This window comes from Barbus barbus, assembly GCF_936440315.1.
Source record: "Barbus barbus genome assembly, chromosome: 13".
Taxonomy (NCBI): domain Eukaryota; kingdom Metazoa; phylum Chordata; class Actinopteri; order Cypriniformes; family Cyprinidae; genus Barbus; species Barbus barbus.
In genome coordinates, this window is record NC_136741.1 from 16,231,639 (window position 1) to 16,292,586 (window position 60,948).

Below are 60,948 nucleotides of genomic sequence, written 5' to 3' on the forward strand. Positions count from 1 at the left end.
AAAATCAAATTGTATAGTTCCGAACAGAATCGAAAATTTGAAATGGCCATTAACCGGTTAATAACGTTATTTTATCGTTCCATTTAATATTTGAAATTTGCTGTCAACCAATCAGGAATTCAAGTATTACAGACTATACAAATGTGATGCTGACGCATCCAGTGAGTGAAATGCCTGCCCGCGCTCAGCTGTGAACTCTAGTCGCAATGGCAATGAAGTATATTTTAAAGGCTTGTGCACTCAACTGTTTGCGAAATGGAGCTTTGTGCTCGTGTATCCTACCTCTCTCATTTGGCACAAATCCAAATATTCCATAATATTTCCATTTGCGATGTTAACGTATCTGAATGCTAAACTATTATTTATGTAAATTATAGGCTTTGTACTTCAAACGCGTTCCAACGGTGACACAGAGGCGGGCGCGCAGATGTTTGTATTTTATTTTGATAAAGTACCAACTTTAGCATCCTGGAACTGATGTGTTGTGTGTGTGTGTGTGTGTGTGTGCGTGTGACACCATCACTTTAACTGTTTCCTTATGCACCTTATTTTGCCTGTAAGGGCCAGTAGCCCCTCACTGCAGATCAAAGATCCAGGGGGCGGGGTTGGATCTACATCTAGGGGGTTGAGATTGGTAGGTTTAGGGGTGGAGATGGGTAGGTTTAGAGATGGGTATGGGTGGGTTTAGGGATCAGGGGGTGGAGACAGGTAGGTTTAGGTAAAAGTAAGGTGGGAGGAGTTGGATCTAGATCCAACCACACCCCCTGGATCTTGTGTTCTGCAGTGAGGACCATCTCGTAAGAGCGGGCACGGCCATTTGTAAATTCAATGTGTCTTGCTTCCGGTGTCGTCCGCGTCCAGCTATTTTTAGCTATACAAAACAGCTTGTTTTGCTACTTGAAATTGCAGATTGGTGAGTCTTACCGTGTTATTTTAATGTATTATCTTAATTATGAACACACTGGTTTGTAGTGAAAGCAGTTTTACTGTTTACTGCACTTCGTTATTCTTCTCGTTATTTCTCTACAGCGACTTATGAACTGGAAGTCTCGCATATTCACAGAAAACGGCTTACTTCCGCGTTGAAGAATAAGGTATTTGGTTGTGCTGCGAGTATTTGCAGCACATTTGCTGTCAAGCTGATGAAGATCTTTTTGTAATTTACTAGTGCTTTTTCTATTTGCATGTGTTTTCTTAAGTTACAGTGCATTGAGCTCTCTCTGCCACCGTATTTTATGCTATATATTAAAACCTCAGGGCCTTCCTGAAACGCAAATAGACAAGCATGTGAAACATATCTTTATGTTCATTTTTGTCTTTAATTAAATAAGGAAATTTATGTATGATAATAAATGCCTTCATTTCTACAGAAATTTATTCTGTTTGTGTTTCACCAATAAGACAATACCTGCAAGTCCCAGCATCCACTGCTGTTGTGTTACCGAGAGTCATGTCGTTGAGGATGAACCCTTGGGGCTTTGTGTAAACATGCACATGTCAGAATATCTAAGCCCAGAGGGGCAATGAGCCTTCCACTTTCCTGACCTGGCTGTTGATTTCACTCGTTTCACTATCAAATCACATGAGCAAGCGAGGGAATGAAAATTACAACAGGAAGCAGTCCATCTTCTTGGAGATTCCCCAAAAAAGAAGCTAATTTCATGCTCGAGTCATTTAAAATGCAGTGTTACGTTACATAAGCCTACGACTGATTGCTAAATTCTTGGGGGTTTTTTCATCTCCACATCCTGGATGTATCTGAGTCACTCAGGTTGACAGGTTGCATTTATTAACAACAGGACTAAGAAAGAGTGAGGAGGATGGAGAAGACCACAAGAGGTGTCATTTTTATCGCCCGTGGTTACCACATCGGTCAGAACAGAATCCGACAAGCATGTCAGAGCAATCTCCTCAGTGCCTATATCTCCGACTTCCCTTTTACTGCTGCCCTGCTCCGCGTCTCACCACGCATCAGGTCCCAGAGGGCAAAAAAGATGTGGAAACACAACAACAGTCAACAAACACAACACTAGCTGGCTGATACACCTGTCACAAAACCATTCTGCCTCCTGTGATTCTTCATCACGAGCAAAACATGTTTTAGCAACCCAATCTGATTTCCCAAATAAACGCTCTGAACAATTTTGAAGCTTTTCTCGCCTTTCTGTTCGTTTCAAGCAAACAATACACACGAATCCTAAAGGAAAAGTAGGTCACCGGAAGGTTATTTTTAGAGCCTAACGCACACTCCTTACAAATGGGCAACCGCAGATGCGGAGTTTCTGTACGAGACATCAGCCGAATATATCAGGCGAACATACAGAGAGTCGAGATTTTCAATTTACCGGCAAGTCGAGTTAGCTATTAATCTGGTTTCAAACTTTAATGCCCTCCTGCGGGGATGAGAGGCCATGTCAGAGCATAGCGCGTGTGCATGTGCGTGTGAGGGGAGGGCCGTGTGGATTGTCTTTGATGATCAAGGGACGTGTAAGGATTTGTTAAACCCTCAGTTCTAAGTGGACCTCTGTTTCATCAGCCTCTCAGCTCTTTTCCTGCTGAGGTGTTGTACTTTCACTTTGCTTTAGAAGGAGACGCTCTCAAAATGTGTGCTGTCTCTTTTAGGTTTTTAGCTGACTGATTAAGGATAAAACAGGAGAGAATCGGGCAGACATGCTTTACAATTTAGCTTTACAATGCAGTTGCGCCACTGTCAGAAACATAATGGGCCCCATCCTACACCCGACGCAAAGTGTTTTTTGCTATAGTTTCAGCCGACGCAGTTATCATTTTCACATCCAGCGTCACGTTGTTTAAATAACAAATGCATTGCGCCCATCTGTTCACCCATGGGCCTGCTAGTCTGAAAACGAGGTGTGTTCAGGCATATTGTTGGCGCATTGCTATTTTAATACAACTGAAAATGATTACGCCATTGACCAACTAAAACCTTGTCTAAAGTCAATGGCACAGAATTTTTTTTATTTAAGTGGTGCATTTGTATTATGCACCACGGGAGCAAAAATCTGCTTATTACACACAGAGGGACGCGCAGCAGCATGCAAACATGCCGAATATTAAAAATGAAAGGATTACAATGTAAAAGATTATTATTGTGTATGCTTTAACCTTGCGCACAAGCAGATCCTCTTCCTCTCTGGAGGAAGTCTTTGCTCTTGCAAATTCCGCCATGTAAATAGCGAATCCACCATAGTGCAAGCGCAACTGGCTTTTAAAGGGAATGAGAGATGAAATTCTGATTGGTTTATTGCATGTTACACCCAAAACACACCCATGGCTTATTAAGAGAATAGGTACAACCCTTTTTGGACCATGCGTCTGCAGTGCTGACCAATTTTTTCCTGTCGCTAATCTATCAAAAGTGGATTCGGAGATGCCCAGTACCACCGCTCCCTATATACAAAGTACGCAGTTTGCGTAAGGCACCAACTCCCAGGGGGGCACCATCCCAGTTTCTCAAAAGGAAAAATGTAATGCGCCATTCCTGCATTCACGCCTGCGATTTCTCGCACCTCATGTTTACGGCTGAATGCAAATGATCATAATTGATGGACAACTTTGCCTGTGAAAAGACATCAGACAAGCCCGTGCGTCACTTTCAGCTACATTCTTAATCCTGTGAAACTTTTTTGGGTGTTGGGTGTTTTAATGTCAGTAATCACCACCACCAACCCATGTTTCCATGTTCCCTTACGAAAGTTAGCCATGGTTTTAACACGAATAAAAAAAAAAAAAAAAAAAAAAAACATGGTTCGTAGCCCTAACCCTAACGTAGCCACAAATTAACCATGGTTTTGTTACTTCAAATAATAATATAAAAGGACGTATTAAGATAATATCTTTGTGGTTATAAATACAAACCGAAGCCAAGAACAGCCTTTAAAATGCATTATATAAAAACAATGAGGCAACCCTGCTGAAAAAAAAACAAAAAAAACACAGAAAATTCTAATACCATCACAAATGAATCACAAATACCAGTACAAACATTACAAACCATCTACTTTCAACCATTAAAAAATGGTTTTCTGTAGTGTGTTTTGGGACATATTCCATTAGGATTTATTGGTTTTAACAAGCCACCAGGTGACCAGTTACCAGTAGAGACCAACGGGGTCCATTACAGTTTCCATTAAAACCAATACAAGTCCCATTATAACCAGTGAAACCACTGTTGTTGTTTTTTCAACATTACATGTTATTAAAAATGCCTGCAAAGGGAGCCAAAGGCCTGGTAATTGCTGCTGTTACACTTCCAGGACGATCAAATCCTTGTTTAACAGGCTATATAGACCAAACATTTACTTCAAATGTCCACTTAATTTTGGCCACCTTTTTACTATAGATGGCACAGCCTCTATAATTTCTTCAACAAAAAAACATGTGGCCATCACAACCCTTACAAAAATGAACTATGGTTTTCATAGTACAACTGCTTACATTTCTTTTGCGTGATTTCTGAATGCTTGAGACCATGAAATCAATCAGACAATGGAGTGACGTGACATACGGCCAAGTATGGTGACCCATACTTGGAATTTGTGCTCTGCATTTAACCCATCCAAAGTGCACACACACACACCGTGAACACACCCCCGGAGCAGTGGGCAGCCACTTATGCTGCGGAGCCCGGGGAGCAGTTGGGGGTTCAGTGCCTTGCTCAGTCGTGGTATTGAGGGTGGAGAGAGCGCTGTACATTCACTCCCCCCACCTACAATCCCTGCCGGCCCGAGACTCGAACTCGCAACCTTCTGGATTACGAGTCCGACTCTCTAACCATTAGGCCACGACTTCCCTGTATTAATAAAACTGTATTAATAAAAACAATAGCCATAGGTAACTGTCTAGAGCAGGGGTAGGCAACGTTGGTCCTGGAGTGCCGATGTCCTGCAGAGTTTAGCTCCAACCCTGAAAAAAAGTAGCCTGTAGCCCTAATAATTCTGAAGACCTCGATTAGCTTGTTCAGGTGTGTTTGATTAGGGTTGGAGCTAAACTCCACTCTAGGACCGACGTTGCCTACCCCTGGTCTAGAGCTACAATTGTAATTTGTAAATAATACAATTTAATTACAATTAATTACTTTTATATTTTATTAAAATGTATGTTTTGGCCCCTATAGTAGGTGTTTTTGTTTTTGTTTTTTTTAACTTACATAATATTTTGGGGAGGGGGCACAACAATACAATCCTGCTTAGGGCACCCATTTGGTCAGCAGCGGCCCTGAAGATGCCCCAAGTGCACCTGTACTGTGCACTTCAGACCATGCGCTATCCTAGGTGAGAGAATCACTTTGTTATACAGTGAAGCCCATCCAGTCATCCAGCACACTGCAACCCCACAGTTACATACTCCTGCTCTCCAAACACATAAAGAAGCCCAAGCCCAGTGGAGTGGAATGCAAGTGGGCAACCAGGCTGAAAATGTACTGTAATCCTATAGGCATTGCATGGAAAAAAACAAGCTCTGACCGTTAACTCCAGAAATGCCACAGAGTTAGCCTTATTCAATTCATTTGGAGAAATTCTTGGACTGCTGAGCATTTACGTTTCCCATTTGGAGCTCATCCCAACGTATTGTGTCTGTGCTGACTTCATGTTTTGGGGAAATTAATCTTTGACTTCAATAAAGGAGAACATTGTTCTTTTCACCATTATTTACGCACAGATCACCTCAGATGAAGCTTGCACAGAGAAACCTGGTTATTTGCATGTCGTTCACGCACACTGTGAACAGCAGGTGCAGGTATGTTTGTAGTTTCCCATCGCCGCCGGTTGTGCGCACACATCGATGGAGTTTAACAGCAAGACAAGTGCAGAGGTGCATGGGACCATCTGGACGTAGAAAGAGGGTCAGTACACTCGGATAACCGCAGGTTAAATAAACATCTCCCAGCAGATCACCCGTGAATGAAAGAGAAGTCGTTTATGAAAGAAACTTCCCCGAAAAACACAGTCTTTAATCACTCTGCACCTTGAAACTCGTTGGTTTACACCACCTGACTAGCAAAAGGGATTTTCTTTTGTTTATTTGTTTACTTCAGGCCAAAAAAGGTCAAGTGGAGAGATACTATGTGGGCCAGCCGGAGTGAAATGAGGCAGAAATGCAAAACCTTAAGACGGATTAGAGCAGATCCGATCAAAGTTTTTGGACTTCTTGAAAAGGGTCAAAATGTCACCCAGCACTGACCTCAAAACAGGCTGGGGCTGCAGCAATGATGTGGTTCAAATCAGATGTGCCGTGCAACGCAGCTTTATTTTCTTGGGACAGAAGCTGCCCCGATATTCAGCACAAGGTGCAGTCTCAAAGGTCAAACCAGGCGTATATATGATATTAAATCAGTTTTGAGTTCATATCAGATCAGTAATTGGAGGATGAAATTTTTCTGCCTCATCAAAGCTTATTTTCATCATGGGATATTTTTAAGGGCAGGGATTAATCATCATGAGGGATTTTCATTAGGAATGTAAAGATATGTGCTTCGTGGATAGATTTGTTTGACCCATGTCCCCCACAGCAGAGTCCATTCCAAACTTCTAATAGTAATCAGAAAAGATCAGCTCAGCGGAGGCCTGATCCATTCAGGTCAATGAGAGTCAACAGTATATTAGTAGCAGCAGCACTGTATGTCTCCGAGGTAGCTCCTACTCTCTCTCCCCAGTGTCTGTGTTGTGCCATTATTTCAAATTTGGGAGTACACTGCCACCCTGTGCCCAATACAAGAACTGCTCTCAGATCTGTTTAATCTGCTCTCTGATCTATTTAATTCTGGTAATGTGTGTTAGAATTGAGACCAGCTGCAGTTTTCTGACACTGCAAGTATTTGTCTTTGATGAGTGCTGGCTTTTGACTGGAGGTCAGCATTTAGAAAATAATCAAAAATAATAATAAAAGGCACGAAGCCTGAGTGCTATTTGCCATTGATGTTTTCAGTCTCTATCTATGGAAACGATGAGAGAGAAACAGTATGTCAGGGTTTTCTATTCTGTAGCATCATAAATAGTAACAGATGGTTCTTTTAACAGCTTGATGTCTTAAAAGGAGGTTCAGTTCTGATGTGTAATATTCAAATGAATTCCTATTTATCCTAAACAAATGATTTCACTTTGTTATAATTCATTTCAGTCGATGTTGCAAAGTGTCATTATCCAGCTCAGTTTAAACTTTTTTAATTAACATTAACCTAGATGAATGAATGCTGATTAATTGTTGTTCATTATTTTAAAGTGTCACCACCAGTTCAATTGTAAAGATTTGTTGTTCATTTGCAATCATTTGTCACAGCCTGTCACAGTGCAGCAGACTAAGTGCCGTCACGTCAGCTTGTGCAACATTGTTTACCTTCCTGGACATACTGGCTGATTCTGAGGAGCTGCTGTCAGGAGAGGAGCTGTCAGCTGTCATTTAGAAGAGGTCTCTCCGAACTCTCTGGTCAAATGTTCTGGCCCGCTATGTACAGGGATACTGTATCTCTGTGCGCAGTAGCTTGTCTGCCCCTTACTTGTCTTCCGCTCTAGTGTTGATCTGATCAGTCAAGAGGAATACAGATGGATGAGCATGAAACCATACCCTCCAGACATATCAGGGCAAGGCCAAGGTGCTGAGGAGGCAGGTTACTGCACGGTCAGAGCCCTGGGAGAAGTGATGATATAGGTGAGAGTGTTACTAGCAAAATTAGCATTGAGTTTTTCAGAAATTTAATCTAGATGCAGTTTTGCTCCTCTATACTCAATTCCATTGTCTTCTCTTTTGAACACATAGGCCTACGCACCATCCTAACATGAGCAATTTAATATAATATAGAACAAGGACGAGATTTTATTACATTTTATTTTGTATAAATTTACATTTTAATGCTGACATACTGTACTTACTATAATTACTATAATATACTATAATGACTATAATTATAGTATATTCCTATAATATATAATATACTATAATTAATTATAATAATGTAAATGTCTGTTGAGTATTTAGAAAAGTTATATAATTTATATCAATGCTTTAGTAATATAATATTAATATGCTTTAAGGAAAAAAAATACAAATCTATTTAATTAGATTTATTAGACAGAAAAATACATTCAATTCATCAAGGATAGCACAATAAAGTAAAAAAAAATCCATTGTGGTCCATGATGGGATTCCAAATGTAATGAATAATCAAAATATTATTAATAATAATTATTATTATAATTATAATTATTGTTGTTGTTGTTAATTAAAATATTTAATGTCATTTTTTCATGCTCACCAAGGCTGCATTTATTTGATCAAAAATACAATGGAAACTGTAATATTGTGAAATCATTACAATTTTAAAGAATTGTTTTCTGTTTCAATATATTTTAAAATGTGATGGCAAAGCTGAATTTTCAGCAGCCATTACTCCAGTGGCACATGATACTTCAGAGATTATTTTAATATGCTGATTTGGTACTCAATAAACATTTATTATTAGTATCATTCAATTCAAGTTTTCAATTCAAGTTTATTTGTATAGCGCTTTTTACGATACAAATCGTTGCAAAGTAGCTCTACAGGAATTTACTTTCCACAATATATTTATATATTGCAGAACCTTAATATATTTAATTTATGGCAAAATTTGGTAATTCTGTATGTTGTCTGAGCGTTGGCATCCTCTGAGGGGTTGGCATCATCTCTTCTCAGGTGTTTGGTCATCTCAGGTCATTTAAGGGTTGGATCCAGACTGAAGCTTCTGTCATTCCTAGTTACCACGGGATGTTAATCTCGTGGCAGAAACAGAGAAACAAATAGAGACATAATTAGCGTAGCTGCTGTTCCATCTAAGCAAAAATGATTTGTTCAACCCAAGCTAAAGAATAATAATAATGTACATTTGATCAGATATAACTGCAGTACAAGATTATAAGATGCATTATGTGAATGCTTGGCTAAAGAGATGTGTCTTTAATCTAGATTTAAACAGAGAGAGTGTGTCTGAACCCCGAATGTTATCAGGAAGGCTATTCCAGAGTTTGGGAGCCAAATGTAAAAAAGCTCTATCTCCTTTAGTGGACTAGTTGAAAGCTTTTACCATTTAAAAAAATACTACCATTCAAAGGGATTATAGAAAAAGAAAAGAAATTAAATGAACGATCAAAGCTTAAAAGAAAATATGGATCAAAGCTCATCAAAGAGTATATTTCAAGATGTATTAATTTTTTATGCTATATAAATAAAACTGTATTTATGTACTTACTAATAGCACCCCATGTAGAGGCAGTTAATGCTGAATCATTTTTAAATGTACTCTGAAATGAAAACCCATAAGCACATCTGAAATAAAACAGCACCTCCTGAATCATAAGGACAGGCAGAGCAGGGTTTACCGGTAGAGCTGCATCAAAGCGGAAAAATGTGACATGCACAGCTAAAGAGGGACTGATTACGGCGTTGCGCGTGGTGTTATTGCTGGATGTCATCCAGCTGAGTGATCAACTGCAAAGTTAATGAGGCCTCATAACTATGTCTTTAAACTCCTGCACAACACAACCAGTGGCAAGGGTCACTCTGCCTCAGAAACCCGGTACGCACTCACGCAAGCTTATAATCATCATATCAAACAAGAAATACAGTCACACAAATGCAAACAATGCACATTACCACCACACTCATGCATGGCCGTGAATACACAGCGAGTTCAATTCATTCTTGCTCAGTAAACACAGCTGTGGATGCCCTGGAGCGTTTGAGGTTGTACAGCATCTGTTGATCAGGCACACTGTCCTGAATTTTATTTAAGCTTCACTGGCATTTGGCCCAACAAAGATAAATGCAGTCGAATAATTGAATTACAGTGTCTCCGCCTGTACAGGGAAGACAGAAGATCGCCACATGCTTATACTGTGCAACTAGGCATTTGAGCAAGCACTTGAACACATGGCATTTGCAGAGGTTTGTTATTGTCAAAACAGCAGTTGTGCACACTGAACACAATATAAGATACACATGGGCACATATGTGATTCTAAAATGCACATGTCATGTGATCATGCAAATGTATTTTTTGACCGTTAAAGAGCCCCATGAGGAAGGACTTGTTTTCTGCTATGAAAAGCCATGACCTCATTTGTTTATTTTCCATGCGGTGTTCTGGTTATTTTGACCCAAAGAGGATTTTCTTGTTCCCAAAATTGCTAGTTAATGTTATTGCATTGGACTAAAACCTAGTGACTTTGCTCACACAGGATATAACAACCTCCCCCAACTTCCTGTCAAAAATGACCAGCCAACAAAAAGTTGCTTAGTCTTGTCTTGTTGCTCTATATTACCAAATATTTAAGTCTTTTTAGCAAATTGTTTTCTTTCTGTTAGCACAGGTTTTATTTATTCATTCATTCATTCATTCATTTGTTAAAAAAATTACAAAATGTGCTAATTGAAAGAAAACAACTTGATGAAATTGAATCCAAGATTTACAAGAATGCTTTCTCCAGGAAATGAATGATTTTTCAGCACAGCGCAAGGAATACGCACAGCTTTTATGTAAATAATGATGAAAATTAACAACTGTGTTGAGCAAATGGTAAAACATGGTCCAGTGTTTTTGTTAGAGGTTATTATTCAGCTGCACTGAGCCTGTTCATTTCAATTAAGCTTGAATGTACAATGTTTGACAGTCCAGAATGAGATATCACATTTTCTCAAGTTCCCTTTTGCGTTATTTAAACTGCTGTCATTTACTCGACCAAATAAGTATAATTTATAATGGTTAATAAAGTTGTTTTATTCCTAGCTCCTGGTGAAATTTCATCGCTTTATAGGTCACCGAGTCTTAGTGGATACACAATAGGATATAGTTAGGTTCCCAAAAGGGTTCAAATAATATATGACAAAGCAGAAGAAGATATATGTGCCTTACTTTTCAGTGACCCATAAGATCTTAGTAAGGATGTACAAGATGCAGTTTCATCTGCAGAACACAGACAGTATATTGTAAGAATGCTCCATCAGTTTTCTTCCTAGAAAGGCAGAGTCAGTTCTACTATTTTAGTTACTGACAACAATGTTTAGTTTGCAAGCTAATAAGAGTTCTGACAAAGCAACTTGGACTTGAGCTGAATGCCAAAGCTGCTCTGATGGCTGCTGAGTGTATTTACTTGCATCTGAAAATAGAATTGTATTGTATCATACGTGGGGGTGTGAAACAAATATTACAAAGTGTCTCTCTCACATGCACGCAGTTAATATGCTTTTGAAGGGGAATTGTTACTGCGCAGATTTCTCTTTCTTAAAAAAAAAAAAAAAAAAAAAAAAATCTCATCGAGCAGGTTGAATAGCTTTCTCTAACAGGCCAGTTAAAGTGCGGCGTGTGGCCACGAAGCGTGTCGCGTCAAAAGCGATTAGCAGGAATTGAAAATGACAGCTGAATGGTGAAGCCTTTTAATGCATTGTAGAAGGTTCTAATGTTCGAGAAAGCCAACCCCAAACATCCCACTCAAATAATTGTTTGTCTGAATATTTGAAGGCTTCGATCGGCTGCTTGAATTGGTATTTTTGGGAGGACTCGTCTAAGGTGGAACATAAGGAGTAAACTGCACAATGTATCTGTGGCCAGTCCGTGTGAAAATGCGGGACAAATTGTTCCCATCATGTCTCTCTCAGCCAGAAGATTAAGCGTAAGTGTGAAATCCTAAATGCTGTCGAGAAAAATACAGTTGCCAGATGTCTCATTGGGAGAAATGTGGGTGGCTTGGGCTATTTGAATCGATGTCAAAGAGGGGAAAGTAAAATAACCACAGTCTGATTGGTTATTCAAGGTGACCAGAATTAGATATTGAGATTAACTAATTTGTTCTATTTAAAAGTCTTGTTACTTATTGTTGGAACAGCATGTATTTCCTATAGCCTGCCCTATACTCTAGTTGCTGTGGTCTTAGAGAGGTTTCGTTTTCTTTTCAACGCCCATCTTCACATCACGGAATACCGCGGAAGCAGGAAATAGGGAGGTTCTGGTGCACCTGACGCGGAGGCAAACCGTCTTGTTAAAACATAGCACCTTGATTTAATTCTTGCAGCCAGCGGTAAGATACATTTCCTGTCAGCAAGGCTACGTTTAACTATTATAGCAACTACAGTAGTTTAAAATATGTAACAAATATTGCAGGTTAGGGATGGGAATTGTAATAGAGGGCTACGGGATTTACTGGTTTGATTGAGAATCCTCTTGTCATAGGCTATAGGCTAACGATTATTTTAGTACTATTGGCAGCATCACACAGTTCTTGGTTTATTTAGGTTCTTTGTGAAACCTCTCCAATTGATCCATTAGTGTTTTGATTCAGTAAAAAGAATCGGATCATAAGAATCATTTGTTCGGATATTGAACTACACTTGTTTATTCACTAAAAAGAACCGATTTAAACGATTCATTGTTTGGGAATCAGACTACTCTAAGGCCCGACTCGTGCGGAAAGCTTTGTGCTGATTAGTGTAGAAACTTACGACACTTAAAAAATCTTCAAATGTATATATCTATTCTTTATACTTTATGGGTGTTTTCAGCATAATTTCACTTCTAATCTAATCTATTTAGGTCACTATGTCAGAGAAAGATGAAGAGACATTCAAGTCTGTGGACTTGGAGCAGCAAACCGAAAAGGCTCCGGAACCAGACATCAATCCTCAAGACTCTCCAAGTGAAACAGAAACAGATAAACCCAGCACACCTTCTACAGAAGCCAAGGCGGAAAGCGCCCCCTCTACACATACTTCAGCAGCCAAAGTTAAATGGACATCATCTGCGGAACAGTTTAAACTGAAGAGATTTTTTGTACTCAGGGTAATGTCTTTAATATTTGAAGTCTCACTGAAGCCTCAGCTTTCTGGGTTGACCACAATCTACATTTCTTTTGTATGTTGACAAACCATGGTTGCTCTGCGGTAGGCTACAATATAGTTCTGACAACAACACCTTTTGTAAATATGAATATCCTCAATCACCTGTTAAGCAAACAGTGACAGTCCGAATGCTCTTTACTTGTCCAGTGCTGCCTGCTAATATTCAGTCAAACATATATTTTTAACCTGAAGAGGCTGTTTTCGTGTTTTCTATTTCCTCAGTCTACCTGAGGTCATTTGATTAACAAATAGTGTCTGTTGGCCAGCTCAAATACCAAATTTTGCTTTATTAAAGTGTAAATGGCAGTGGTGAAATGGCAATACTCATGCCTTAAAACCATTGTACTTGCATTGGCAGCCGACGCTTGCAAACATTTTTGCATTTGCAATACAATAGCATTTTTATCACCAAGCACTATAATGTATTATTACTTGTATTGCAATCAGTAACATCGCTTGCTCTGTAATTTCTGGTGTGGCACAACAGTATAGCCAATTAATTGTTAAAATCAGATGTGGCACAACACTAACCAATTAATAGTTAGAATCATTAAGAAGGTCACTTGAAATTACAATCTGTAATTTGTAGGAACTTTATGCTAGACATCTAGAATTAATTCATTTAAATTGGAAAGCATATGTGCTTACCATTTTGGTTTGAATATGGACCACTTTGACCATGTTCGCATACACAAGAACTTTACGACATGCTAATAATTGGTCAGTGTCAAACATACCGTTTTGAAAGGATTTTTTACTATACAAACACTGAAAGATATAGGTGTGGCATTCTCCACTTCTGCAATGATTTACTGAAACAATTTGAAGTCCTATGTCTCCAGCATAAAAGACATTGTTTAACAAATAGAATTTTACACATCATTTTGACTTATGCTATCATAATTAAAAAAAATTAAAAAGGTACTGGGTGAGTACTTTGTAAAAAAAAAAAAAAAAAACATCTTCCAAACCTGGTTTTTGCTTTACCCTAAATAGGTAATTATGTATATTTTAAAATTGTCGGGACGGATTTCCCAGGGAACTGCGTGCTTTCATCATTCGTCCATGCTTGTTAATGTCATATCTGTAAATAAAGGGAACAAAAAGGTCAGGCAACTAATATGTGTAGTGTAAGTAGCTTGAGGCCACAAAAATTGAACCTCAAACCCAAAAGAGTTTGCAAGTAAAAATGGAAAGTAACAGTACCCATAATAAAACATGAATCAACATAGTTTGCAAAGCATCACATTTGCTGTGCACTGACTAGGTTCATGAAACAATATTTATGTTGATAATAGTACTGATCTCTAAACCAGTTGCCACTTTGGTCTATTTGCCTATAAATAGCCTTCGCAAGTTTAGTTTCCACTGTTATCTGAAATAAATAGTATCTGTTATTATGACTAATATCAGTGTTGCCAAAGCTGGGCATAGCAGTGCACCTCAAGCTATCAGAATCATCTGTGCAGAATAGCGAAGCTGAAGCATAACTCACATAATTACAAGAACAGTGTTTCTCCGCAAGTAACTTGTTGTCTTTTCATTTAACCAGTAAAGGGCTAAATGCTACATAGTGTAACTTTAAGGAACACAGAACAAGTTTAGTTTGTCTTATTACATAAAATCAATAGATGATCTAGCTATATGCACTATAGCACCCTCTAGTTGGGTCTATCCCCACTAGACCCTAATGTACAGATGCCACTGATTTTAAAATGTCTTGATGAAGATGCATTGTTGTGTTTTGTCATTTTAGCCTGGAACACTGGACCACGGCATTGAGGATGTTAAAGCTCTGGTGAATCCCACAGAAGATGGTGCTGTCCAGAGTGTCTGGCTCATGGCTGAGTAAGTTGTTTTTTTTCTTTCTTTCTGTTAGAGAACACATTATAGTTAAAGTATGTACAGACTGTTCTGCAAATATGCAGCGTTCACCTGAAGTAAGCAAATCACATTCAGGTCTTTTGTCACATAGCTCTCATTCCAGGATGCAATGCATTCTCTCACTCCGTGTTCTGTAAATAAGTAAAATGTGCAGGAAATTTTTAAAGCAAAATAAGCAGGCAGCAGAATAGAGCTGCTAGAAGACATTTTGCTAAATGTGCTGGCAGATGTCAACTTCTATCTGTCTCTGCCCAGGCTTTCAGGAAAAAGTTTAAAGGCCTTGCTATATGATAATTAATAATATATGTTATATTTCCCATGCTCTGGACTGGTACTCAATGCCTGAGCAGTTCTGTGGTTTGAGATTAGGCTTGAAACAAAAGATGAAGTTCATGCAATTCATGCATTTTGACTGCTCTAAATTTCTTATGGAAGACATTGTAGGAAATAGCTTTTTGCTGTCAAAACAAAGACACCTGAAAGGCGTAATATATAGGTTAGTTGCATTAAAGTAGCTTTAAATAGTCTCATATGCCAGATTTGTTCATTATCAAACATTCATATAGCTTGCCCTGTGCATATCCTTGCATTATGTGTATAATTTAAAATCAATGTAGAATATGATTTTACAAAAATCTACAGTACCATGTAAAAATTTGAATCAAAACAGATGTAAATCACTGTTACATATTCATAATATATGAAGCAATACATTTTCTGTGCATGTTTAATTGATATAATAAAAAAAGGCACAAAATTATCATTGAGTTTAACCACAGAGCCTTGAATGTAAACAGCCATCCAACTCTTTGAAAATCTTGTATAATCTAGCAGAAAAGGGAAAGTGTAGAATTCAACAGGTCTTGTGATGCCATGGGCAACTCAGATTTACAGTATAACATCCAAAGACCCTAGGGAGCCACTGAGAGGCAAAGCGCCTGTTAGTGTGTGTGTGGTGTTTTTGTGGTCTTTCACACCTACTGCATGTCCCCTGGCCCACATACCCATAAGTTTCTCAACAAGTGAAAAGAACCCAAATTAAACACTAGAATGCATAAAGGCCCTGCAATGAACTGATTCCCAGGTGCTATTTCTGTCACTGTCCAAATCTGATGTGAGAAAGAGAAATCCACAGAAGCTCTCCATAAATTAACTTCTCACTAGCCAGTTGAGGTGAAAGCACTGACAAAAATAAAACACACAACTCTTAAAAAGAGTTTTTTAAAAACACACAACGCTTATCCATCAGTTATTCATTTTCTGAACACACTTTGTTTTGACATAACTTTGGTATCTAAAAATGCAGGCATGCATATTTGAACAAGTATACCAAAGGCAATTGTTGAAATTTTGAAGCTTTTAGATTATGTAGGTTTACATAATTCAGACCCACACACTTATGGATGGTTTTTGCAGAAGAACTCAAAATAACTCAGGTATTTCAGGTTAAGGTTCCGCAAGCCAGGAGTTTTCAATCTGGGATCTGGCCCATGCTAGGAGGCCTGTAGAAAGTTTGAGAGAGAAGATCATTTGTATATTGTAATTTGTAAAAAAAAAAAAAAAAAAAATGATTATCTCTTATTACTTGGCCCAAAAGTTAAAGAATACTCGCTTTTGTTATCCATGGGTTTTTAAAGACCGTATTCTACTTGGATTAATATTTACACTTCATTGTTTATCATTATACCCATATCACCCTGCAGCCCAAGACTGGTTGCCCACTGAAGCTAAGCAGGGTTGAGCCTGGTCAGTACCTGGATGGGAGACCTCCTGGGAAAACTAGGTTGCTGTTGGAAGAGGTGTTAGTGAGGCCAGCAGGGGGTGCTCACCCTGTGGTCTGTGTGGGTCCTAACACCACAGTATAGTGACGGGGACACTATACTGTAAAAAGCACCGTCTTTCAGATGAGACGTTAAACCGAGGTCCTGACTCTCTGTGGTCACTAAAAATCCCATGGCACTTCTCGTAAAGAGTAGGGGTGTAACCCCGGTGTCCTGGCCAAATTCCCTCCACTGGCCCTTATCAATCATGGCCTCCTAGTAATCCCCATACACTTGATTGGCTCTATCACTCCCTCCTCTCCACCTGTAACTGGTGTGTGGTGAGCGCACTGGCGCCGTTGTACTGTGGCTGCCGTCGCATCATCCAACTGGATGCTGCACACTGGTGGTGGTTGAGGAGAGACCCCCACATGATTGTAAAGCACTTTGGGTGCATGGCAATACACAATAAAAGCGCTATATAAATGCATCATTCATTCATTCATTCATTAAATAAATTTGAATTAAAAATGCACGTTTATACTTTTAACTGTACTCAAATATTGGGTAGAAAAATATACACTGATACACAATTTAGTACAAAGTAAATATTTTCTACATACTTGACAAGAGAAAGTTTGAAAAAGCCTGCTCTAAGTTGCCATTTAGAATAAATGGAATATAAACAATACTGCGGCAAGATACATTTGTCTACATGTGCTTAACTAATCCGTCGAACTGTAAATTAACATATGTCCAACAACTTGTTTTAAAATCCTTCTGTGTTTGATCAGAGCTGTGGAAGAATCGTGAGCGACGGATTTTTTTGGGAATGTAGGCCAGTTCTGGTGTAGTTGCATTGATGTACTGTATGCAACTCAGCAGAGGTCAGCAGTCGGGCCCAGTAGGGGAACCTTGCTAACATGTTCCAGAGAATTAAACTTATTTTGAATAGAGATGCTGTTAACGATATTAGCCACTCTGGAAGTCCTGCCAGATGACAAACTTACCATTGTACCTTTGAGATTTTTGAAGCAGGAGAGCAGTGGCACATCATTTGAGTGTTGTCAAAGTAGTCAAAAGCAACTGACAACTGCTTATGACGTTGAATATGGTACTTGAATGATTGATCACTACTAGGTGATATTTCACAACATCTAATTCAGACATATATTATGAGAGCCATTCCATAAAAAATTGCGTAGAGCGCTGCTAAAGAATTTCTTTACAAAACTGATTAAATAGCATTCATAAATAGTAATTAGGGATGCACAATATTAATATGAAGATATTATCAAAATGAAAATATTCTTTTTTTGTTCTGTACATTGTAATTTTACTGTGCAATTCACTTATAGCAAAGTCAGCATCTACTTTCGGAAAGCAAAATAAAGTACTTTTGCTTACTGAAACACATCTTCTCTCTTTGCGTGAACATTTGGGCGGCATTAAGCAAATATTTCCACATCGTGACGTAGACATGCGTGTTTGAATGAGCCATTTTAGGGGGGCATGGCAGAGTTTTAACTTTGATATAGAATATCTCTTTGGTTTTGAGACTTTAGTCTTTGCAACTTCAGGGATCTTATCTATGCACAATCAGATTGTAACACTCCAAAGGGAAAGGAAAACTTGAAATCTCATCATATGACCCCTTTAATACTATCTCCTGTTTATGTGTAGGGTTGACCATTGGAACAATGAGAAAGAGCGTTTGGTGCTCATCACAGAGAACGCCCTCCTCATCTTCAAATATGACTTTGTCATGCTTAACTGTGAGCAGATTCAGAAGATTCCACTCAACTATATCGACCGCATCTGCCATGGTACCTTCTGCTTTCCACCACGTTCCCTCCTGACGTGAGTAGCACCCATTTTCCTCATCAGCATCACTACTGCAACAAAAAATCTCTGAACGTTCTTCATTTGCCTGCACTTCCTCATCATAACCCCACACACCTGATATTCATAGTGTTTGCTCAACTGTGAACATCAGAACCAAAAACAGAAGCACAAAAAATTGTTTACGCTACACTGATTGCTTTTGTGCCACCTGTTGCCATGTGTAACGAAGGCTTGTGCGTTCAAGAACTCTCAGGACATATTTTTCTAAGAAATATCTTCCACACAGTTCTTCAAATCAGCTACAAATTCCTCTCCAATATTTGCACGTCATGCTTAATTGCATGATAAGATTAAAGTCTAGATAGACTCAGTTCTGCTTCAGTAACGGCATTGTGGTTCTTAAAAACCGTATATAAACAGGGAAAAGCCAGTGTTGCCTTAACTGCTTGGTGGTCTTAATAATAGCTGGACACCTGGTTGAAAATAGCATATTTTATTTGCTGTTGAAAGATATATCAATAGATGATACACTATCGTTCAAAGGTTTGGGGTTCAAAGTAATATTTGTTTTAAGCAAACTTTTATTCAGTAAGAATGCACTGAAATGGTATTTAATAACATTTACATTGTTATACATAAAAATCAAATAAATTGCTCTTCTTTTGAACTTTGTATTCATCAAAGAACTTAAAAAAATTGTTGCACAAATTTAATTTGAAGCAAAAATTAAAGAAGTACAGTACTGATAATAAGAAGAAATGTTTCTTCAGCGCCAAATCCACATATTTGAATGATTTCTGATGGATCATGTGACACTGAGGACTAGAGTATAATGCCATGACAGGAATAAATTCAATGTGAAAATATTCAAATGGAAACCAGTTATTTTAATTGTAATAATATTTCACAATACTACTCTTTGCTGTATTTTTGATCAAATAAATTCAGCACTTGTGAGCGTACTGTAACAGACTTGCCATTAAAACAGTCTTAACGACCCTTTTTTTTTTTTTTTTTTGGCGGGACATGCTTCTACATCAATGAAAGGTGGTGTACAGATGTAACAGTGTTAAAGATAACAGTGTTTCTAGATCAGTGTTCTGATCTAGAAACGCTTTTCGTCAACTGTAAACCTTTCTACTCGCCGCGGGAGTTCTGCTCATTCATTCTCGTGAGTGTCTACATTCCACCCCAAGCGCACGTGAGCTCAGCTCTACAGAAACTCACTGATTAGATCACAGACACAGAACAACACCCAGACTCTGTTTTAATCATTCTAGGGGACTTTTAAAAAAAAAAAATATATATATTGCATTTATTATATTATATTCAAGATGGCGCATGGCAGCCATTGTGCTTGGCTGTCCAGTTGTTTTAGTGTTTTTGTTAGTTTTTCCTATTTTTTGTTTGTCAAACACGATCAGTTTCACCAGGGAAGAACTGCTGAACATTTGGCAGAACACACCCCAAAATCTCCAACCGGTTTTCGATTATTCGGATGTTTTCCTGAACATAGTAGTCGGCGGAGCTGCAGTGCTCTTTAGACACTTCAGGACGCGCAGATGGGGGAAGCGAGCTGGCACGCTCGTGAAGCTCAGACAGCGCGGATTTCAAATGCCATTGCCTAGCATCCATCCAGCTAATCTCCGCTCTCTACCCAACAAAACGGACGAACTCCTTCTGCTTTCCTGGTTAAACAAGTACTTTCCAAACTCTGCTGCTCTGTATTTCACGGAAACCTGGCAGAATGACGCCATCCCGGATAGCGCTTTACATCTGCCTAACTTCACGCTGATCAGAGCAGATCGCGACGCGGAATCAATGGGGAAATCGCGCGGCGGTGGGACATGCTTCTACATCAATGAAAGGTGGTGTACAGATGTAACAGTGTTAAAGAATATGTGCTGTTCTGATCTAGAAACGCTTTTCATCAACTGTAAACCTTTCTACTCACCGCAGGAGTTCTGCTCGTTCATTCTCGTGAGTGTCTACATTCTACTGCAAGCGCACGTGAGCTCAGCTGTACAGAACCTCGCTGATCAGACACAGAACAACAACACCCGGACTCTGTTTTAATCATTTTAGGGGACTTTAATAAAGCAATTATCTCCCCTGAACTGCCAAAATACAGACAGCATGTTACATGTCCCACCAGAGATAATAATATACTGGATCACTGTAATATACTGGATCACTGTTACAAAGCAATAAAGGACGCATATCACTCTGTCCCACAGGCAGCTTTAGGACTCTCTGATCACAGTTTGGTTCATCTTATTCCGACCTACAGGCAGAAACTGAAATCAGCAAAACCTGTATTAAGGACTGTAAAGAGATAATGAGACAGAGCGAGTTTTACAAGCCTGTCTCGACCTTACTGATTGGAGTGTTTTTGAAGCTGCTGCAAACGATCTGGATGAGCTTACAGAGACTGTAACATCTTGTATCAGTTTCTGTGAGGATATATGCAATCCTACCAGGACTCATCTAACTTATAACAATGACAAACCATGGTGCACTCCAAAACTCAGACAACTCCGTCAGGCCAAAGAAGATGCTTACAGGAATGGGGACAGATTCTTGTATAAACAGGCCAAATACACACTGGAAAAGGAGATCAGAGTAGCAAAGAGGAATTATTCCGATAAGCTAAGGATCCAGTTCTCTTCCAGTGGCACGGCTTCAGTGTGGAAAGGTCTGAAAGACAACACCAATTACAAGACACTATCCCCCGGCACTGTGGAGAATCAACAACTGGCAGACGATCTGAATGAGTTCTACTGCAGGTTTGAAAAAACACCATTCACACCTGCTGAAGCCCCCCTCTCCCCCACACCTGCACTGCAGATAAGAGAAGATGACGTGCACCAGGTCTTCAAAAAGAACAAGAAAAGGAAGGCACCAGGCCCAGACGGTGTGACACCAGCCTGTCTGAAATCCTGTGCTGACCAGCTGGCCCCCATCTTCACACAGCTCTTCAACAGATCACTGGAGCTGTGTGAAGTCCCCTCATGCTTCAAACGCTCCACCATCACATCCCCGTCCCAAAGAAACCCAAGATAACAGGATTTAACGACTACAGACCTGTGGCTCTACAGACGTCTGTGGTCATGAAGTCATTTGAAAAGCTGGTTTTGGCTTATCTGAAGGACACCACTGGACCCTTACTGGACTTCCTGCAGTTTGCCTACAGAGCAAACAGGTCTGTGGATGATGCAGTCAACATGGGACTGCATTACATACTGCAACACCTGGAAAGACCAGGGACTTATGTGAGGATCCTGTTTGTGGACTTCAGCTCGGCCTTTAACACTTTCATTCCAAACCTCCTCCTGCCCAAACTAACTCAGCTCTCCGTCCCCAACTCCGTCTGTCAGTGGATCACCAGTTTCCTGACAGACAGGCAGCAGCTAGTGAGGCTAGGAAAATTCACATCCAACACCTGCACCATCAGCACTGGAGCTCCTCAGGGCTGTGCTCTCTCCCCATCTAAAGTGCAGTCGTTGGTCAAGCTCCTGAAGTTTGCAGATGACACCACACTGATCGGCCTCATCCAGGACGGTGACGAGTCTGCTTACAGACAGGAGGTTAAGGAGCTGGCTGTCTGGTGCAGTCTTAACAACCTGGAGCTCAACACGCTCAAAACTGTGGAGATGATCGTGGACTTCAAGAGAAACCCCCCTGCACTCCCCCCACTCACCATCATGAACAGCACTGTAACAACAGTGGAGTCATTCAGATTCCTAGGCAGCACCATCTCTCAGGACCAGAAGTGGGACATTCACATTGACACTATTGTCCAAAAGGCCCAGCAGAGGTTGTACTTCCTTCTCCAGCTGAGGAAGTTCAACCTGCCACAGGAGATGCTGAAACAGTTCTACTCTGCCATCATTGAATCCGTCCTCTGCACTTCATTAACTGTCTGGTTCAGCTCAGCTACCAAATCTGACCTCAGAAGACTACAGAAGGTAGTCCGGACTGCTGAGCGAATCATTGGTACAACCCTCCCCACTCTCCAAGAACTGCACTCATCGAGAGTGAGCAAAAGGGCTGGTAAAATCACTCTGGACCCCTCACATCCAGCATACTCCCTCTTTGAACTGTTACCGTCTGGTCGACACTGGGCACCAGAACGACCAAACATGGGAACAGTTTCTTCCCTCAGGCAATCTATCTCATGAACATTTGAACTCTTAACAATAAACATGAAACACACAACACTATCATACTTTTTATTTTTATTTTTTACTTAACACACATACTTATTAATTTCAAATTTGCACCTAACATACCTATATATACTGAATTGTCTATTTTGTATATTATGTTTGTGCTATTTTGCATATTGTCCATTTTGTATATTTGTACATTATTTATTTATTTTTTATTTTATTATCTGTGTCCTGTCCTGTCACTGTCATTCTGTCGCACTGTGGAGCTACTGTCACTAAAACAAATTCCTTGTATGTGCAAACATACCTGGCAATAAAGCTAATTCTGATTCTGATCTGATTCTGATTATATTATATCATATTATATATATTTGTAGTTGCAAGCCAGGCTCATTGGAAAATTGTGCCTGTGGCGACATTTCTGCAAAATGATATTACGCTGCTTCTTGTACATTTCGCAATATGTTTAAAGTTAATTGTCCAGGGAGTGGCACTAAAAAACAGCATCAGTTTTATTTGAAACAGTTAAACATGTATCTAGCACCATTATGTATGATGGTTGTTGTTTGTCTCACATCAATTTGGAGATGTAATGTCCGATGTGTGGCCCAAAAAGTTTAATGATGTATTATGTTTGAAAATATTGTACCACCTACACTAAGCCCTACCCTATACCAAACCAGTAGTAACCATGCCAATTAGCTTGTTGTGATTCATGTTTCACAGGACTTCTTTCACTCAACATTCTGCTTCATATGTGCAGTGCTTCACCAGGTGAGCTATCAAGCAAGTTTACAACGTTAGAAAAGCTGTGCATATTGCGCTGGTTGCACATCAAAATGAATTCTAGGTTTGCCCCCAAATAGTCCACTAAACATTAGTCAATGAAAAGAGGCTTTCTCGACTAAAATCGGTTAGTTGCAGAAAAAAAAAAAATTGTGTTCATGACAGACTGATCATTAACGACTGGTCCTTGTGTTAATTACAGTATATCAAGCAGGAAATCCTAACATTCGCTTATCATTCATCAACCTCAAATATGGCTTATCATTGAAAGATGTAAATAGTAGCAACTTTACATGACCGCTTGCTCTAACATTACCCTAGATAAATTTGCACTATTAGGAGATATCCATATGTTTGGATAACAAAAACTCTCAAATCCATATGAAAGGTGCGTTTCTCTCTGAAGGTGCGTCCTGTACTCTGGTCCTCATAGATGTTGAGTCAGAATCGTCAGCTTCATCTTTGCAACCAACACTGACTCAGAAAACACTAGTTCATAAAAATAATAATTAACCTATATGACCCTGGACCACAAAACCAGTCATAAGGGTCAGTTTTTTTAAACTGAGATTTATATGTCATCTGAAAGCTTTCCATTGATGTATGGTTTGTTAGAATAGGACAATATTTGGCCGAGATACAACTATTTGAAAATCTGGAATCTGAGGGTGCAAAAAAATCTATATATTGAGAAAATTGCCTTTAAAGTTGTCCAAATAAAGTCCTTAGCAATGCATATTACTAATCAAAAATTAAGTTTTGACATATTTATGGTAGGAAATTTACACATTTTTTACTTAATATCCTAATGATTTTGGCATACAAATAAAAATCAATCATTTTGACCCATACAATGTATTACTGGCTATTGTTACAAATCTACCTATGCTACTTATGACTGATTTTGTGGTCCAGGGTCACATATCTCCTTGCTATTTTTCCCAACACACAGTCTTTACTTTATGCATGCACTTGTTGACTAGTCGACTAGAACAATCTTTAGTCGGGGACAGCCCTAATGAGTTCATTGCTAACTTATTTACAGTATTGGATGCATGACAGTAACATTGTCTTTAGATTGTAACCTTGAGTGGCCAGGTGTTCCAAATTGGATCAGTAACCTATAATATTCTCACAATAAAGTATTTTATATGTTCAGGAATATTTTAGCCAATGGCTTTGGACTCTCATTCATTCCTGTACTTTTCTCCATCCTCAATGTGCCTTAAACAGACAAATGAGGAAAATCTGAGACCATGAGTCATTTTTCCTAACCGTATTAGCAGTTTTTACAGGGTGATAATACCCACAATGCAGCAGGATTTAACAAATGGTATCAGAGGGGAAGGAGGCCAGAGCCTCTTTTCTTCTCAATTTTTGTGTGGAGGGATTATGTGAATGGAAATTGGATGTAAAGAGGACTTTATAACACAGGGAGGAGAGAACTGTCAGTACAGCTCTTGTGTAACCGATTAGTGGTAGAAATTAATGTAGCCCTTTCATCCAAACCTTTTAAAGCTGGCTCAGGGTACACCAACCCAAGTAAAACTAATTTGATGAATAAAACGTAATGTGGCGTGAAGTGCTTAGGAGAGGCAGGCCGTATTGGGCTGACTTTATCTCCCCACATTACATTCAATTATAAATAAAACGCCACTGAAAACCACCCTAGAGTGCTGGAGGAAAAAGGCAAGCTTTAAAGCCACTCTCTTTCTTTTTCCTTCTCCTTCCCTCTTTTGCTTAATAATTTCTCTCCATCTCCCTCATAATTTTTTCCTTGTCTCTCTCTCTCTCAATCTCATGCTCAAACTGTCTGCACTTCTCTCTTTTAAATGACTGTACACACAGTTATCTTCTTATGTTCTCCTTTTAACTATTAAATATTATTCTTATTGATCTCCAGTCTGTCTTTTCCACTTCATTTTTTATTTTTTCTCATTAACTTTAATCACTTAAATGATGAGCTCTTCATCTTGTTATGGTTAGTCACCTCAGATGAAACCTCAGATGTTTTTGTTCATAACCTCACAGTATAGTAGTGGGACAGTAGAATACAGGGTAGTAGAATACTACAGAATTGCCTCAGAAAGGCAAACCTCAGTTATTACTTAACACCACTGTGCAGCATCAGTTCGATGAATTATTAAGGGAATGGAACGTCTTAGGGCTCTGTGCTGAATATGTATTATCTTCATGTCAGCATGTATAAATTGCGATGGCCCAGTGTTATAGTTGCAGGCATTTGTGCATTCAAAGGAAACTTATTGTACAAAAATGTTTGCATTGTTGAGATGTTGACACTGGATCAATGCAATGCATAAGCCAAATATTATTAAAATACCCCAGACAGGGTGAACAGGATACCAACAAAAAATGCAGAGGTCTTGTATCATCTTGAAGGCAGCTACATTTTCAGCAACCACTTGGAGTATAGTACTGGAATATATTGGCATCCTATCAGTACTAATATAAGTGTTTTTTTATTCATTTATCAGTTTAGGGTTAAGATTAGATACTCTACCATGCAAAAGTTGGTATGATTTTTTTATGGCTATGAAAATTTCACAGTATTACTTTTGCTCAAGTAATACTGTGAAATATTTTTTAAATTTAAAACTGTTTTAATATACTTTCAAATATATATTTTTTTCATTTGATGGCAAAACTGAAATTCAGTGTTACATTATTCCTAAGAAATCACTATATAGAATGTTCAAAAGAACAGCGTTTAATTGATAGATAATGTTTTTATAAAATTGTAAAAAGTCTTTACTTGTTACTATTGATTGAACTTTGCAAACATTTCAATATTTTATATTATACTGTCAATATTTATGTCCACACACACACACGCATATATTATGTCCACCTCTTTTTACATTAAGATTTAAAATTTACGTTACATTTACTGTCATCTAGTCTAGTACCACTGTCATCTACTGCATAATTTTTTTAGCAGATTTCAATATGAATATCCATTTTTTTATATTGTACATTATAGTGTTGTGATGCCTAAATTAAATTGTGGCATTTAAAACTATTGATTTAATTTTAATGTGTATAATTTTTTTACTTTTGTTTTCAAAGTAGTATAAAATGTAACGAATAACATTAAAATAATTCCCAGAATATCAGCATCAGCCAGAATTTTAATAGTATGCATTCCTAGTACTTTCAGATCCGTCCAAAACATTTAGTCATATTTAAAACCTTTCCACAGATTCCCACAGAATTGTCCAACAGTCAGTGCAGGACATGTGAAAAAAAGTGTGCTGATTATGTGTGGACTTGCCCCATGAGTCATTACAGTGATTAATGATTGGACTACTGGCTTTACTAAGGACAAGAGAGACCTGTAACTCTTTCTACAAGTTCTGTTTTTGATTCTGAAACTTTAACTGTACATCTCTTCAGAGAAAGCATTGGATGGGTATTCAAACAGTCAAACAGGGAAATCTTTTCGCATGATAATGAAGTGTGTTCACTGTACAGCCAAACAATGCAGTGGTTACACCATGGCCAAGTTTTTATCATGGGTTATAGTAATGGTTTGCTCCAGATGTCTATATGGCTACTGATAAATTCTCTTAACTGCAGGGAGAATGGTTTATGGTGGTTTTGAATGAGTCTTAGCCCCAATGTGGTGCAAAAAGAGTTCATTCACTGTGGCTGGATGAAGGAGTGTGCAGTGTTTTCAAAAAGTGCTTTTCGACCCAGACTGTCTAGACAAGGTAATTACCCATCAACCCTGCACATCACTCATGTGTTCTCTGTAGCTTATGCTGACGAGCTTTTTTTTTTATACGTTTTTACGGAATGTTTCTATAAAAATATATTCAGCAAGTCAAGTGTAAAAAGGATGTTTGACACATCAAAATGTGTCAGATTTGGAGGCAATGTTTTCAGCTATCTGTTAAATACAAACACGTATATATAGAGAATGAAATTTGCAACTAAGCACAGCAGATTGTCGTTACAAAACTTGGGTAAGCAATAACATACATTGACACAGAGAAGATGGAGAATAACTGTTTTCTGTTAACATATTTTAAAATGTAATTTATTACTGTAATATGAAAGTGGAATTTTCAGCAGCCATTACTCTAGTTTTCAGCATCACATGATCCTTCAGAAATCATTCTAATATGTATATTTGTTGCTCAAGAAACATATCTCCACATATTTTTGAAACATGCTAATTTTAAAAAACAAGATTATTTGATGAACAGTTTAAAAGAACAGCATTTAGAATTTTTTTAATACATAATGTCTTAACTGCAACTTTTGATCAATTTAATGAGTCCTTGCTGAATAAAAGTATTAAAAAAAAACGTATGGTCTCTCATGCTATTTGTAACCTAAGAATGAAGTTACATTTTTCTCATGTTTTTGTATGTTAAGTTGTTTTTTTTTTTTTTTACATTTTTGCTGTCACACCATAGGACACAGTCCAATTTTTATTTGTTAACTACCCATATACATAATATGTATACAATTTCATATTTAAATTAAATGCTTAATTGCAATGAATCATTCAGGTTTGCAGTCCGGTCAGCAGAGGGGGCAATTTCACACATTTAGAGCAGCATCCACATACAGTAATTATCCTCCCAAAACAGCACTGTATCCAATACCACCTTATACATATTACCTTTTTAAGAAGGTAATATGTAATACCAGGCTGCCGATATAACTAAATCACTATAAGCTTATTAGTTTTGCAGATTTTCTAGACCTTGCAATCTATCTGAGCTGCTTCCATTAAGTGCCCTGGGTGGGGTGTAAACTGCACAAACGAAAGAACTGTATTGCAGAATTCATTGTGATTGACTTCCTGGGGTGGATTAGCTAAAGTTTACATAGGGATTTGTTAACCATTTCTTAACTACGTGTCAACATGCTAGTGCTTGTCAGGTCATTCACTGTATTGACTGTGTCCACTGTGCTCATATAGATTAATGTGTCAGCATTGTTTGGACCTGAGAGACTCTGGGCTGATTTGTCATTGTCAGGAAGCATAATGTTAAATCCCTAAATCTTGTGTATTTTATATGGAGAGCACTGATTTATTCCTGATTGTGGTAAAATATTGCCTGCAGTGCTAAGAAAAAGTATGTGAAACCTTTGCAACTGGTTGGTTATATGCATTAATAGGTCATATAAATGCCATCTTCATCAGTGTCACAAGTATAGAAAAACACAATGTGCTAAAGCTAACAACACAAATACAATAATAATCTTACATGTCTTTATTGAACATATCCCATTAAACATTCACTCTGCTGTGGAAAAAGTAAGTGAAGTGAGTTTTTGTTATGATTTTCACAAGTTATTCATGAGTCCCTTGTATGTCCTGAGCAGTTAAACTGCTCACTGTTCTTCAGAAAAGTCCTTCAGGTCTTGCACATTTTTTGTTTTTCCAGCATTTTCTGCAAATCTGACCCCTTTACAACAGTAACTCTTTGTTTTTAAGATCCATATTTTTTAAAATAGTAACTGTTACTCAAGAAGGAAATGCAACGCAATAAGAGCCAGGGGGTGTAAACTTTCTGAACAGCGTAAATTGTACTTATTTTGTCTTCTCTGAAAATGTCAGTATCTTCTAAAGGGTAGTACTAAATGAAAAATACGATCATTGATACACATCATTGTCCTGTTAAAAAAAGTTCAAAAAGTGAATTTGAGGGAAATTCGATGAAATTACCAGTTCCAATAAATTCACATACTTTTTCTTGCCACTTTATTTTATTACACAGAAGCACAGAAGCATTATGATTGATAATTTTTTGGCATTTGCTTTCCTGGATTACATGAAGGAAATTAGTCACTGGATGGAATAAGGCCCCACCTTGTAGGTCTTTCTCTCACCTTTCTCACTTGCTCTGAAATTCGTGCTTGAATTCTCTGTCTCTTGATCATGCAATTCTCCTGTCAAGTAAAAGAGTGGCTTATGGATGTATGCAGTGAGTGTTGTAAAATCTGTCCGTGCTGCTCAATCGTAGGATCTATTGAGCAATCTGAGGATTTGTTTGTTGGCTCTGGCACTCCGCGAGCCACTTGCCCTGCTACAGCTGTAGCAGACCTCTTATATTCATCTAGTGTGTTGACTTACCAGTCCTCAGTCATACAAAGTGCAGTCGACGACTACAGGAATTTCAAGACGCTGCACCAAAGCTTAACTAAGAATACATTGGAGTGTGTGTGTTTCTTGTTGTTTATTTTTGAGTCAATCTACAATTGCAGTGACATTTCAGTCTGGAAATTGTTCAAAAAATTTAACTTATCAACCCTACTTTAAACCTCCCATGCTAACTGTAAATGAATTACTTTATCTTATTTCTCATGTCATTAGATGTTACACTAAATGATTGTAGAAATTGGGCAGTCGTGGCCTAATGGTTAGAGAGTTGGACTTGTTACCCAAAGGTCCTTTCTTTTCCCTTTCCTTTTCCTTCCTTTTCCTTTTCCTTTAAAAAACAACTATTTGCTACGTTGTTTGTTAATGGTGCTACTCCTCATTAAAGCTAATGGCAAGCAGTAACAATATGTAATACATTCAATGAGTAGCACTGACATGACATTTAGTCTAAGGAATTTGAAGTGTTTTACCATAAAGGTTATTTTGGTGTTTCTGTATTTCTGTACACTAGATTCTAGTAAATGACGAAATTGCATTAGAAAATGTCTCCAGTGATCCAAACGAGTACCTTGTAAGCCATTCATATAATGGCCCTCATGTCACTGAATCACTTTCAGATATTTACATCAGCCAGTCACCATTTGCAGATACCATAGAAATCAATGATTAGTGGTGTAAAATGAATCACAACTGTTGCACAAGTGTTTAAGATGATTTAAGATGTTTAAGCACCTGTGTCTTTGGAAATAGACTTCAAAACACTTCAAAGCAAATTTGTCAAAGATGAAGTAAATGTACGTTTTGCATTTTCAGAAGTGAGCTGCCGTGTCATGCAAAATGTAAACAGATTTGTGTTAGGGATGGGCATTTTTGGCAATTTCTTATTTTGATCATCGATAGGTTTCAAAAACGATTAATCGAGTACTCGGGGGCGGGGCGTATGCGGGGGGCGGGGCATGGCCGTAGTGGAGATAATGAAAATATCTGAAGACTGTTATAAAAATGAATGATAAAAATAAAAATATGACATGAAAACATGTCTATGAAAACATGAACACATGATTAGAACACTGTTAGATTGTTTATGATAAAAATAATCATCTAAAAACGAATAGCTGCCTGAGGTGAAGCTGACTTTATGCCAATAAACTGAAACCCGTTCTATGACACTTCCTATGATATTAATCAGATAACTTAGATATATAACATAGATGTAACATTACAACTTGTAGCTGCACAAAAGGATGCATATGCCAGTGAACTTTAAGTTACGCGCTACAGCGAGAGAGAGAGAGAGAGAGAGAGAGAGCTCCCGCCGTGATGCACTTTCAACAGCGCGCTGAAACACAGTCAAGGACAGAATTCACTACAGATCTCACATCCTATAAAGTTCTCATTATCATGCTTATGTCATTAATGTTTATGGTAGATTTGTCCTATATTTTCATCTACATTATCAAGTGATTTCTAAAATCGCCTGTGTGTTTTCGAAGCCATACGAAGTACAAAAACAATTTTAATTGAAGTATGCTAACTGCTGAACAAATATGATGATTAAAAAATCACTGCTGCATTATTATAGGATCAGTATTTTTAAAAAAGACATATCTAAAAGTAATACGACCGTCTCAAATAACTCCGTCAATTTCGGACATTGCATTTGAGCATAAAACTAAACACTGTAATATGCAGCGCATTCAGCATGTTAATAAATGTTAATATCCCAACGCATCCTCTATTAATCAGATATGTATGTAGCTAACCCAGACATCACTATGTGACTTCAAAGCCAAGCTTCTCTCTCTTCTCACGTCTATACTTTGAATCCATGCTGTTGCAAGCTAAACAATCAGAGCTCAGGGTGCCGCCCAAAGTGCTGCTATAACCAATAAAAAAAAAATAAACAATTCCCACGATCATCGTTTTCATGATCAATCATCGCTGTCATGGCCGAGTACTCGAGTACTCGATCGCTGTTGCACATCCCTAGTTTGTGTAAGTAAATTGCTCAGTGCAAAGAAAGAGAAGTAAAGTAGGAACCTGGAATTTCTTTTTCCATGTGTCTAATAGACATGAACAAGTTCTTTGAAAAACATCTGACCTTTGAAACATGTCTACTCTTCATGCTCTATGTTGACTATGGTTTCAATAATAATAATAATTATACATTTGCATAAAGCATCCATATTTGTCCATGCCCATGTTGATTAGAGTATTAAAAACTTGAAAAGTAGTAATTTAAGGTACATTTAGAACAAATAAAAATGTGCGATTAAGTTGCGATTAATCACGAGTTAACTCATAACAATCATGCGATTAATCGTGATATAAAAAATATAAAAAATAATCGGCTGAATATATATATGATATACTGTATATATAATAAATAGATAGATAGATAGATAGATAGATAGATAGATAGATAGATAGATAGATAGATAGATAGATAGATAGATAGATAGATAGATAGATGTCAGGCCCTACATGAAAAAATAATTGCCCCCTCCTGTTTATAATGCCATTTCTAAGACTTTGGGAACCATGGTCAGAGCCATTATCCACAAATGGAGAAAATTTGTAACAGTGGTGCACCTTCCCAGGAGTGGCTGGCCTACCAAAATTACTCCAAGAGCGCAACAACGACTCATCCAGGAGGTCATAAAAGAACTCAGAACAACATCTAAAGAACTGCAGGACTCAGTTGCCTCAATTAAGCTCAGTGTTCATGATTTAACAATAAGAAAGAGACTGGCCAAAACGGCATCCATGGGAGAGTTCCAAGGCAAAAGCCACTGCTAACCAAAAAGAACACAAAGGCTCGTCTCACATTTGCCAAAAAATATCTTGAGTATCCCCAAGACTTTTGGGCAAATACTTGAATGTCACTATCAATCACTATTGAGTGACTGCGATCCAATGTGGATTTTTGTCAAATGATGAAGCAGAAATATGTTGTTAGTAACATTCTAGAAGAATTTTATGTGGAAGATACACAGTTACAACTTCTGTGGGGCGTGAAGAAAAATAATTGTAACTAGTAGTGTAACTAATTACTGTTGCCGGAAAGTAATAAGTAAAGTAACAATATTACTTTTGAAGGGAGTAACTAGTAATGAGTAATATATCACATTCTTTGAGTAACTAACCCAACACTGCCCGTTACATCTGGCGTAAAACCAACACAGCATCTCATAAAAAGAACATCATACCAACAGTCAAACATGGTGGTGGTAGTGTGATGGTCTGAGGCATCTTTGCAGCTTCAGGACCTGGACGACTTGCCATAATAGATGGAACCATGAATTCTGCACTCTGTCAGAAAAACCTGAAGGAGAATGTCCGGCCATCAATTTGTGACCTCAAGCTCAAGCGCACTTGGGTAACCCCCAGGACCACAAGGTAACTTCTTGGATGAATTAGATGTGCTGCTCTTAACCTTTCCTGAGGATGGTACTCCCCTAGTTATGCTTGGAGACTTCAACATCCACCTAGATAAATCTCAAGCTGCAGACTTCCACGCTCTGCTTGCCTCTTTTGATCTCAAGAGAGTGTTAACTACGGTTACTCACAAATCAGGCAACCAACTGGACCTTATTTACACACAACACTGCTCCACTGATCATGTGCTGGTTACTCCACTGCACACCTCAGATCACTTCCTCCTCACTCTAACCTCAACATGGTTCCTGACACAACACATAGCCCTCCACGTCATCTTTCGACGTAACCTACGCTCACTCTCACCCTCCCGTCTATTTGCTATGGTTTCATCTTCGCTTCCTACCCCTGAACAGTTAGCATCTCTCGATGCTAACAGTGCTACTGATACTTTCTGCTCCACTCTTACATCTTGTTTAGACACTGTCTGCCCCTTGTCTTCCAGGCCAGCCCTTACCACCCCTTCTGCCTCTTGGCTGTCTGATGTTCTCCGCGAACATCATTCTAAGCTCAGGGCTGCTGTAAGGGTGTGGCGCGAATCAAAAAATCCTACTGACTTTAAGGTGTATGAGTCATTCCTCTCTTCCTTCTCTGCTAATATCTCCACTGCTAAAAGGACATACTAACATAACAAAATTAACAATTTGTCTAACTCTCGCATGCTCTTTAAAACATTTTCCTCCCTCCTTTGTCCTCCTCCTCCCCCTCCTTCATCAACTTTAACAGCTGACGACTTTGCCACGTTCTTCATTAATAAAATTAAAACCATCAGTGCACAATTTTCCACACCACAATCTGTCAAGCACTTCTTATCAGCAAACATACACTCGTTCACATCGTTCTCTTCAATCTCTGAGGCAGAAGTCTCCAAACTCATCCTTTCTAATCAACCTACTACTTGTCTGCTTGATCCTATTCCATCTCATCTCCTTCAAACCATTTATCCTGCAGTTGAGAACTACAGATCAGTTTCCCTTCTTCCTTTCGTTGCAAAAACACTTGAAAGAGCTGTGTTCAACAAACTCTCTGCCTTTCTCACACAGAACAACCTCCTCGACAGCAACCAGTCTGTTTTCAGAAGTGGAAATTCAACCAAGACTGCCTTGCCCTCAGTTGTTGAAGCCCTAAGACTACCAAGAGCGGATTCCCAAATCTTCAATACTTATCTTGCTGGATCTGTCCGCTGCTTTTAACATGGTTAACCACCAGATCCTCCTGTCAACCTTATTGGCAAAGTGCATCTCATGAACCGCACTCCAGTGGTTTGAGTCTTACATATCAGATAGGTCCTTCAAGGTATCTTGGAGAGGTAAGATGTCCAAGTCGCAACATCTAACTACTGGGGTGCCTCAGGGATCAGTTCTTGGACCACTTCTCTTCTCTGTCTATATGGCATCACTAGGTTCTGTCATTCAGAAACATGGCTTTTCATATCACTGCTATGCTGCTGGCATTCAACTCTACCTCTCATTCCATCCTGATGATCCGATGATAGCTAAAAGACATTTCTTGCTGGATGAAGGACCATCACGTTCAACTCAAACTTGCCAAGAAAGAACTGCTTGTGGTTCCATCAAACCCATCGTTTCAACACAATTTCAGCATCCAGTTAGGCACATCAACCATAACTCCTTCAAAAACAGCCAAAAATCTGGAATTATGATTGATGATCAGCTGACTTTCTCAAACCATATTGCTAAAACTGCCTGGTCCTGAAGATTTGCTTTATTTAACATCAAGAATATCAGGCCCTTTCTTTCGGTACATGCTTCACAACTCCTTGTTCAGGGTCTTGTTCTGTCCAGGCTGGACTATCGCAATGCTCTCTTGGCAGGTCTTCCAGCCAGTTCTATCAAACATTTACAATTAATCCAGAACGCGGCAGCAATATCAATTTTTAATGAGCCAAAAAGAATGCATGTCACACCTCTTTTTATCAATTTGCACTGGCTACCAATAGCTGCTCGCATACAATTCAAAGCATTAATATTTGCCTACAAAACCACCACTGGCTCTGCACCCCTTTACCTAAATTCATTACTTCAGATTTATGTACCCTCTGGAAACTTGCGTTCTGCAAATAAACGTCGCTTTATTGTGCCATCCCAAAGAGGCACAAAATTACTTTCACAGACTTTTCAATTAAATGTTCCCTCCTGGTGGAATGACCTGCCCAACTCAATCCGAACAGTTAAGTCCTTAGCCATCTTCAAGGATCGGCTAAAAACACATCTCTTCCATCTTTATTTGACCCTCTAACTCTAGTACTATTTTTTCTAATTCTATTCTTTAAAGAAAAGAAAAAAAACTAACACTAACAACTAACACTATAGCTTTTCTAATCGTTTTGTATTTTATCTATTTGTTTTCTTTTTTATTACAATTAACGGTCACACTTTATATTAGGTGGCCTTAACTACTATGTACTTACATCAAAAAATAAGTACAATGTACTTATTGTGTTCATATTGTATTGCAAAACACTTTTGCTGCTATTGAGGAGGGATACGGGTAAGGTAAGGGACAGGTTTGGAGGTATGGGTAGGTGTAAGGGATGGGTTAATAGTGTATTTATAAATGTAATTACAGAAATTAATTACAGATGTAATTACATATAGGTATTTTTTAAATATAAGTACAATGTAAAAACATGTACATACACAATAAGTGCATTGTACTAAATTATTAATTTAAATGTAAGTACATAGTAGTTAAAGCCATCTAATATAAAGTGGGACCCAATTAACAAAAGCAAAAAAGACCTCTAACACTAGCTTGCTCTATTCTTAAAAAAAAAAAAAAAAAAAAAAAAAAAAAAAATTATGTCAGGGAACTGTCGTGTGTGTGTCATGTGTTCCTGCCTCTTGTGCCCATATTTGGTTTGTTTCCTGTCCTTGTTATATGTAATCATCAGTTAATTCTTGTCTAGCTGTGTTCGTCTCGTTATCTATGATTTACCTGTGTATATTAGTCCTGTCTGTTCAGTTAAACTTTGTCTGGTCTACTCGTTACTCCCCGGTGTTCCTGTGCGTAAGCTTTGCCTTGTCCTGCCCTGATGTCCTAGTAAAGTATGTGTTTGAGTTACATCCTCGTTTCCGTGTTTCCTGTGTCCTCCCTGCAGTCTGTCCTGAGAGGCCTCCAGAGCGCCCACCCCCCCTCCCCGATGGAACTGTTAAGGCTCGGGACGAGCCTTTCGGGAGGGGGGAGTTATGTGTCTGTTCCGCTCTGGAGGTCCCCGTCCTGTGGTCCGTGTCTGTCACGGTGCACACAGCAGGGAGGACACAGGAAACACGGAAACGAGGATGTAACTCAAACACATACTTTACTAGGACATCAGGGCAGGACAAGGCAAAGCTTACGCACAGGAACACCGGGGAGTAACGAGTAGACCAGACAAAGTTTAACTGAACAGACAGGACTAATATACACAGGTAAATCATAGATAACGAGACGAACACAGCTAGACAAGAATTAACTGATGATTACATATAACAAGGACAGGAAACAAACCAAATATGGGCACAAGAGGCAGGAACACATGACACACACACGACAGTTCCCTGACATACGTATACTGCGTTAAGCTAGTTTTTATTTGTTTTGTTAACAACTGTTTATTAAGTTTTATTATGTGGAACAGTAGTACAAAACAAAAAGCAGCTGTACAAATTTAAAACCCACCCCTTGGTAGACTCAAAATATAAATAAACAAGTAAAATTAAATAAATAATAATAATAAACACATTAATTAATATTAATAGATAAATAACAATAAAATTATTTTTACAAAGATTTTAGAAAAGAAGACACAACATTAAAAGATGAATGCCATCAATTTACAGTTTTCACGTTAGATCCATGTATACGAGAAGTAGAGAGTTCCATTGAGATAATGTCCAACAAATACACAGTCCAAGTTCGTATGTCTATTGTGTGAGGAAGATTCCAATGGTTGACAAGCTATTTTTTTGCTGCTGTGAGAGAAGCTTACTGTAAACATCTTTGTTGGACGGACAAGGTGAAGTCCCAAAAGACATTCATGAAAAAATGGCGCGGAGTCAAACATATCCCAGTACCCAACAAATATGATAGGTCCTGTGAGATAGAGTCCAAAAAGGTGAGAGAGAGGGGCACTCCCAAAAAAAATGCAAAAACGTGCCTAAACATCCTTGGTAACAGAGATTACACTGTGAATCTGTCGAGAAGACGACAGATTCATATAAAAACGTTTCATTGGAGTCAAGTAAACCCTATGCAGCAATTTCCAATGAATCATTTGGTGATTAGGGTTTTTAGAAGACAATTTAAACATACCCCATACCTGATCGGAAAATAAAACATGCACATCCTCATTAAGATCCTTAGCCCAAACAGTTGTAATAGATATAGGTTTGTGTGAATGCTCAAGAAGAAAGAGATAGATGACTGAAGCAGAGGAGGGAGATTCCTCAGAAGGAAGGATTAGTTTGCGCAAAGGGTGAACAGGCAGTTGAGAGTTCCAAGGCACCCCATATGCCCGTAGGGCTGATCTAATGCACAAATACATAAAAAAGGAAGTGCCTGGCAGATTATATTGAGTTTTAAGATTCTGTAAGGATTTTAAACCACTATCATCATAGATATCTCCCAGAGTGTTTACTTTATTATGAGTCCATTGCGGACAATGAAATGGAGTACTGCCTGACAAAAGGTTATTGTTGTGGAAAATAGGCGAATGCCTATGCCATTTTGTAGCTAGTTGTGAACGTCTTTCAACATCCCTCCATGTGGAGAGGATATGGGTTACAATGGGACCAAACCGAGATTTACACTGCCTAAGCGGAACTCCTGAACAAACAAGATGCTTCAATTTATATGGATAAACGATAGATTCCTCAATTGCTCTCCAAGACACAGAAGCGTCAAGATTAAACCAAACTGCTAAAGGGCGGAGGGAAAAAGCTTGAGCATACAGTCTAAAATTAGGAAAAGAAAGACCTCCATGTAATCTACATTGTTGTAAGGTAGTCAGTTTAATAACAGGACGTTTCCGATCCCATATATACCATGAAACACATGCATCTAGTTTATTCCAGTAGCCAACCGGTGGAGTGAGAGGAATCATGGAAGAAAAGAAATGAATACGTGGGAGAACATTCATTTTAATCAATGATATACGGGCCTGAAAGGAAGTAGGAAGAGGAGACAGCGGGCAACCCTGACGAGTACCTCAATGTATAAATAATGGGTTAGAGCGAACAGCACCTGTGAGAACAGTGGCTGCTGGATTGGCATACAGAACTTTTATCATATTTATGAAACTCGATCTCAGACCAAGATGCTGTAGAACCACCCATAAATAGTTCCATTCTAGCTGGTCAAAAGCTTTCATCGCATCTAGAGATAATACTGCACAAGGGGATGACAAATTATTGTTTGAATTAATAATATGATATAACCTGCGTAAGTTATCCGAAGCTGAGCGAGATTTAATGAATCCTGTTTGGTCATGATGAACTAGCCTATTCATAAATTTCTTTAGACGGCGAGATAGTACTTTAGCATATAATTTAACATCAGTCCCTATCAAAGAAAGTGGCCGGTAACTAGAACAGGAAGTAGGATCTCTTTTTTTTAACTAGAGAGAAATAACAGCTATATTAATGGATGGGTGAAATGAGCCTTGAGTAACTGAAAAATGTATCATATCTAACATGAGGGTGCCTAAATTCTACCAAAAAGTAGGATACAATTCGATTGGAATGCCATCTATGCCTGGGGATTTCCCCTTGTTCATAGATCGAATTGCTGACTCCAGCTCCTGCAGAGAGATTGGTTCAGCCAGGTATACGATATTAATGTCTTTTGGGTCTGTCACAATGAGCCCAGATTGGGATTTCACTGCTGAAATATTAGCAAACTTTTCACTGTTGCATAATCTTAGGGCTAAAAGGTGACTTGGTCTACTCCTTTGAAAATAATAATTCTGCCTTGATCTTTGGATCAGGAATTCTGCCCTGGATCTCAGTAATGAATTGAGTTCAGACCTAAACGCCATGATTTTACTGAGTGTATTGTCTGAGAAACAACGCTGATTATCTCTAGTCAGATTCTGGAGCTGTGATTCCAGATTCCATCTTTTTGTGTTGGTTTTTCTGAAGGAAAGAGGCATATGAAATTGAGTTATTCCTTATAAATCCTTTAACTGCATTCCAAAGTGTTCGAGGATCATCCACTGAACCTTGGTTAATTTCAATAAACTCAGAAAATTTATTTCTGAATTGACTGCAAAAATGTTCATCCTGTAACAATTTAGGGTTAAATCGCCATCTAGTGGCACGAGATGGCCGAGGGATCAAAGATAATCTGCACAAGTTTCCATCATGATCCGACAAAGATAAGAAACAGATATCACGAACGGCTGAAGATAAAGAAGTAGAAATGAAAATATAGTCAATTCGCGAATAGGATTTATGAGTAGCAGAAAAGAAAGTGAAAGACTTAGCAGAAGGATTTAATAAACGCCAACTATCCACCAATGAGGATGAGGTTACACATTGCCGAAGTTTGTCAGAACACAAATCTTGAGAGTGTGATTCCTTTGGTCCAGATCTATCTAGGATATGCGACATTACAGAATTCATATCTGCACCCAATACAATTTAAAAATCTGAAAACTTCAAGAGATAGCTTGACAAAACAGAGAAAAAAGTAGGGTCAGGAGTACAAGGGGCATAAACTGAGATAAATACAAAATTCCTATTCACTATTGTTTTTATATGTATTATTCTACCATCTGTATCACAACCTTTATCTAAAATAGTAATATTTAAAGTCCTCTGGACCAAGATTAGGACACCCTTGGTTTTAGTATCAAAAGATGAGTGAGATACCACTTCATAAAACTTATTATTACACCTGTGTATATCCTCCTCTTTCAAATGGGATTCTTGAACTAACACTATATCAATCTTTCTTCTTCGCAAAAAATCCAGAAAACCTGTACATTTGTGAGAGCCATTTAGTCCATTAATATTGCAACTCAGAATATTAAGGTCAGTCATAGGTGTCAAACAGAATTACTGCATAATAAGACAAAATACAAGTTTGAGAATAAAACCAGTGGAGTCTACCATTAAACCACCCCCCACCCTCCCCGTTACCATTCAAAAAAAATAAACACATTCCCATGAACTATGACAGATCAAACCAAGATCAAACCTTGATCTGCCAGCACCCCTTAATATGGTCCGTGCCATCAACAAAAACCTGCACATTACTGTAGGCCAACATTTGGCCCCATATTCACATATTGACTAGGTAGTATTTCTATTTAAAAAAGATAAATAAATAATAATAAAATAAAGATAGAAAGAAAAGAGAGATACAGAATACAACTAAAACAAATAAAATATCATAATCAGTAAGCGATACTGTATGCACAATGAACTATGAATTAAGTAGTGAACATTAAAGTGAACAGTGAAAGACACAGTCACCTAACCATTTAGAGCATCTCCTCTCCGATTAGACAGCAAATGTCCAGCTGAAGTTCACTGAGAGCTGGTGTATGAAAGGGATCTGAGAAAATCTTTTGCTTCTTCTGGGGACTATAGGATTTTAGGTTCACCTTGATTGAGAATGACCTTCATATATGCAGGATAAAGGAGAAAATTTTGGTAAACCCGTGGTTTAGCGCGATCTGAAGAGAGCCTTGTGTACACGCGATGCGCTCGCTCCACTTCAATCTCTTTGCCCGCCAGAGACGGGAGCCATGTCGGTAGAGATCTTTTCAAAAAGCCCATAGGGTCGTCCTTTTCAGAACCTTCAGGCAATCCGACCAGACGCAGATTGCTGCGCCTATTGCGATCCTGTAAGTCCACAACCTGTTGCTCGAGCGTGTCTATCGTGATCTGCGACGACTTTCTTTTGTTCTCTCATCTCCCCTGTAAGAAGATCCAGTTTAGAGCATAGCGACTGAACAACTGACATGTGAGAAGCAAACTCGTTCCGCATCGCCGTCAACTCGGTTCTTAGAATGTCCTCAAAGTGTGTAACAGTGTTCGCCATCTTGTCCACCATATCACTCGCGATCGGTGGCTTGGATTTCTTCTTAATCGGAGAAGCCGATGGAGACAACTCCTGCTGGTTATGACTGTATGCCATCAGGTAAAGCACCACCAATGAATAAAACTTAAAACAAAACTAAAAAAATTAGCAAAAAGAGGCCAAACGTACGGAGCTCTACTCAAGTGCGACTAGGTTCATGAGCACGTCACGTGACTCTTCCTACTGCTTTTGGACAGCTTTTATATGAAGTATGAAGTGAAGTGACATACTGCCAAGTATGGTGACCCATACTCGGAATTCGTGCTCTGCATTTAACCCATCTAAACGTGCACACACACAGCAGTGAACACACATCCAGAGCAGTGGGTATTTTTTCCCTTAAAGGGTTTTTTTTCCCTTGCGATTTCAAGTTTCCCTTTCTCTTTGGAGTGTTACAACCTGTTTGTGCATAGATGAGAACCCTGACGTTGCAAAGACTAAAGTCTCAAAACCAAAGAGACATTCTTTATAAAAGTTAAGACTTGTCCACGCCCCCCTAAAACGGCTCATTCGCACACACCCCCACATGTCTACGTCACGATGTGGGGAGATTTTCATTCGCAATGAAAGAGGATGTGATTTTTATTCACGCTGTAGTATTGTTGCTGCCGCCGGCACCATGTCGTGGAAACGCTGTGTTTCATTGTGTGAGTGAAACTACTTTGTTTGGGCTTCCAAAAGAGGACACAACTAGAAATGAGTGGTTAAGTTGTATTTACAACACTGTTCCAGAGCAGTACAATGCAAATATTCGAGTGTGTGCAGCACATTTTACGGAGGACTCTTTCCTGAACCTGGCAGGAGAGTAGCCTACAATGCTGGCTTGCTCAAAAGATGTTTTTATAAAGTGGGGCAATTCCAACTTTGCAAGGACAGTCTGGCACTTCTTACTAGCCTGTAAGTACTTTTCTGCTACTGACAATTCAAACGTGAGTTTTGAGCAGTGTAGAGTAGCTCTTGTTGTTTGTTGTTTCTCCGATCACAAATGCAGACATGGTAATGTTTACACGGCACGATGCAACGCGTAAAAATACAGTATAAGTGATTATAATAAGTAATTATGTCCCCACTGGATGCAACAAATGCTTAGTTTGTAATGGGTTTTATTGTTTTAGTCTTGTCGGCGTTAGGAAACGCCATCACAATATGGTGAGGGGCGTAACATTTCCGTCACACGCTTGAGATATTTGGCCAATCATAATGCACTGGATAGCTGGCCAATCAGAGCACGCCTCTGAACAATGAGCTTTGTAAAAATGGACGCGTTTCAGAAAGGCTGGGCATAGAGGAGTAACAATAATGTACAGCATGTGGAAAATAATGTTTTTTGAACTTTAAACCACATAAACACATGGCATTACACAAATACACAAAATATTGTTCTTTTTAGCAACATCATATGACCCCTTTAATAAATGAAATCATTATTTCCCAACTGCATTTTGTATTTACTCGGGTTATCTTTGTGTAATATTAAAATTTATATGATTATCTGAATCATTCATGTGTGACAAATATGCACAAAATAAAAAAAGAAAAAAAGGAAGGGGCAAAAAACCTTTTCACACCACTGTGTGTATGTGTGTGTGTATATATTAGGGGTGGCACGGTTCGCGGAAAAAAACCGAACCGCACGGTTCTCCACACACGGTTCGGCACGCGCTAGGACCGCGGTTCAACTGAATTCTGACAACGCATGTGGTTTGTTATAAATAACACGTAAAACAAATAGGTTTCGGCTAATGTATGTTTCTGTTAATGGATGCGCATTCTGGCTTCCCAGTACATTATAACAACAGCGATGAGAAAGAAAAAAAAAAAAATAAGTGGACAAATCATTCACTCTTGTTCAATGCGAGTGCGTATGCTGGAATATGAGCATTTATTCCGTCATCACCCGGTGCTGATAGCGCGCGCACAGGTGAGACCTGAACAGCACACGTTGATATCGGTGTTTAGACTAAAGTCATGTAAGCTTTGCCAGCTCAAATATTTAAGAGCCAGAGGACGCGAGCTCGCGCGCGCAGTGAGAAGATTTGTGCGTGCGCTCATCAGAAGCGCACAAACCTGCGCCTCAGAACGCGCGCAAATATGAAGCTCTCTCTGAAGTATTGTGTTTTAATGGATAAATTCACACAAAATTCTGTCAAAATGCCCGTCTTGGTAAGTATCCTATAGCAGACATAGCCGGCTGGGCGTACAGTATCAGTGCTTTCTCTTAAAGTGACAGTTAATATTAAATAAACAGCAACAACAAAGAAATCACTCACTGCTCTTGATTGAATCGCTTTTGTAACTTTAATAAAGAGTAATCTTTAATTTATACAGTCAAATATGCAATGCTGTTTTACCTTTGATTACTTTAATCGTACTTCAATTTCTGTACCTAAAAAAAACCCTGAAAATCACTGATTATTTTATTTGTATCTTTACTCTATTGTATTTTTATTTGTGCTGTTGCTTGTAGTTAAAGGTCTGCTTTTATTTGTGTACACTCACAATGAAAACAAAACAGATTTTATATATATAACATGTAATAATATTTAGCATTTTCACATCAAAATAAAAGAAACTGAGCAAAGTAGATGTCTTTTTTTTCCCTGTTGTACCGAAATTGTATCGAACCGTGACCCCCGAACCGAGGTACGTACCGAACCGTGACATCTGTGTACCGTGCCACCCCTAGTATATATACACTCACCTAAAGGATTATTAGGAACACCTGTTCAATTTCTCATTAATGCAATTATCTAATCAACCAATCACATGGCAGTTGCTTCAATGCATTTAGGGGTGTGGTCCTGGTCAAGACAATCTCCTGAACTCCAAACTGAATGTCAGAATGGGAAAGAAAGGTGATTTAAGCAATTTTGAGCGTGACATGGTTGTTGGTGCCAGACGGGCCGGTCTGAGTATTTCACAATCTGCTCAGTTACTGGGATTTTCACGCACAACCATTTCTAGGGTTTACAAAGAATGGTGTGAAAACGGAAAAACATCCAGTATGCAGTCCTGTGGGCGAAAATGCCTTGTTGAAGCTAGAGGTCAGAGGAGAATGGGCCGACTGATTCAAGCTGATAGAAGAGCAACTTTGACTGAAATAACCACTCGTTACAACCGAGGTATGCAGCAAAGCATTTGTGAAGCCACAACACACACAACCTTGAGGCGGAGGGGCTACAACAGCAGAAGACCCCACCGGGTACCACTCATCTCCACTACAAATAGGAAAAAGAGGCTACAATTTGCACGAGCTCACCAAAATTGGACGGTTGAAGACTGGAAAAATGTTGCCTGGTCTGATGAGTCTCGATTTCTGTTGAGACATTCAGATGGTAGAGTCAGAATTTGGCGTAAAAAGAATGAGAACATGGATCCATCATGCCTTGTTACCACTGTGCAGGCTGGTGGTGGTGGTGTAATGGTGTGGGGGATGTTTTCTTGACACACTTTAGGCCCCTTAGTGCCAATTGGGCATCGTTTAAATGCCACGGCCTACCTGAGCATTGTTTCTGACCATGTCCATCCCTTTATGACCACCATGTACCCATCCTCTGATGGCTACTTCTAGCAGGATAATGCACCATGTCACAAAGCTCGAATCATTTCAAATTGGTTTCTTGAACATGACAATGAGTTCACTGTACTAAAATGGCCCCCACAGTCACCAGATCTCAACCCAATAGAGCATCTTTGGGATGTGGTGGAACGGGAGCTTCGTGCCCTTGATGTGCATCCCACAAATCTCCATCAACTGCAAGATGCTATCCTATCAATATGGGCCAACATTTCTAAAGAATGCTTTCAGCAGCTTGTTGAATCAATGCCACGTAGAATTAAGGCAGTTCTGAAGGCGAAAGGGGGTCAAACACAGTATTAGTATGGTGTTCCTAATAATCCTTTAGGTGAGTGTGTATATATATATATATATATATATATATATATTGTGGTGGGAGGAGCCAACGACAGACACAGTGGGCGTGGCGTCAAGCCTCGGAGAGGTTTTTATTAAACAATATATCAAAATAAAGTGTCCAAAGGGGGAAAAGTGTCCAAAATAAACAGGGATCTGGTGTCCTCGTCGTGCTGCGGGGCTGTGTAGGAGGGCAGTGTTCAGGAGGGAAGGGTCCAGGGAAGGGGCGGAGTCCGGTGGCCGCACGCGCTCCCCTCTCGGGGCCGGGAGCGAGTGGCGGCGGCGTCTCTGGCGCGGCTTCGTCCATCTGCGGAAATCCCGGCACTTCTGGGGGATTCGGCGGCCCGGCATCCTGGCCCGTCAGCCGCCTAACGGGTGCGGCAGTCCTCCTCGACGCTCCCTTCCTGGACCCACGAGGACACCAGCGTGCATGCACGGGGGAGAGACCGGTCTCCCGAGGAGAGGCGCGTTCGGCATTTAACGGCGGCGGTGATGAGGCTCTATTCACGTCAGGTGCGCCTCATCACACGCCGCCAGCCCTGGCTGTTTCAGCGCCCCTCCTCTCACACACCCACTCCTGTCGGGAGCCTGGTGAAGGGCGGCGAATATGGGACGGGGTGGTGATGACGGACAGGGGGGAGGCAGCCGACTTGTCACAATATATATATATATATATATATATATATATATATATATATATATATATACACACACACACACACAATTTATGTAAAAAAATGCTGTATTTTACAACAGTGATTCTTGATCCTGGACCCCCTCTATCCAGAGTTTGTATGTCTCCCTTATTTAACACCTGATTCAGATCATCAGCTTGTTAGGAGAGACTCCATGAACTTAACAGAGTGTGTCAGAGAAGGGAGACATACAAAATGTGTAGAGCGGTGGGTCCCCAGGGCCAGGATTAAGAACCACTGTTCCATAAAGTACTTTACATAAACATTATTCCAATTTTATGGCCAGCAGGAAACATTCAATTTAGTGTGACTTTACTTCTAGGAATGCACTCCTGTGTGTAACGCGTCTCAGAAAAGCTTGTGCGTCATGCATGACAGATCCTAGCATTCATTTTTCACCTTCTCTTTTTCACCTTTTCTTTTGATCCCTCCCTTTCCCTCCCCTTCTCAATCTTTCTCAATCATGTAGAGTGATGGAATGAAATAGTCTGTGTATGTGTGTGTGTAGGAGAGAGAGAGAATCGTGGCAATGATCAGTGAAAGTTCAAGCCTGTACCATAAACAGTGAATGTCCCAGCCCGCTGGCTGCTGTGGCCCAGCCCTCTGCCTGTCTCAACTGGCCCTCGCGTACTGATAGCTTACCTCTGGAATCAACTCACACACACAAACAGAGTAAATTGCTTTCTCACCAACAATGTATGCATGTATACTTGCTCATGTACACACAAAGCACATTTTACGCTTTTAAGCAAACATACAAAAACCTTATATACTCAATGAACAGTCAAATTTTCAGCTTTTTCTCAGAGTCAGGCTTTGTACCGTCCCATAATCACCTTTCCTCTCTTTTTCTCTCAACACAACAGTTTATTCAGCAGGGTGTAGCCAGTGATACCTCAGCAGCCATTGTCAAGGTCTGAGTGTTAGTGTAAACACAGGCAGCACTGGGAGAGCTGGAGACACAGCCTTGCCCTGTAGTTATGTTTTTTCTTTTTTTCTATCTAAAGAGTCCCTCTTTTTCTGTAGCTTAAAGGTATGTGTGTTTGGCAGGAACTGGTCCTGCTTAAGATGTGTTCTAGAATCTGTTGGTTTTTCCAAAGTACGACACACCTGAAAATGCAACATGCACATTTTAAGCAACTGTGCACATGATCAAATCTATTGTCTTGTGTTGAAGATGGGGATATGTATTCATAAAAGCCTTTTTATGAATTTATGTAGAGATTCCAAGCACTGACATCTTTGTGTACACTGAAAACAAAAGGTGTATGTTTTATATACAGGCGCATCTTAGAAAATTAGAATATGGTGAAAAAGTTAATTTTTTCTTGTAACTTATTTCAAAAAGTAAAACTTTCATATATTTTAGATTCATTACATGTAAAGTAAAACACTTCAAAAGTTTGTTTTGTTTTAATTTTGATGATTAGAGCGTACAGCTCATGAAAGTCAAAAATCTGTATCTCAAAATATTAGAATATTTACATTTGAGTTTCAATAAATGACCATCCATACAGTATAAACTCTGGGTATCTCTTGTTCTTTGAAACCACAATAATGGGGAACACTTCTGACTTGGCAATGGTCCAGAAGTCGATCATTGAAACCCTCCACAAAGAGGGTAAGTCACAGAGGGTCATTACTGAAAGGGGTGGCTGTTCAAGGAGTACTGTATCAAAGCATATTAAATGCAAAGTTGACTGGAAGGAAGAATTTGGGTAGGAAAATGTGCACAAGCAACAGGGATGACCGCAAGCTTGAGAATACTCTCAAGCAAAGCCGATTCAGACACTTGGGAGAGCTTCACAAGGAGTGGACTGAAGCTGGAGTCAGTGCATCAAGAGTCACCACGCTCAGACGTCTTCAGGAAAAGGGCTACCAAGCCACTTCTGAAACAGAAACATCGTCAGAAGCATCTTTCCTGGGCTAAGGAGAAAAAGAACTGGACTGTTGCTCAGTGGTCCAAAGTCCTCTTTTCAGATAAAAGTACATTTTACTTTTCATTTGGAAATCATGGTCTGGAGGAAGAGTGGAGAGGCACAGAATCCAAGCTGCTTGAAGTCCAGTGTGAAGTTTCCGAAGTCAGTGATGATTTGGGGTGCCGTGACGTCTGCTGATGTTGGTCCATTGTGTTTTATCAAGTCAAAAGTCAATGCAGCCGTCTACCAGGAGATTTTAGAGCACTTTATGCTTCCATCTGCTGACAAGCTTTATGGAGATGCTGATTTCATTTTCCAGCAGGACTTTAACACCTGCCCACAGAACCAAAACCACTTCCAAGTGCTTTGCTGACCATGATATTACTGTGCTTGATTGGCCAGCCAACATGCCTGACCTGAACCCCATATGGAATTTATGGGATATTTTCAAGAGAAATATGACAAACAGTCAATCCAACAATCCAGATGAGCTAAAGGCTCAATAGTGCCTTTAGCAGAGCCGCAGGCTGATCGCTTCCATGCCATTCCTCACTGATGCTGGAATGTGTGCTAAAGGAGCCCCGAACAAGTATTGAGTGCATAAATAAACATACTTTAAAGAACTTGAACTTTTCTGTTTTTGATTGATCTTAGGAAATATTCTAATATTTTGAGATACTGATTTTTGACTTTCTTGAGCTGTAAGCTCTAATCATTAAAATGTAAAGTAAAACACTTCAAAAGTATTTTTTTTGTTTTGTTTTAATGTAATGAATCTAAAATATATGAAAGTTTCACTTTTTGAAATAAGTTCTGAGATGCACCTGTGTGTGTATATATATGTAATATATATGTGTACCATATTAAATAACCTAAATGAAAAAAACAGAAATGGAACATACTCAAAGAAGTCATTTACGCCCCCTTCCCAAAAAACCTACTATACATTTTTTTTCATTGAATAAATAAATAATGTTTTAGTCATCATTGACTCTTATTTCATTCCACACCTGTAAGCTTTTAAATTGTTATTTCTGAAGCAGGATATTGATGATAGTTTGATCACGTATGATCATGTTGTAGTCCATACTTGTACTCTATTCTAATTCCTTATAAGTTTATGTGAAGAACAGATAGACTGCTTGCCCTCATTTATTTCCAAACCTGTATGCTGTCATCCATGGAACACCAAATAAGAATAAAAATATTAGCAACTTGTTAAATGCAACATTTAAACATTAAAGTTAAATACATATAAGTTAATCTAATTTGTATATACAGTTGTGGTCAGAATTATTGGAACCCTTGGTAAATATGATCAAAGAAGACTGTGAAAATTAACCTGCTTTGTTAATCCTTTTGATCTTTTATTTAAAAAATTCACAAAAAGCTAACCTTTCATTGGATAATAAGAATTTAAAATGGGGGAAATATCATTATGAAATAAATGTTTTTCTCAAACACACGTTGGACACAATTATTGGCACCCCTAGAAATTCTTAAGAGTAAAATATCTCTGAAGTATACTCCCATTCATATTCACAATTTTGAGCACTCTAGGGTGATTATGAACATGAAATTATCCAGCCATGGCTTCCTGTTTCACAGAAATATAAATAGGAGGGAAAACAAAGTCCAAATTCCCTTAATCATCCATCACAATGAGAAAAAACAAAGAATATATTTCTGATGTGCAGCAAAAGATAATTGAGCTTCACAAATTAGTGAAGTGGCTTTAAGAAAAGAGCTAGAGCAGTGAAAATCCCCATTTCCACCATCAGGGCAATAATTAAGAATTTCCAATCAACAGAAAATGTAATGAAACTGCCTGGAAGAGGACGTGTGTCTATATCGTCGTAATGCACGGTGAGAAGGAGAGTTTGAGTGGCTAAAGACTCATCAAGGATCACAGCTGGAGAATTGCAGAAAATAGTTGAGTCTCGGGGTCAGAAAACCTTAAAAAAAAATTGTCAAACAGCCCCTACATCACCACATGTTGTTTGGGAGGATTTCAAGAAAAATTCTCCTAGCTCATCCAAAAACAAACTCCAGCATATTCAGTTATCAGACAGGACTGGCACTTCAAATGGGACTGGCTTCTATGGTCAGATGAAACTAAAAAATGAGCTTTTTAGCAGCAAACACTCAAGATGGGTTTGGTGAACACAGGGATAAAAAGTACCCCATGTGTACAATGAAATCTACTGCTGTATTTGTGATGTTGTGGGCCTATATTTCTGCTGGAGGTCCTGGACATCTTGTTCAGACACATGGCATCATGGATTCTATCAAATACCAACAGATAAAAAATCAATAAGTGACTGATTCTATTAGAAATCTTATAATGGGCCATGTTTGGATCTTCCAGCCATACAATAATCCAAACACAAACCTCAAAAACAACACAAAAATGGGTCACTGAGCACAAAACCAAGCTTCTGCTGGCCATTCCAGTCCTCTGATCTGAACCCTGTAGAAAATGAGTGAGGTGAACTGAAGAGAAGAAGCACCGTCATGGAGCTGTGAATCTAAAGGATCTGGAGTGATTCTGGATGAAGGAATGGTCTCTGATCTCTTGTCAGGTGTTCTCTAACCTCATCAGGCATTATAGGAGAAGATTTAGAGCTGTTAAACTGACAAATGGAGGTTTCAAAAAGTATTGAATAAAAAGGTGCCAATAATTGTGTCCAACGTGTGTTTGAGAAAAACATTTATTTCATAATGATATTTCCCCCCATTTTAAATTCTTATTATCCAATGAAAGGTTAGCTTTTTGTGATTTTTTTAAATAAAAGATCAAAAGGATTAACAAAGCAGGTTAATTTTCACAGTCTTCTTTGATCATATTTACCAAGGGTTCCAATAATTCTGACCACAACTGTAATAATGTATATGCAACATATGCTTACAATATCATATATCTTGAAATCGTATGAGCATGACTATAGTTAAAAAGTGGTAACTTGCAATTGTTACCTTAAAGAGCTGTTTACCTGTTTTAACCAGTGTTGGGATAACACATTACAAGTAAATGAGTTATGTAATCGGATTACTTTTTTTAAGTAACTTGTAAAGTAACACTTTAATTTAGAAGGAAATATCTGAGTTACTTTTTCAAATAAGTAACGGCATGTCTTGATTGACAGCTCTCGTGTTGCCATGTTGAGAGAAATCGGGAGTAAGTGCAGAGGCGTTGTGCGGACTGTGTGAACATAATGCATACTGTAGTTCTAGACTAAATATGAACATGTATTTATTTACTCATCTGCACAAAAACAGATTCAGTATTCCTCAAAATTAATAAAATCATTTTATTAACCAATGTCTTTGCTACTGACCTTCAATGATCCAATTCAACCATTCTAAGCAAAAATTACACATTTGTGTTTCATTTTTGTTTTTGCTGAATAGTGTTAAACTTTCTTCTCCTGCATCAAATTCTTCATGCAATTTGTTTGAGATGTGCCCTCTACTGTACAGACATGTTTTTACATTTCCTTCAGCCTGAGATGTATTCATTTCACTTTTGTTGTGAAAGGGCTTTTACAGTTGTAAAAAAATAACTTTTTATATTAAAAACAAACAAGCAAGCCCTGCCCAGATTTAAAAAGTAACTCAAAAGTAATGTAATTACTTTCCATAAAAAGTAACTAACGTAATTAGTTACTTTTTTAGGGAGTAACGCAATATTGTAATGCATTACTTTTAAAAGTAACTTTTTCCAACACTGGTTTTAACCCATAAAAAAATGAGGTTGAGGAGAGCCTCTGCCCACCTTTACTTCTGGGAGACTCTGCCTCTCTAAGACATCCCTCTTATAGCTAATCATGTTACAGACTTGATATCAATTAACTTAATTAGTTGCTAGATGTTCTCCCAACTGAATCTTTTCAAAATTTCTTGCTTTTTCAGCCCTTTGTTGCCCCTGTGCCACATTTTTTGAGACCTGTAGCAGGCATCAAAATTGAAATGAGCTCATTTAGTAGAAAAAAAGTGTAAAATTTCTCCATTTAAACATTTATGTTATCTATGTTCTATTGTGAATAAAATATTGTCTCATGTGATTTGAAAGTCTTTTAGTTTTCATTTTATTCAAATAAAAAAATGTCCCAACATTTCCTGAATTCGGGTTGTAGATACTACCATTTTAGGTTAACTTTTTTTTCAGTCTATGCAAGCACTGTCATATCTTTGAAATATATCATTTGTGACAAATGCAGAGAAATAGTAAATAAGTGGAGAGTGTTGGGAAAAGTGAAGTGGAGAGTAAATGGAGAAAAAAAGGAATCAGTTGTTTCAACCCTCAGGCATAATGTATCCATCTGTCAGCTCAGAAAAACAGAAAAGGACAGTTAACCTCCTGCGGCTTAACACTGAGTGCTTTGTAGTGATTACAGTAGATGCTTGACTTTACCTGGAGCCCAGTCTGTCTGTATGAGAGTGAAGGAGGACCACTAGATCACTGGTTACATATGATTAACTGCCATGGTGTTGTGCTGAAGGGCACATCAGTCTCAGCGAGACACACGAGAAGTGTTTTTCTCATGCCACACATTTATCAAATGTCAGTAACAAAATATAACTTCTTTCACTTCCATTTTAAAAACTCTACACTCTTAAAAAATAAAGTTCTTTACTGACATTAACTAAACTATATTAAGAACTATTGACTGAAAGGTTGTTTGGGGAACCAAAAATGGTTCTTTGATGGCATCGCTGCAAAAACACCCTTTTGAAACCTTTATTTTTAAGAGTGTATCAAAGATGAAATGTTCCCGAAGTTGAATTTACACCAAGCTCATTCCATTAAAAGTTCTCTCATTCTCAGATCTCCCAGCTCTCTCTAGTAAATAATCGTTCTGAGAACAAATAAAAATGTGAAATGTTTTATATACTTCCTCATTCTGTATATTGTAAACAGGAACGATGCAACAGGATTCTGGTGAAAATGCAAAAATGCAGTGTGATGCGGCACAATAACAGCCAATCAGAACATATTCAATGTTTAATATACATTTATGAGGAGCGTGATTTTAAACCAATGAAATTTCACTGTGGGTGGGGCTGCCTGGAGCAACAACATCGAAATAGAAACCAAGCGGTCAATAAGCACAACTAAAATTCAGATTTACTTTTTTTATTGCTTTTCAATTTATTTTATTACACCAATACATGATGCAATACTTACAAATTGGTATTAAATGAAGAATGTTGATAAGTCTCTTGGTACAACTGTATGGACAATTGTAAAAATCACAGCATACCACCTTTCATACCATGACTGATTGAGAAACTATACATAGTCAATTGTGAAAGTTGCTTGTAAAATATGGAATGGTGCCATCACATTTCAAAGAGCGAGTGTTTGGAGGTTTTAAAGCCCTGTGTTTGCTGCCAGACGCTCTCTTGTCTTCTGAGGTTTCATCAGCTTGGAAAATAAAGACATCCCCTCTAGGCTTTTCATTAAAATCTATTTACTTAAAATGGCAAAAGAGAAAGACAGGGGGAATGAAAGAAAATCTGATGAGCGCAGGGAATTGCCTCTAAGCTTAGCAAACATTACATTGACTTGGCAGTTTTGGCAGGGAGCGAAGCTGGGGGGTCTGCGGGGTCAATTGAAAGCATGAAATTGTGAATCATTGAGCAGATAATGCACTTGTTAGTAAGGGTTAGCAGATGTTACTTCCTGATTTTGTACAGTTGAGTGATTTTTGTGCATGCTTTAGCCGACTTTTTAGTTCTTTGAAATGCATTTTTTAAATATTTTCTTTTCTTTTTTTTAATTTCTACATTTCCTAGTCTTTTATTTCGTTTATTTTTTTGCTCTCACTGCATTCTCCCACTAGAACTGAAATGAGATTTTGAGTTTGTTTGTTTACATTATTTATTTATTTACCCCCCCCCACACACACACACACACACATACACACACTCTATTTTTCTCTTAACTTATCTGTGGACCCCTGTAGCATTCCCTAGTCAAGTCCCCTGTAGAGTTTAATGTATATTTCTCTAGAAATGCTATCATTTATGTCATTGTTTTCCTGCATACAAGCATTTTGTTATGTGTGTGTGTTTTTCAGGAGAGAAGGTGAGGGTGTGCGGGTGTTTTGGGACAAACTCAGAGAACCGTCTTTCACTTCCCGTTGGAATCCTTTTTCTGTTGAATATCCTTTCACTACATTCACCTATCACCCTGTCAAGAGTGCCAATGAGGATCTGGGCCGCCTGTGTGATGTGAGTATTACAATGCAGGGTAACACTTTAGAATACTGATCTTTTGTTAATGAATAACTACACAGGGACAAGTGACTAATGCACTATTAACATTGTAGTAACTACTATTACCTAACAAGAAACTATGATTATTGATTTAGTAAATAATAGCGCTCAGCTGAAACTGGTAGGTCACTATTAGTTAATCAATAACTACATTTTTTTTTTTTTATATATCCTGGAGAACTACTAAGAACTACTGTATACAGTTTCATAATTAATGTGAATTATGCATAATGTATAATTAACTCTAAAATGAAGATCATGGTAACCCACTAGTAATGACTCAAGAATTATCAAATTATTTTAAAGGAACTACTAACTACTTGGATCAGTATTCTAAAGTGAAAAACATCATAACTCCCTAATATTGACTGATGTCATTTTAAGCTTTTGAGATGTATGTAAGGTTTTGGATAGTAATGACTCAAGTGTTACTACACCTTCTGAAGAAACTACTAATTATTTGGATCGGTATTCTAAAGTGAAGATCACGGTAACCCACTAGTAATGATTTAAGTGTTACCAAATCTAGCAAAATGAATTACTAACCAAAACCTTACAAAAACCTTAAAAGTTTACAATGAATTCAGTAATTACTAGGGAGTTATCATGATAGAATACTGATCCAAATAATTCGTAATTCATTTAGAAGGATGTAGTAACACCTGAATAATTACTATCCAATGCTTCACAACACTCTCAAAAGCTTACAATGATTTCAGTCGTTACTAGGGAGTTATCATGATCTTCACTTTAGAATACTGATCCAAATAATTAGTAATTCCTTCTGAAGAATTTGGTAATACTTGAGTCATTACTAGTGGGTTACCATGACTTTTACTTTAGAATTAATTATACATTATGTATTATTCATATTAATTATGAACCTGTATACAGTAGTTCTTAGGGAGGTATGAAAAAATAATAGTTACTGATTAGCTAATAATGAAATACCACATTCGACTAAGCACTATTACTTACTAATTCATTAATCAGAGTTTCTTGTTAGCTACTAGTAGTTACTAGAGTGCTAATATTGCGTTACTCATGTGTTCTTGTGTAGTTATTCATTAATGATGGAATTCTATCCCAATGCAACACACAGAACACTTCATAACGACAAAACCCGACCATTATATGAGCTCACTTAGGCATTCTCAAATGCTGTTACTCACAAGTATTACAGAGGACTTGTAGAGGTGGAGTAAGAATCCACAGTTTCTTGGAAGTCGACTTTGGAAGAAATGACGTGTTCAATTAACATGCATGGTGCGATATTTATTTTACTACATGATAAAGAGTTCAAAGAATGACTACATGAGGCTGAGGCAAGGTTACTTAAGGCAGCGTTTCTCCAACTGGGTTCTTTTTTAAGCCACAGGGTCAGGAAACATTTCCTGAATAAATCTTAACGAAACTCATGGCAGAAAAACTACTTAAGTTATTGGTTGAAAGGCTTATTAGTTTTACTGTAGACAGGGGCTTAGTGATGCTTTGCCAGTGGAAAGTTAAACAAGTTCAAATTTAAGTTTATAGTTTATCTGTGTACATTCATGCCATTAAGTTATTTCCTGCCAATGAAACACTCATGATTCAGGTTTAAGAGGCCAAGCACTGAAAGTTGTTCATTTAGATGTCAATATGGCAATGATTATAGTTTACTGTATTTAAAACTACCATTGCAAAAAAACAGGTTTTTTTTTTTAACCATCTGCTTACCAAGCACATTTTTTCTTTTATGTGTGCAGGTATTTTTGAGTGATTTTTGTTATCTCATCTTTGTGTGCATATAAAAGCAACCTTCTCTTCTATTTATGTCTGCATCCCCCTTGAGAAAATGAAATATGCTTAAAAAAAATAGTTCTTAATATGGAAATAATATACTTTAAGAGAAAATACTTAAGTGCGAACCGAATGTAATGTTTTCAGACACTTGTGAATTGCAATTAAATTAAAATGTATTATGCTAAATGCAGTTAGCTCAACATAAGTTGTTTATCTTTATATGTAATTTTATAACTACTTTTATTGTCTTAAATATATTTGAAGCATGTTGCCGAATGTACTGTAGTGTTTATTGTAAACTAAGATATACTTAGATATACAGTACTTTATATAAAATTTCATATAATTTAATTTCTATTATTATATATTTGGATGTATAATTGTATGTATACATATTTGTAATGATCAGGTTGCAATTTAGTACATTCAAAATTATTACATTTAAATGTAATCAATAACACACTACAGTTTAAATTATAATCAAGTAATTTATATGTGTAGAATATTAGTCAACATATAAAATTAAGTGTATACTAGTGCTGTCAATCGATAAAAAACAAAAGCGCACAGTTTCTGCTGAAATTAATAGTGATTAATCCTACCTAACATTAAAGTTTTTAAATATACTTTGATATTGGAATAATTTCACATTCAATCTTCAAAGTTTATGTAGAAACAACATAAAGACAGTATATTTTTAATATTTGTTTAATGGCATATGTTTTATGACTGAAGGCGAGTGTCACTGATACCAATACGACTGATGTCTCTAGGAAATTGTTCTTTTTTCCCTAATATTTATCCATTGACTATATGTAATGTTAACTATGATAACATTACAGTATAATTGAGAGCTATCAATTTTAACATTTAGTAGACTTTAAGAAATAACAACTTCTAATTTAAGTGAACTTAAAACAATCTTCACATAAACCCATTATTATAAATGTCATATTTGCCTGTGCCCTTCAGCAAGTAGGAAATATAGAGAAATTGAATAAAGTTATCAAACACTACATTCTAAATTAAATATAGATGAATCCCGAGAGCTACGAAAGTTGATTTCCTCTTTTTTTGTTCTTTGATTAACGCACATCAGACCACCTGGGTTATTACTTTATTTGACTACTATTTGTTTAAGAGCTGCTGCTGCTGAACGTGATACGGATCTGACATGCATGCTCGTAGTTTCATTGGCGTTTGAATATGAACTGATACAGGCTACAGCGTTCACTAGACAGGAATTTTGTTTTTGTTTTTGCTGACATAAAGCCTGACAAAGTCTCATCTGACCGCATTTTACTGATGTTCAACTGAAGTTCCCTTGACACGTGTACCTTTTCCGCACTCGTTTGACTGGCGCCTGGTGCTGAGGTGAAGTTGGAGTGCACGTCTGAAAAGTCTCCTGTTTGATGCAGTCGCAAAGATGTTCAGCGTCTAAATAAACGCAACTCTTGTCAAGAAAAAAAGAGACCGAAGCAGCTCGTGAGTGGGGTGGCTAACCCTAGCTCCACGCCTGCATTAACTGCGTTAAATGGTTTTAACTCTGTTAAACTGGAAAAATGAATGACCAGCGTTAACACGCTAATTTTGACAGCACTAGTATATACTTAAACATAATTTAAAATGTTCTATAAAGTGCATGACAAAGCATTACTAAAACAATCATTTAAAATTTACATTAAGAATTTGACACTATAACAAAGTGCGCTTTTTAAGTGTACATAAGCATGTCAGGAAAAAATTACATTATCTGCAAATACAATTCATATATATACACTCACTGGCCACTTTATTAGGTGCACCTTGCTAGTACCGGGTTGGACCCACTTTTGCCTTCAGAACTGCCTTAATTCTTCATGGCATAGATTCAACAAGGAGTTGGAAACATTCCTCAGAGATTTTGGTCCATATTGATATGATAGCATCACGCAGTTGCTGCATATTTGTCGGCTGCACATCAATGATGCGAATCTACAGTTCCACCACATCCCAAAGGTGCTCTATTGGATCGAGATCTGGTGACTGTGGAGGCCGTTTGAGTAAAGTGAACTCATTGTCATGTTCAAGAAACCAGTCTGAGATGATTTGAGCTTTGTGACATGGTGCATTATACTGCTGGAAGTAGCATCAGAAGATGGGTACACGGGGTACATGAAAATCCCAGTAGATCAGCAGATTTTGAAATACTGAGACCAGCTCGTCTGGCACCAACAACCATTCCACATTCAAAGTCACTTAAACCCCCTTTCTTCCCCATTCTGATGCTCGGTTTGAACTTCAGCAAGTCGTTTCCACCACATCTATGGCGCTTTTCCACTGCATGGTACAGCACGGTATGGTTCAGTACAGCTTACTTTTGGGGGGTTTTCCACTGGGTACAGTACCTGGTACCTGGTACTTTTTTAGTACCACCTCGGCCGAGGTTCAAAGCGAGCCGTACCGTTACTAAAACGTGACGTGTAAACCCTGCTGATCACTGATTGGCCGGAGAAAATCGTCACTGCCTGCGTCATTTGAACTTTTTTTTGCGTCATTTGAACTTGCGGCACGAGACACAACAGACCCGCTAGATTTAAATCAGCACAGCCAGCGAAGGATCGAACGCAACTATTTTGAATGAGTGCACCTTTCTTTTAACAACCAAAAAATGGCTGTTTCGTTGTCGGTTGAGGAAGTATAGACTGTCCTCTCGTGATAGCCGAGGAGCGGATCCAGCGAGAGCTTAATGGAGCGATGCGGAATTTAAAAGTTTTTCAGGAGTCACGGCAGTAGAGGCGGCGCAACTATAACGACACGTGAATAATCCCACCCACTCTAAAGCAGTACTAAACTGCTGTGGAAACGCAAACAGAGCCGAACTGAGCCGTTCTGAACCGTGCCGAGCCGAGTCGTACCATGCAGTGGAAAAGCGCCACTAGATGCCTAAATGCATTGAGTTGCTGCCATGCGATTGGCTGATTAGCAATTTGTGTTACCAAGCAATTGAACAGGTGTACCTAATAAAAGTGGCCGGTGTGTGTGTGTGTGTGTATATATATATATATATATATATTCAATATAATTAAGCACTTATTTTTCTTTCTTTTTTTGTAGAGGTGGTCACTGCATTAGAAAAAAGCATAAACCCTGATTTAAGGCTGTATTATTTAATTGCAATAAAATTTAGACAGTAGACAAGAAATAAAGTTGGTAAAACTTTAGTATAGGGACCAATTCTCACTGTTAACTAGTTGCTTATTAGCATGCCTATTATTAACACACTGGCCATTTATTAGTGCTTATAAAGCATATATTGTGCATGACCATATTCTGCATCCCTTAACATACCCAATACCTAAACTTAACAACTACCTTACTATTAATTAACTATTAATAAGCAGCAAATTATGAGTTTGAGGCAAAAGTTGTAGTTAATGGTTTGTTAATGCTGAGAATTGGAACTTAAAATACAGTGTAACCATAAAGTTCAAGTAATATTTTGAAGCATCTGTATAGATAGATCACTTTCAAAAACCTGAGCTTCAAATGGTTGATATTAGATTTGTTATGGTCCCTGGCTCACTTAAAGTGGCCATGGGGTCCAGGACAATCTGCTGTCCTTTAAGTATGTATGTAGTTTAAGGTGTGAGCAAGTGGTCTTATGCAGGTGACCACACAGATCGCATAACCAGTCATTTGGACTTCGGAGGTGTCAAATCCCACAGCCACATTCCCATTCCTTACATTCCACCCCGCCTACTGAGGTGCACAGCAGGTTCAACAAAAATGAAGTATGGTAGATAAAAAAGAGAAAACATAAACATTAATGTTTTGACAAGCAGAAACCGCCAACCTGACAAACATGAGTTCAGTCAAATAAATTTTCTAAAGATGTTTTTGCTGTGTTTTAGTACTGAACAAATTACTTTTTCCATATTTTCCTTCCTCTTTTAGATTCAAAACTTCAGGGAGCAGCTGACTTCGGCAGCGCAGAAAGCCCACAGCAAGAATCCTGTACCTGGGAAAGCCAACGGGGTTCTTATGCTGAATCAACCCATCCTAATTGAAGCATACGTGGGTCTGATGTCTTTTATAGGGAACCAAAACAAGCTGGGCTATTGCTTAGCACGAGGCAGTGTAGGTTTCTGAGGGCACTTTGAGTCATGCAATGATGGTTTACACTAAGTAATACTCTTATACCAGCTGAGCATGTGTAATTTATACTTATATAAGATAATGAGGGATATTTTAAATCAAGGTGAGGGTAATATTTGTATTCTTAAAATGCATTCAATGTCCATCAAACCTTTTAGTCTCATCTCATTATATTGCCCCAAGATGTTAACAATGTATATCAGTCATTTCCTGGGTTGTCATACCATACAAAGTATGTTGTCCCTCCTCCAACGACTTCCTGTGCCGAAATATCTTGTTTTTAGTTTTAGTTTTTTCTCTGCAGAAACTGATTCCTCGCACTGATGTCATTTTTAAAGTGCCTTTCCTTTCTTTCTGTATTTATGCTGATATTCTACCTCATCACAAGGCTTCTTACAAGGCAATTGATGCATGAAGGTTCACATGTCATATTTGTTTGATGGTTTAGGGTTTATTATTACAGTAGAACACAGTGCTGGATTTTCCCTTATCTTGTAATTACTACATTCATCGTCTTGATTTGTTTCTTCAGAAGAATGTCAAACATATTGTGAAGTCTTTTTTAAAAATAAATGGTAATGCAGAAACTTAGTTCATTAGTGCTGAATACAATATATTTTCATTCAATACAATTAGGAATCATTTAAAAAAAAATGTGTGCTTCATTTATCTGAATAGTCTGCGCAATTTTGATTTATAGGGCATTTCTAAGGTAGGGCGAGTGGCCAGTGTAACCATGTCTTGTTGAAAATATTGTTATATATGTTTTATAATTGTACAGTTTCAAAAATAAAACAAATGTACTGTATTTGTGTAAATTATACATTTAAGGTCATTTTAAATTATCCCCTTAAAAAAACTGACCCTATGCGGTTAACATGGTGTAGTCACTGATTGTGGCTGCTTTTCGTTTGTTATTAAATTGACAAAAAAATACTAATTTCTAGCATCTAACCATGAAATATGATCATGTCATTCATTTTGTATTATCACATTTCATAGAGAATTCACACTCATGGTAAATTAAAACAAAGATTATAGTAAAGATAGATTTTTAATTTATAAGTCGATTTATAAAAAAAGACTCAATTTGTATTCAATCACTATTTTATATATAAATTGCAATTTATATATAATTTATATTATTTACTATATATATAATATATATGAACATATAAGCAGAATTAATAAATAAAAAATTGGAAATGCTGTACAATGTGCAAT

General features: G+C 38.1%; 1 protein-coding gene across 2 annotated transcripts; it reads left to right on the top strand.

Annotated features, from left to right (window-relative positions):
• Positions 1 to 11,308: 11,308 nt before the first annotated feature.
• On the top strand, positions 11,309 to 60,682 carry tprg1 (tumor protein p63 regulated 1). Of its 2 annotated transcripts, none has more exons than XM_079431839.1 (6): positions 11,309 to 11,662; positions 12,580 to 12,825; positions 14,641 to 14,732; positions 18,212 to 18,388; positions 53,607 to 53,760; positions 59,524 to 60,539. In XM_079431839.1, the coding sequence occupies exons 1-6, from the start codon at positions 11,636 to 11,638 to the stop codon at positions 59,716 to 59,718; spliced, it is 891 nt and encodes a 296-aa protein (XP_079287965.1). In that variant the 5' UTR covers positions 11,309 to 11,635; the 3' UTR covers positions 59,719 to 60,539. The 2 variants fall into 2 exon arrangements, with proteins under 2 accessions (XP_079287965.1, XP_079287966.1); XM_079431840.1 differs by lacking the exon at positions 11,309 to 11,662 and adding an exon at positions 11,962 to 12,067 and having other exon boundaries at positions 59,524 to 60,682.
• The last annotated feature ends 266 nt before the right edge of the window (positions 60,683 to 60,948 follow it).

Excerpts from the sequence above, each read along its gene's own strand:
- tprg1 (XM_079431839.1), top strand. The coding sequence starts at position 11,636 with ATGTCTCTCTCAGCCAGAAGATTAAGC. Across the intron at positions 14,733-18,211 it reads AGTGTCTGGCTCATGGCTGA|GGTTGACCATTGGAACAATG; the intron begins GTAAGTTGTTTT and ends GTTTATGTGTAG. Across the intron at positions 53,761-59,523 it reads ATCTGGGCCGCCTGTGTGAT|ATTCAAAACTTCAGGGAGCA; the intron begins GTGAGTATTACA and ends TTCCTCTTTTAG.